The sequence below is a fragment of the Triticum urartu genome, chromosome 2A (genome assembly GCF_056163025.1).
Source record: "Triticum urartu cultivar PI428250 chromosome 2A, HENAU_Tu73, whole genome shotgun sequence".
Lineage (NCBI taxonomy): Eukaryota > Viridiplantae > Streptophyta > Magnoliopsida > Poales > Poaceae > Triticum > Triticum urartu.
Genome location: NC_141874.1, coordinates 42,094,350 through 42,164,194, shown reverse-complemented (window position 1 = coordinate 42,164,194; position 69,845 = coordinate 42,094,350). Strand labels below are relative to the sequence as shown.

The 69,845-nt window shown below is 45.5% G+C and overlaps 6 protein-coding genes and 3 pseudogenes across 7 annotated transcripts; 5 read left to right on the top strand and 4 right to left on the bottom strand.

Annotated features, from left to right (window-relative positions):
• Window positions 1-11,577: 11,577 nt before the first annotated feature.
• Window positions 11,578-12,962, bottom strand: LOC147983439 (uncharacterized). Its single transcript, XM_087539501.1, has 3 exons — window positions 12,918-12,962; window positions 12,296-12,572; window positions 11,578-12,221 (listed from the first exon to the last, which is right to left on the bottom strand). The coding sequence occupies exons 1-3, from the start codon at window positions 12,945-12,947 to the stop codon at window positions 11,578-11,580; spliced, it is 951 nt and encodes a 316-aa protein (XP_087395627.1). The 5' UTR covers window positions 12,948-12,962.
• A 330-nt stretch (window positions 12,963-13,292) lies between these two features.
• Window positions 13,293-14,927, bottom strand: LOC147983438 (uncharacterized). The gene is made up of 6 exons (XM_087540729.1): window positions 14,139-14,927; window positions 13,893-14,060; window positions 13,801-13,833; window positions 13,588-13,683; window positions 13,442-13,506; window positions 13,293-13,365 (listed from the first exon to the last, which is right to left on the bottom strand). Exons 1-6 carry the CDS (start codon window positions 14,925-14,927, stop codon window positions 13,293-13,295), a joined length of 1,224 nt encoding a protein of 407 aa, XP_087396855.1.
• Window positions 14,928-27,567: 12,640 nt separating this feature from the next.
• On the top strand, window positions 27,568-28,162 carry LOC147983437 (uncharacterized; annotated as a pseudogene).
• Window positions 28,163-29,199: 1,037 nt separating this feature from the next.
• On the top strand, window positions 29,200-38,413 carry LOC125535341 (RING/FYVE/PHD zinc finger superfamily protein). Of its 2 annotated transcripts, XM_048698393.2 has the most exons (10): window positions 29,201-30,081; window positions 30,193-30,518; window positions 33,772-33,841; window positions 33,944-34,032; window positions 34,105-34,836; window positions 34,928-35,080; window positions 35,164-35,419; window positions 35,499-35,569; window positions 35,862-35,984; window positions 37,552-38,413. In XM_048698393.2, exons 1-10 carry the CDS (start codon window positions 29,304-29,306, stop codon window positions 37,891-37,893), a joined length of 2,940 nt encoding a protein of 979 aa, XP_048554350.2. In that variant the 5' UTR covers window positions 29,201-29,303; the 3' UTR covers window positions 37,894-38,413. The 2 variants fall into 2 exon arrangements, with proteins under 2 accessions (XP_048554349.2, XP_048554350.2); XM_048698392.2 differs by having other exon boundaries at window positions 29,200-30,081; window positions 33,944-34,836.
• Window positions 38,414-43,837: 5,424 nt separating this feature from the next.
• Window positions 43,838-47,464, bottom strand: LOC125534845 (receptor homology region, transmembrane domain- and RING domain-containing protein 1-like). Its single transcript, XM_087540728.1, has 3 exons — window positions 47,113-47,464; window positions 46,306-46,693; window positions 43,838-43,934 (listed from the first exon to the last, which is right to left on the bottom strand). The coding sequence occupies exons 1-3, from the start codon at window positions 47,462-47,464 to the stop codon at window positions 43,838-43,840; spliced, it is 837 nt and encodes a 278-aa protein (XP_087396854.1).
• Window positions 47,465-47,495: 31 nt separating this feature from the next.
• LOC125540531 (uncharacterized) lies at window positions 47,496-49,774 on the top strand (annotated as a pseudogene).
• A 1,468-nt stretch (window positions 49,775-51,242) lies between these two features.
• Window positions 51,243-53,431, top strand: LOC147983436 (protein FAR1-RELATED SEQUENCE 5-like; annotated as a pseudogene).
• A 1,266-nt stretch (window positions 53,432-54,697) lies between these two features.
• LOC147983435 (uncharacterized) lies at window positions 54,698-55,781 on the bottom strand. Its single transcript, XM_087539500.1, has 5 exons — window positions 55,617-55,781; window positions 55,342-55,539; window positions 55,128-55,265; window positions 54,934-55,049; window positions 54,698-54,866 (listed from the first exon to the last, which is right to left on the bottom strand). Exons 1-5 carry the CDS (start codon window positions 55,779-55,781, stop codon window positions 54,698-54,700), a joined length of 786 nt encoding a protein of 261 aa, XP_087395626.1.
• A 9,251-nt stretch (window positions 55,782-65,032) lies between these two features.
• On the top strand, window positions 65,033-67,196 carry LOC125535343 (ent-kaurenoic acid oxidase). Its single transcript, XM_048698394.2, has 5 exons — window positions 65,033-65,693; window positions 65,811-65,960; window positions 66,039-66,563; window positions 66,665-66,783; window positions 66,900-67,196. Exons 1-5 carry the CDS (start codon window positions 65,103-65,105, stop codon window positions 67,000-67,002), a joined length of 1,488 nt encoding a protein of 495 aa, XP_048554351.2. The 5' UTR covers window positions 65,033-65,102; the 3' UTR covers window positions 67,003-67,196.
• The last annotated feature ends 2,649 nt before the right edge of the window (window positions 67,197-69,845 follow it).

Sequence of the window (69,845 nt, the reverse complement as noted above, 5' to 3'; positions counted from 1 at the left end):
CAAAAAGATAGGTCTAATCATTTCAGCAAAGCGCTCAAAATCCTCATCATCCTTTTTCTTGGATGATTTAGGAGGAAAAGGCATGGGTTTCTGAACCCATGGTTCTCTTTCTTTACCGTGCTTCCTAGCAACAAAGTCTCTCTTATCATAACGTTGATTCTTTGATTGTGGGTTATCAATATCAACAGCATGTTCAATTTCTACATCATTATTATTGCTAGGTTGAGCATCAACATGTACATCATCATTAACATTATCACTAGGTTCATGTTCATTACCAGATTGTGTTTCAGCATCAGAAATAGAAATATCATTAGGATTCTCAGGTGTGTCAACAACAGGTTCACTAGAAGCATGCAAAGTCCTATCATTTTTCTTTCTCTTCCTTTTAGAAGGACTAGGTGCATCTACATCAGTTCTCTGAGAATCTTGCTCAATTCTCTTAGGATGGCCCTCAGGATACAAAGGTTCCTGAGTCATTTTACCACCTCTAGTCATAACTCCAACGGCATTATCATTCTTCCTATTATTTAATTCATTGAGCAAATAATTCTGAGCTTTAAGTACTTGTTCTACTTGAGTGGTAACCATAGAAGCATGTTTACTAATAAGTTTAAGTTCACCTTTAACACTGGCCATATAATCACTCAAGTGTTCAATCATATAAGCATTATGTTTCAATTGTCTACCAACATAAGCATTGAAGTTTTCTTGTTTAACAATAAAATTATCAAACTCGTCTAAGCATTGGCTAGCAGACTTATTACGAGGAATATCACCTTCATCAAATCTATAGAAAGAGTTTACATTTACTACCTGTGTCGGGTTATCGAGACTGTGTGTTTCTTCAATAGGTGATGAATTAAGACCATGTATTTCTTCAACAGGAGGTAAATTCTTAACATCTTCAGCTTTTATACCTTTTTCTTTCATAGATTTCTTTGCCTCTTGCATATCTTCAAGACTGAGAAATAGAATACCCCTTTTCTTCGGAGTTGGCTTAGGAGTTGGTTCAGGAAGTGTCCAATTATTTTCATTAGTCAACATATTATTCAATAGAATTTCAGCTTGATCAACTATTCTTTCCCTGAAAACACAACCAACACAACTATCTAGGTAATCTCTGGAAGCATCGGTTAGTCCATTATAAAAGATATCAAGTATTTCATTTTTCTCGAGAGGATGATTAGGCAAAGCATTAAGTAATTGAAGAAGCCTCCCCCAAGATTGTGGGAGACTCTCTTCTTCAATTTGCACAAAATTATATATATCCCTTAAAGCAACTTGTTTCTTATGAGCGGGGAAATATTTAGCAGAGAAGTAGTAAATCATATCCTGGGGACTACGCACACAACCAGGATCAAGAGAATTAAACCATATCTTAGCATCCCCCTTTAATGAGAACGGAAATAATTTAAGGATATAATAATAGTGAGTTTTCTCATCATTAGTGAACAGGGTAGCTATATCATTTAATTTAGTAAGTTGTGCCACAACAGTTTCAAATTCATAGCCATAGAAAGGATTAGATTCAACCAAAGTAATTATACTAGGAACAACAGAGGAATCATAATCCTTATCAGTAATAAAGATAGGTGAAGTAGCATAAGCAGGATCATATTTCATTCTAGCATTCAGAGATTTTTCTTTAAGCTTAGCTAATAGTTTCTTAAGATCACTTCTATCATTGCAGGCAAGAAAGTCTCTAGCAGTTTTGTTGGGGATATAACTATTTATGTAAGCCGCCCAGGAGGGGCCGGGTTACGCAAAGAGAAGCCCATCTGAAGCCCAAGACCAAGACGTGAAGATGGCGGTTCAGTAAAGGGTCTAAAGGCCCACAGGAGATTTATGGCCCATGGTGATAAACCGCCATGAGGGCGTAACTTGTATTGTAAGGTAGAAGTAACTAGTCACCGAGCTGGACACTGTTTATGATCCGGCCGGGACTCTGTAAGCCGTAGGGCGTCGACCCATGTATATAAGGGGACGACCCGCTGGCGGCTTAGGGTAAGAGACAACAAATCGAGAACCGGGCATAGCGTGTCTCGCTCTCTGGTCATCGAAACCTCAAGCAATTCCAACCCAACTAGACGTAGGCCTTCCTTCACCGTAAGGGGCTGAACTAGTATAAACCTCGCATGTCCTTTGTCCCGATTAACCCCTTCAAGCTTCCTAGCTGCGATGGCTCCACAATTAAGTCCTTGCAAGAGGACATCTGCCGTGACAATTCCACGACAGTTGGCGCCCACCGTGGGGCCAGCGCACGGTGGATTTGAGTTCTTGAAGGGCAGCTTCGAAGGGCTCAAGGGATACGCAGTTGGCCGGATGACCAAAAGTCGTCGCAGCAAGATCTACATCGACGACGAAGGCTGGGGCCCCGACGCCGGCTCAATTGAGTACGGATACCGGGTCCCCTTTGGCGGAATTCATGTCTTCATCGGCCGGATTGGTGAGCCGGGCCCTGAGCCGGACAGCTGCACCGACCCCGTCGAGACGGCTCAGCGTGCGAAACCCGCCCGAGCTCAACCCGTCGTGAAGCGTGCCTTTGTGGGTTGCATCCACGGAGGTGAACTTCCTGAAGGATCTGAAGGTGATGGTGAGCCGGTCGTCCTCTCTAACGGTGATTCGTCCGCCGGCTCAACAGATTCGCTGTATCAAGTTCAAGATGGTGTGCTTGGGGGCTGTTCCGATGGCAGCACTATTCCGGACCCCTCAGAGTCACCAAACTAGGCAGGAGTCTTCATGGCTGGTACTCAACCCGGCCAAAATTCTACGGCCTCAGCGGCGATAACGTCCGGGTTAGGAGCGGCCGGGGCAGGACACTACTAGGAAAAGGGCTATAGATGGAATTGACACTAATGGCGCACCAGACATGTGGTGCGCCATTACTATATACTAATGGCGCACCATGTGTTGGTACGCCATTAGTGTGGTAGACACTAATGGCGCACCACGTCCACGGTGCGCCATTAGTAAAAAAAATTAATTTTTTCAAAACTACTAATGGCGCACCGTGGGAGTGGTGCGCCATTACTAGTTGAACTAGTAATGGCGCACCACATCCACGGTGCGCCATTAGTAAAAAAAATAATTTTTTTTAAATTTTTTTCAAAACTACTAATGGCGCGGCGCACCATGCCACGGTGCGCCATTAGTAACTTGGCCACCACTTCCACCGAATGCACCCCCCCCCCCCCCGTGGATCGCCTTTTCAGTTTTAAAAAAATAAAAGAAAATGATGAAAATGTCAAAAAAATAAAAGAAAATAAGTTTCCCATGTGATATGTGGTCTAGTTGTTGGGAAAATTTTCAAATATGAATTTCGACTTCATTTGCAAAATCTCTCGAGAATTTGTAAAAATGGGCATAACTTTTGCATACTAACTCGGATGAAAAAGTTTTTATATGAAAAATCATCTACTCAAAAAGTTACATCCGAATTTAACGGGGCGAACCCCGTTAAACATTTTCAAAATCCTCAAAAACCTAACAGAAAAAAAGATACGGGGCTTTTAAGATCTCGAGAGGCAAAAAAATTCAAAAAAATTCAAACTTACTAATGGCGCACCTGCCCATGGTGCGCCATTAGTATCTTCCCGCCTTCAAAATTCAAAATAGGTCAACAAAATAAAAAAAGTTACTAATGGCACACCTGCCCATGGTGCGCCATTAGTATCTTCCCGCCTTCAAAATTCAAAATAAGTCAAAAAAAATAAAAATAAAGATACTAATGGCGCACCTGCCCATGGTGCGCCATTAGTATCTTCCCGCCTCCTCTCCTCTCCTCCACTCCATCCCCTCCTCTCCTCTCCTCCACTCCATCTCCTCCTCTCCTCCACTCCATCTTCCCTTCTCTCTTCCACCATACTACCCTTCTCCTCTCCGGCGACCTCCTCCTCCTCCTCTCCGGCGACCTCCTCCTCCCTCCTCTCCTCCCCTCCCCTCCCCTCACGATTTCTCCTCCCTCCTCTCCGGTGAGCTCCTCCTCCCTCCTCTCCGGTGAGCTCCTCCTCCCTCCTCTCCGGTGAGCTCCTCCTCCCTCATCTCCGGTGAGCTCCTCCTCCCTCATCTCCGGTGAGCTCCTCCTCCCTCCTCTCCGGTGAGCTCCTCCTCCCTCCTCTCCGGTGAGCTCCTCCCATCTCCTCATGGTTTCTCCTTCCTCCTCTCTGATGCTCCGTGAACTCCTCTCCGGCGACCTCCTCCTCCTCTCCGGCGATGTAGGCGAGCGCCTCTCCGGTCACCTCCTCCTCCTCCTCTCCGGCAAAAGAACACAGCAAAAGAACGTACAAGATCCAAAAACGGGAACAAAATTTGAAATAATATCATGCAAAAAAATGAGCAAAAAAACAAGCAAAAAATGGGCAAAAAATCGCGATCCAGATCCAAATTCAAAATTCAAAAATAGCAATGGCGCACGATGGGGATTAGACGGTGCGCCACTACTATTTTCCCACCTTCAAAATTCAAAAATACTAATGGCGCACCATGGTCTATACTAATGGCGCACCAGTGGCCTGTACTAATGGCGCACCAGTGGTGCGCCATTAGTAAAAATTACTAACAGCGTGCTAGTAATGGCGCACCAGTGATGCACCATTAGTAGGCAAAACTGGTGCGCCATTAGTAGGCCTTTTCCTAGTAGTGGGAGGCCCTGTGCGCTCACCGGCTCAGGTGCTGATGGATCTCATGGATAAGCTTATGGCTTTGTTAACTGTTACAGTCATCCATGCGAACCAATCTGAGCATGAGGCAGAGGTGGCAGAGGTTCACGACGAGATCGCCCGGGCCAAGGAAACCTTAGCAGCTGAAGACGCTAGATTAGCAACAGAACGGACGGCTTTGGACGTGCGGGCGCAGCAACTTCAGGCAGAGGCCTTGCAGCTCACGTTGAGCTTAAACGCATCTAATGAGGTAATGAGGAGGAGACATCAGAAAACTCAGTCTCGTCTACCTCAGATTTATGATCCTCGGAATCTCTTCGCTACACCCGGGGTCGGCCCAAGTAACCCGCCAGGTGCAAATCAGTTTATGACATCTGGAGCGGGAGGCCTAGTCCAGCCTCCGCTGACGGCGCCTCTTCACGGCAATATGGCACCGCCCCGTTACGTGCCAATACCACAGGGTCACTTCTCCAACCCCATGGAGAACTTAATCGCAGCATCCGCATGTTTGGCGGCTCTCCCAGTAGATGGTGATGATCCGACAGCGGTGGAAACCTGGAAGATCAGGGAACTTGTCCAAACAGCCCTGGCTCAGCAAGAGACCTACTCCTACAGCCGGGACAGGATTCACTCAACTCCTCCGCCCTGGTTAGCTCCGCCTCGTCAAAACCAGAGCCCGAGTTACAGTAGACACATGGAGTCAGAGGCCTTGTCAAGTAGCGCTCAGCGTCGGAACCAGCCCGGCAGGTATAACCCGGTTCAGGATCGGATACGTCAGGAGGACGAGCGGGCATCTCAGCTAGCGGCTCAGCTAGCAGCCCAACAGGACTCACCGGCTTACCCGACGACTTCTGTTGAGGCAGGTGTTGCTACTAGAACCGGAGGAGTTCCTTGTCTGATACCGGCTCTACGTAATGTACGTCTGCCCAAGGATTTCAAGGGACCTCGAAAGGTGCCGAATTATACGGCCGATTTATAGCCTGGGGCGTGGATTGAAAGTTACGAGATGGCCATGGAGCTGCTGGAGGTTAGCGATGAAGCGATGGCTAAATACTTCACCATGATGTTGGACGGAACGGCCCGTTCTTGGTTAAAGGGTTTGCCACCCAATTCCATTGGTTCATGGGCGGAGCTAAAGGCCCATTTCATCCAGAACTTCAAGGACACTTGCAAGCAGTCTGTGTCGATTGTGGACCTGACAAATTGTAAGCAGGAGGAAGGTGAATCTACGACTCATTGGGTACGCCGGGTCAAAGATATAATACATTCATCTGACAAGATGGATGCCGGCTCAGCAGTTCTCATGCTGGAGAAGAATTGCCGTTTTGAGCCTCTGAGACAGAAACTGGGGCGCCTTAAGCGTGATTGCAACGATATGGGGACGCTAATGGCGGCTTTAGTCAAGTATGCCGATTCTGATAGTACCAAGGATCCCGCGTCTGATGAGGAAAAGACAGGGAAGGGAAAGAAGAACGGCAATGGAAAGGGTCAGCAGCATAACCCGGCGAGTCAAGGAGGTAATAAGCGTAAGGCGGACGGTAACCCGGAATTTGTGGCCAATGCACAGGGTAACAATCAGAAGCGCAAAGGAAATCCACCCCAGTTTGGCGGGTCAGGCCCGTCTCTTGAGCAATTACTCAATGAGCCCTGCCCGAAACACGGCACCCGGGAACAACCAGCGACTCACTTATGGAAGGATTGCGCAATCATGAAGGCTTTCAAGAATTCTAGTATGTTTAATGGCAATCAAGGCCCAGGCGGTGGCTCAGGAGCTGGCGGCTTTCATGGCCCGGGCGGCGGTTCAGGATCCGGCTTTCAGGGAAGCCAGGGTGGTTATAATCAACAACAGTCTGGTCAAGGAGGTCAGCAGCAGCAGTCGGGTTATCAGAGTCATCCAAAACAGCTAAACAGTGGGCAGTATCACGTGTTCACCACAAGTTTGTGTAAACGTGATCAGAAAGTTCATAAGAGGGCTGTGAATTCTGTTGAGCTGGCAGTCCCTCATTACTTGAGGTGGTCGGAACAGCCTATTGTCTGGAGCAGGGAGGATCACCCTCCCCGGGTTGATAATCCGGGTCAACTGGCCTTGGTAGTGGCACCGCAGGTTGGTGGTTATAAATTTACTAAGGTGCTCATGGATGGAGGTAGCAGCATCAACATCCTCTATTACGAGACCTTTCGGCGCATGGGCTTAACTGACAAGAATTTAAAGACTTCCAACACCGTCTTCCATGGAGTGGTGCCTGGTAAATCGACATATCCTGTGGGTAAGATTGAGCTAGAGGTGGCCTTTGGAGACGAGCATGATTCTAGGGCAGAAAAGTTAACTTTTGAGGTGGTAAAAATCAAGAGTCCATATCACGCTTTGTTCGGGCGACCGGCTTATGCCAAGTTCATGGCGCGGCCGTGTTATGTTTATTTACAGCTCAAGATGCCGGGTTACAAGGGTACCATCACCGTGCATGGAAGCCGAAAGGTGGCCCTGGAATGCGAAGAAGGCGATGCGGCTTATGCCGAGTCTGTCTGTGCAACAGAGGAGCTCAAATTTTATCAAGATAACGTTGACCCGACGGATATGACTTCTCTCAAGAAGCCGACTACGGAGCATGACCCAGCCATGAAGTTTGAATCAGCTGCAGAGACTAAGCTTGTTGATTTTACTCCGGGTGATTCATCTAAGCAATTCAGCATCAGTGCCAACTTGGATCCTAAATAGGAAAGCGCGCTCATCGAGTTCATCCGTGAGAACCGGGACATCTTTGTATGGAAACCTTCTGACATGCCGGGTGTACCGAGAGGACTCGCTGAGCACACTCTTAATATTGATCCGAAGTATAAGCCGGTCAGGCAGTTTCTGCGGCGATTCAATGAAGAGCGACGAAAAGCTATAGGAGAAGAGGTCGCCCGGCTCTTGGCGGCTGGGTTCATTGTCGAAGTTTTTCACCCGGAGTGGTTGGCTAACCCGGTGCTCGTACTCAAGAAAAACGGCACCTGGCGGATGTGTGTGGATTACACGGACTTAAATAAGGCTTGTCCGGCTGATCCTTTTGCTCTCCCCCGTATTGATCAAATCATTGATGCTACAGCAGGTTGTGCACGTTTGAGCTTTTTGGATGCTTATTCTAGTTATCATCAGATCAAGATGGCAGTTAAGGACTAGGAGAAGACGGCTTTCATCACCCCGTTTGGAGCCTTCTGCTATGTGTCTATGCCTTTTGGGCTCAAGAGTACCCAGGCGACTTATCAACGGTGTGTACAGAATTGTCTCCACAATCAGATTGGGCGCAATGTTCATGCGTATGTGGATGACATAGTGGTGAAATCCAGAGAGGCGCAAACCTTGATATCTGATCTCAGAGAAACCTTTGACAATCTCCGGGTTTACAAAATGATGCTTAACCCGGAGAAGTGTGTATTTGGTGTGCCTGCAGGCAAGCTTTTGGGATTCTTGGTCTCAAACAGGGGCATCGAGGCTAATCCGGAGAAGATTAAGGCAATCACTTCTTTGGCTAAACCGGCATGTATCAATGATGTTCAGCGATTGGCGGGTCGTGTTGCCGCTTTAAGCCGGTTCATAAGCCGGTTAGGTGAGAAGGCCCTACCGCTGTACCAATTGATGAAGAAGGCAGACACCTTTGTCTAGAGTGATGCTGCTAATGCTGCTTTTGAGGATTTGAAGAGGCAGTTATCTGAGCCGCCGGTTCTTGCGGCTCCCATTGACAAAGAGCCTTTGCTATTATATGTGGCTGCTAATTCACGAGCCGTCAGTGTGGCAATTATGGTAGAGCGCAAGGAGGCTGGTAAGGAACATCCGGTTCAACGGCCGGTTTATTATGTCAGTGAGGTACTCATCGAGTCAAAACAAAGATATCCTCATTGGCAGAAACTTGTTTACGGGGTGTTCATGGCAAGCCGGAAGCTGAAGCAATACTTCCAAGGTCACCCTATCACTGTGGTAAGTTCTGCCCCCTTGGGAGACATTATTCAGAACAGAGAGGCTACAGGACGAGTCGCCAAATGGGCCATCGAGCTCGGGCCTCATGGTCTGAAGTACGTACCGCGCACTACCATTAAGTCTCAAGCTTTGGTGGATTTCATCAACGACTGGACAGAGCTATAGGCACCTGAAGAGAAGCCCGATAACACTTATTGGATTATTCACTTTGATGGGTCTAGACAGTTGGAAGGCTCGGGGGCTGGAGTTGTATTAACTTCCCCTCGAGGTGACAAATTTTGTTATGTGCTCCGGCTTATGTTTCCTTGTACTAACAATGCAGCTGAGTACGAGGCCCTGCTCCATGGTCTCCGGATGGCCAAAGAGATGAACTTGAGCCGGGTAAGATGCTTAGGAGACTCAGACCTTGTGGCTCAACAGGTGTCAGGCAAGTGGGATTCTAAAGATCCCCTCATGGCGGCTTACCGTCGTGAAGTCGATGTTGTGGCTGGACATTTCAAGGGTTACGTAGTGGAACACATTGATCGAAGGAAGAATGAGGCGGCTGATGCCTTAAGCCGGCTGGGGTCTCAGCGTAAGCTAGTGCCGCCTAACACCTTTCTTGATGTTTTGCATAATCCTTCTATTAAGTTACCTACAGAGGAAGATCTGGCAATACCAGACCCGGAGGCACAGCTGGTGGCGGCTCTCCACATTATCCCGGATTGGACAGTGCCTTATTTGGCTTACATGACCCGGGGAGAGTTGCCTGAAGATGAGACCTTGGCAAGACAAATCGCCCGGCGGTCCAAGTCCATGACAATTGTCAATGGCGAGTTACATCATTACAGCGTCACTGGAGCGATTCAACGTTGCGTGTCACCTACAGAGGGTCAGGAGATCCTTCGTGAGATTCATGAAGGCGATTGTGGTCATCACGCCGGCTCAAAATCTCTTGTGGCCAAAGCTTTCCGTCATAGGTTTTATTGGCTGACGGCTCATGCTGATGCGGAAGACCTGGTCAGTAAATGTGACGGATGTCAGAAATTCTCACGACGAGCCCATGTGCCGGCTCAAGAATTGAGGATGATTCCAATTACCTGGCCATTTGCAGTCTGGGGGCTTGATATGGTCGGGCCTTTCAAAAGGTCTAAGGATAAAAAGACTCACCTCTTGGTGGCGGTTGAAAAGTTCACAAAGTGGGTGGAGGCGGAGCCAGTTAGTAAGTGTGATGCAGCCACGGCGGTCCAGTTTATGAAAAAGGTGATTTTTCGCTTTGGTTTTCCACACAGCATCATAACTGATAATGGCACTAACCTTTCCAAAGGAGCTATGGAAGAGTTCTGTCAACGAGAGCATATCCGGCTTGACGTTTCAGCTGTGGCTCACCCTCAATCTAATGGTCAAGCAGAACGAGCTAATCAAGAAATCTTGAGGGGTATCAAGCCCCGGCTCTTGGTCCCCTTGCAGCAGATGCCGAGTTGTTGGGTGGAGGAGTTACCTTCTGTACTCTGGAGCATCAATACTACACCTAACAGATCTACGGGTTACACGCCTTTCTTTATGGTGTATGGAGTAGAGGCGGTCCTGCCAAGTGACATCCGTCATGACTCACCCCGTGTGGCGGCTTATGTTGAGGAAGACAACGAAAAAGCTCGGCAAGACGCACTTGACCTGTTGGATGAAGAGCGAGACTTGGTAATAGCCCGCTCGGCGATTTACCAGCAAGACCTGTGCCGCTACCACAGCCGCCGGGTTAAGTCCAGAACCTTTCAAGAAGGCGACTTAGTGCTCCGACTCATCCAGGATCAATCTGACATGCACAAGCTATCCCCTCCTTGGGAAGGACCCTTTGTGGTCAGCAAGAATCTGAACAACAGATCATACTACCTTATCGACGTTCGGGAACACAAAGACTCACGTAAGTCGGAGGAGGAGACCCGTCGGCCATGGAATATCGCTCATCTTCGGCCTTATTATACTTGAGTCATCGGCTCTAATGTGTATATACTTATACTATGTATATTACATAAAGCAATAAAGCAGGACCTCTGTCCTTTTTTCCACTCCCAAAAAAGGTTTATGTGTTTTCTTTGTCAGGTGGTGGAGATAACCAAGGAGAAGCGGATCATATCTGAATCCAGCTTTCCTTTGGTCCGGTTTATGATCATATCTGAATCTAGCCGTGATCACTTGGGGGCTTCCTGTTCAAACATAGGTCGTATTCGAACCAAAGAGAACATAGTTGTCGATACCCACTTGATCGGCATACTGCCAAACCCACTTGGGGGCTTCTTGATCATATTTGAATCATAGCTTAACCCCTTTTGGGTCTGACGTGGATCGTATTTGAATCAGCGTCATTAAACAACTCTTATGTTCACTTGGGGGCTTCCTGTTCAAACATAGGTCGTATTCGAACCAAAGAGAACATAGCTGTCGATACCCACTTGATTGGCATCGCCACAGCCACTGGGGGCTAACAGATCGTATCCGAATCTTAGCTCAAACCCCTTTGGAACGGTTCACTGAACGTATTTGAATCAGAAACCCTTGAATTTTGTTCATCATATTTTACAAGTGTCAACATTGGATATCTTGTGACCCTCTTGAAAATACAATGGAATACATTACAATCCTCCAGGATTAATATTGGTTACATCAGGTTGTTAAGTACCAGGTGAACTTGTATGTGCCAATTTTCAGGAGTTAAACTTACCCTCGGGGGTTGGTTTATATAAGCCGGAAAAGCAGCCGTAAGCATCACAGGGCAATGCAAGGTATTTCTGCAAAGGACATAACAGATTCATATAAACTACAAAGTGCATAGTGACGGTGGCTTATGCAAGTATTAAGGGCCATAAGCATGCGCAAAGGCATAGCAAAACTCAAGGTATTTTTTACTCTGTTACAAGACTCCCCGAGTCTGAATGATGCGGCATTGTTTTTCTACAATGACATAAGCAGGTGGCGCCTGACAATCTACTCTTGGGGTTGATTTGAAGCCTCCGGGTTATCCTTCTCCGTCTCTCCACCGGCTGCTTTGTCCTGGAAGGATGATGAGGCCCAGTCAATGCCACTCAAGGCCTCAAACTCAGCTTCATCATCTATTAAACCGGTTGGGTCGACTTCAGGAGCAAAGGTGTGCTTACGGGTTGGAGGGATCAAGCTGACATCGTCATAATGCGGCGTGGGGATTCTCTGATTCTCCTTGTCATAACCCGGCTGACACTTGGTGAGGTCAGTGTCGTTCCCAATAAGAGTAGCCACTGGACGTATATCCTTCACACAGGCGGTGAAATCCTTATCATTAAACACGGTGCCATCTTCCTTTAAACTTGGATACCCAAGAGCAATATCAGCGGGGTCTAGTTCTGGAAGCCACGCCTTGGCCCAGCTCAATGCGGCTATAGCTCCGGCTCTTGCAAATGCTCGTCTTAACTCTTGGATTCGCTGAGGTAGCACAGCAAGCCGCTTCAGCACATCTTGCAGGAGATAGGGAACATCATTTGATAAAGCCACAACGGCCAGAGCACGTTGTGACCCGGTGTAGAGCTGTTCCACCAGAGTATAAACCGCCTTCAGCTTGATCACCATGTTCTGCTTGAGATTTGTGCTCCTGGGGCCTGCGTTATTAAGCATAAGGTGAGTCAGAGGAAACAACTGAAATGGTCATTTAAGGTTTGAGTAAGTCACTCACCAAAGATTGATGAGACCATTCGAGATATCTGGCGCTTTAAGTCGGACAGTTCGGCCGTTGCTTCCGCAAGCGATGCCTCTGCTGTCTCGGCCCGGGTCACCAGTGCGGCCTTTTCATCAGCCCAAATTTTCTTCTCCGATTCAAAATTTTTCTTCAGCTTCTCTTGTTCAGAGACGCTGAATTCAAATTTGGAGTTAGCCTTTTGAGTTTCAATCTCCTGGGTTGCCACGCGGTTCCTCAGGTCAACAATCTCCGATTCAAATTGACTTATGATGGCCTGCATTGCACCGGATAGTAGTCAAGATTACGGTAAATAATATTAGGTCCCAAGCACTTTGCAAGCAAAGGTACTTGACACTTGGGGGCTAATGTATACTGAAGAACTTTCAATTACTACTCCAGCTCATGGAAATTAAGTCCCAAGCACTTTGCAAGCAAAGATGTTTGGCACTTGGGGGCTAATGTGTATCGCAAGTGCTACAACCAGGGTTAAATGTCTTTTTCCTAAGCCGGATAAGCAGTGCTAGGCAATTTTCTAAAGTCTACAGCATATTTACTTATAAGCAATAGACTTGGGGGCTGTACAGTAAGTATGGTTAAAGAAAGCTAGCATAAGTCATACCTCAGATTTTTGCTGTATCTGCTTCACCATGTCAATTTCCAGGTCACGGCTGCTATGTACTTGATTGATATAGCCGGAGACGATCTCTCCAATACTCAAATGAGTATTGTCAGTGACGTCCAGCTTGGCCTTTCGGCGTTCTACCAATTCCTCTTTAGAACACTTGGCAAGTACAGTTGGCTGTGCCGGCTCAACAAACTGAGTCTTGAGAATCTCAACTTCCGGATCATTTGCCTTGGCGGGGCTAGGAGCCTCCAGGTTACCAGAATCATTGAGGGTTTGCTCAGTAGGCGGGTCAGAGGAAGATGTAGGAACATCATGAGATGGTTGAGGCGGCGGCTCGTGAGCAGAGGCGTTAGGAGCAGCTGTGCCCAGCTATGGTTCAATCACAACCGGCTCTTGGGGTGGCTTATTCTTTTTTGCCTTTTTGTTGGGCTTTACTTGCACACTGTGGAAAAGGTAGACAGGTTAAATGCAAAAAATATGAGTAAAATAAGGCATAAGGTACAACAAGTTCATATTACCCGGGAGCAGTTTTGAAGGCTGGCATGTTGGACTGCATAGACTCACAGGAGGAAGGTGAAATATCCTGATAGTTGGAGTCAGAAGAATTGAGAGGCTGACGAATGAAACCCACCAAAGGAAAAAGAAGGCGTAAATCGGAGATAACCTCAGCCTGGCGTTTCCTGGTCACATCAGGTAAGCCGGAGGAGAGTTTCGCGTCTTTGCTGGTCCGGGTCTGCCTCCAGCTCTCATAAATCTGTCGCTTCAAAAGAAATTGAGGGTCTTGGTAAGCTAAAGGATGTGAAAATCTTACTTTCCGGGTCACTCTTCGGATTTTCAACCTCGGTAAAGGCTCTGAGTCGGAGGAGATTATAGTTACCTCTTCAATAGCTTGGCTGTTGCCTGTATCCTCCTGAAAGGAATTAATGTCAATAACATGATGATAAAAGAGTCAGAGGAATTAGGAGTTACCTCTTCTTCATCATCCTCAGTATCATCCAGTTTCATCATATCTGAGGCGCTGGGTTTCCTCTTTCTTGAAGTTCCAGTCTTAGCGGTTCTTCTTTCAGCTCTTTTCGCTGCTCTGGCTTGTTTGGCAGCCTCATGATCATACTTGACCTTCCAGAAGTCGCTATTTACCTATGAATAAGGATAAAGGGTTATGAGTAAAGGTAAGGTATAACATAATAAAGATAATTGTGGAGGATAATAACTCACTGCAGGGGCCGGGTTCTTCTTGCAGAAAGGAAGTAAGCCAAAGGCATTACTAGTCACCGTGCCCTCTTTCAGCAAAGACTGGGTTGTAGCTTCCACCGCATCATCTGGTAAGTCGTCAGGACTATGACGCAGTGGGTCATCCTTTTCGCCTGAGTAAGTACACATTAAGCCGGGGCGGCGGCTTAATGGAATCACTCGCCAAGCAACCCAGACTCGGACCAGGTCGATGCCATCTAAACCATTCCCCAAAAGAGCTTTGATTTTCCTAATAGTGGGGGTGAGTGACAGACGATCAATAGCAACCAACTTGTCCGGCAGCGGGTGGTTGGATTCAAGGCGCAAGGCGCGAAAGCCGGGCAGCGGGTTTTCACCAGCCGGAGAAGTGTCCTGGAAGTAGAACCACGTTTGGTTCCAATCCTTGGGATGACTCGGCAGTTCAGCATAAGGGAAAAGGCAGTCTCTCCATCGCTGAATCGAGATGCCACCAAGTTCTAGACTGGGTCCGTTAGCGCGCTCATTCTGCCGGTTCAAATAGAACAACTCCCTGAACAAAAGTAGGCTGGGTTCTTCTCCAAGGTAGACCTCACAGAAAACTTGGAAGTTGCAGATATTTGACACGGAATTGGGCCCGATATCTTGAGGTCTTAAGTCAAAGAAATGCAGAACGTCTCTAAAGAATTTTGAACCGGGAGGAGCAAATCCCCGGCTCATGTGATCGGTAAAAATGATCACCTCCCCTTCCTTGGGTTGAGGTTTCTCTTCAGACGGTTCAGGAGCACGATAAGACATGACATCCTTCTTGGGCAGATGGCCAGACTTTACAAACTCGGACCTGTAACAATGGATGGGACCCAGTTGCAGGTAACCGGAGGTTTAACAGCTTTGGGTGCCATTGGGTAAATTGAAGCCTACAACAAGATAAAGGAAATTTTTCCGGTTTATTATAACCCGGAGAATAAACATTGTTGGGTTATTTAAGATGGCGGCTTAAGAAGGGGCCTAATGACATGCAGGTAACTATGTGATGATGTTTAACAGCTACATGTATTAAAGATGATTAAGGTTTTCTTAAGTCGCCAGAGGCAAGCGGTGCTGACAGCCGGTATTATCTTAAACCGGCTACGCGGACTACTATGGCTGAAACAGAGTCAACAGACGCGGTTTTTTGGCTAAGTGTGGAACAAACAGGTTTCACAAGTTGCAATCATTATTTTGGATCAAACGATGCTCTGGAAAGGAAAATATTTCTAGATCTAAAACAGTACAGAAAAGTTCATATACTCGCGGGAGGCTTCCAAAACAAGGGAAATGAGATCTGTTCTCATACAGGATAAGCACAAACATTTTCCGCAGCAGTTCTAAGTTGTTTTTTATAATCTAAACAAGGCATTGGAGGTGAGAGCTAATGGAGGTTTGCGTCGGGCGGCGATGAACGACGACGAACTCAAGACAGTTTCAATGCAGATCTGGGAAGGGGGAAAAGAGGAACTCACAGATGCGGAAGAACTGCGGAGGGTCGCCGTCGTTTTTTGGTCAAGATCAGGGTGATGCGGCGGCCTGAGTCGGTGAAGACAAGGGGGTCGACGGCGGCGGCGGTGGCGGAGCCTGAGCAGCAAAGAAGGAGGTGCGAGGAGGAAGATGACTGAAGGAAATGAAAAAGACCTAGGTTGCATCTATTTATAAGGAGGGGCCGACCAAGACGGCGCGAGAAACGAGGAGACGGAATATCATTTTACAACAACCCCGATGCCTCGATTTTCAGGATGGTCAGTAAAGGCAAAGATCCGTTAGAGGATATGGCGAAATAAAATATGAGTTTTATTGAAGATGACGTCGCGGAGATTTAACCCGGATCCAGATGATGACGTCACGGCGGGTTAAAGTTTCCGTACAAAACAGAAGACTGAAGGCCAGTTCATAAGGTTTTTAAAGATTGACATGAACCGGTTCAAATCAATCTGGGGCCTAATGTTGGGGATATAACTATTTATGTAAGCCACCCAGGAGGGGTCGGGTTACACAAAGAGAAGCCCATCTGAACCCCAAGACCAAGACGTGAAGATGGCGGTTCAGTAAAGGGTCTAAAGGCCCACAGGCGATTTATGGCCCATGGTGATAAACCGCCATGAGGGCGTGACTTGTATTGTAAGGTAGAAGTAACTAGTCACCGAGCCGGACACTGTTTATGAGCCGGCCGGGACTCTGTAAGCCGTAGGGCGTCGACCCGTGTATATAAGGGGGCGGCCGGCTGGCGGCTTAGGGTAAGAGACAACAAATCGAGAACCGGGCATAGCGTGTCTCGCTCCCTGGTCATCGAAACCTCAAGCAATTCCAACCCAACTAGATGTAGGCCTTCCTTCACCGAAAGGGGCTGAACTAGTATAAACCTCGCGTGTCCTTTGTCCCGATTAACCCCTTCAAGCTTCCTAGCTGCGATGGCTCCACGATTAAGTCCTTGCAAGAGGACATCTGCCGTGACAATTCCATGACAAGTTTCTTCATCCATAACATAACCCTCAGGCACAACAGGCAATTCATATCTAGGGGGAGAATCTTCATCATCACTTTCATCAATATTATCAGTTTCAATAATTTCATTCTTTCTAGCCTTAGCAAGTTGTTCATCAATAAATTCACCAAGTGGCACAGTAGTATCAAGCATAGAAGTAGTTTCATCATAAGTATAAAGCATAGCAGAAGTGGCATCATCAATAACATGCGACATATCGGAATTAATAGCAGAAGCAGGTTTAGGTGTCGCAAGCTTACTCAAAACAGAAGGTCAATCAAGTGCAGAGTTAGATGGCAGTTCCTTACCTCCCCTCGTAGTTGAGGAAAAAATCTTGGTTCTTTGATCTTTCAAGTTCTTCATAATGATAAGCAAATATAAATCCCAAGTGACTCAAAGAATAGAGCTATGCTCCCCGGCAACGGCGCCAGAAAATGTTCTTGATAACCCACAAGTATAGGGGATTGCAACAGTTTTCGAGGGTAGAGTATTAAACCCAAATTTATTGATTCGACACAAGGGGAGCCAAAGAATATTCTCAAGTATTAGCAGCTGAGTTGTTAATTCAACCACACCTGGAAACTTAATATCTACAGCAAGGTATTTAGTAGCAAAGTAATATGATACTAGTGGTAATGGTGGAAAAAAGTAACGGTAGCAAAAGTAATTTTTTTGGGTTTTGTAGTGATTGTAACAGTAGCAACGGAAAAGTAAATAAGCGAAGAACAATATATGAAAAGCTCGTGGGCATTGGATCGGTGATGGAGAATTATGCCGGATGCGATCGATCATGTAAAATTCATAACATAGGGTGACACAGAACTAGCTCCAGTTCATCAATGTAATGTAGGCATGTATTCTGAATATAGTCATACGTGCTTATGGAAAGGAACTTGCATGACATCTTTTGTCCTACCCTCCCGTGGCAATGGGGTCCTATTGGAAACTAAGGGATGTTAAGGTCTCCTTTTAATATAATACCGGACCAAAGCATTAACACATAGTGAATACATGAACTCCTCAAACTACGGTCATCACCGGTAAGTATCACGATTATTGTCACTTCGGGGTTAACGGATCATAACACATAATAGGTGACTATAGACTTGCAAGATAGGATCAAGAACTCTCATATATTGATGAAAACATAATAGGTTCATATATGGAATCATGGCACTCGGGCCCTAGTGACAAGCATAAGCACAGCAAAGTCATAGCAACATCAATCTCAGAACATAGTGGATACTAGGGATCAAACCCTAACAAAACTAACTTGATTACATGATAAATCTCATCCAACCCATCACCGTCCAGTAAGCCTATGATGGAATTACTCACGCACGGCGGTGAGCATCATGAAATTGGTGATGGAGGAAGGTTGATGATGACGATGGCGACGGATTCCCCTCTCCGAAGCCCTGAACGGACTCCAGATCAGCCCTCCCGAGAGAGTTTAGGGCTTGGCGGCGGCTCCGTATCGTAAAATGCGATGAATCCTTATCTCTGGTTTTTTTATCCCCGAAAGTGAATATATGGAGTCAAGGTGGACGTCGGTGGAGCATTAGGGGGCCCACGAGGCAAGGGGCGCGCCCAGGGGGGTAGGGCGCGCCCCCACCCTCATGGACAGGGTGTGGGCCCCCTGACGTGGATCTTTCTTCCAGTATTTTTTATATATTCCAAAAATAATCTCCGTTGATTTTCAGGTCATTCCGAGAACTTTTATTTGTGCACAAAAATAACACCATGGCAATTCTGCTGAAAACAACGTCAGTCCGGATTAGTTCCATTCAAATCATGCAAGTTAGAGTCCAGAACAAGGGCAAAAGTGTTTGGAAAAGTAGATACGACGGAGACATATGATAATCCCCAAGTGCAAGGAATCATTGTAGCAATTTCCAAAGGTGGAAGTGATAAGTATGGAGTGTCGAACCCACAAGGAGCTAAAAGTAAGATCAATATTCTCTCAAGCCCTATCTGCCACTGATACGACTCTACGTACACCGAACGTTTGCTTCCAACTAGCAACGAGAAATAAAACTAGGTTGTGGGTATGAAGAGGATAACTTTGTATGATATCGGAGAGCTAAAATATAAAAGTAGGTGCTGTTATCATGAAGTTAGAATATATTACTAAATATTATAAATAGCGAGTGTGGAATAATGGTGGATCAGTGTGCGGAATTGTCCTAGGCAATCGTTAACAAGACCGGTAATCACTATTGCAGTTTCATATGAGGGAGAGGCATAAGCTAACATACTTTCTCTACTTGGATCATATGCACTTATGATTGGAACTCTAGCAAGCATCTGCAACTACTAAAGATCATTAAGGTAAAACCCAACCATAGCATTGAAGCATCAAGTCCTCTTTATTCCCATACGCAACAACCCCCTTACTCGGGTTTGTGTTTCAGTCACTCACCAACCCACTATAAGCGAATCATGAACGTATTGCAACACCCTACAGCGGGGATCCCTCACGCTTGCGCGACACGGAGGGCACCATAGGACAGCACCAAAGTAAAACATACAACTCATACAAATCTAGATCATTAATCAACTCAGAGACAAAGGATAACTACTCAAAACATCATAAGATGGCAACACATCATTGGATCATAATATGTGGCATAAAGCACCATGTTCAAGTAGGGATTACAGTGGGGTGCGGGAGAGTGGACCGCGTAAAATAGATGATGATGGTGATGTTGATGAAGACGATCACCATGGCGATGATTCCCCTCCCGATGGCACTCCGGTGCCACCAAGAGAGAGGAGAGGTTCTCCCCCTTGTGCTTCCTCCTCCATGGCTTCCCCCCTAGATGGGGAGAGGTTCTCCCTCCGGTCCTTGGCCTTCATGGCGATGATGGCCCCTCCGGGATCCTCCTCCATGGCCTCCGGTGATGATGGCCCCCTCCGGCAGGGTGCCAAAAAGGGCCTAGATTGGTTTTCGGTGGCTACTGAGGCTTCTGGCGGCGGAACTCCCGATCTAGGTTAATTTTCCGAGGTTTCTGTATTTATAGGAATTTTTGGCGTCAGTCTCACGTCAAGGAGGTGCCCGAGGCGTCCACGAGGCAGGGGCCCACGCCCAGGGGGGTGGGCGCGCCCCCACCCTCGCGGACAGCCCGGGACTCTTCGGGCCCAACTCTTTTACTCCGGGGTCTTCTTTTGGTCCATAAAAAATCATTAAAAATTGGCACATCAATTGGACTCCGTTTGATATTCCTTTTCTGTAAAACTCAAAAACAAGGAAAAACATAAACTGGCACTGGGCTCTAGGTTAATAGGTTAGTCCTAAAAACCATATAAAATAGCATATAAACATCCAAGGTTGATAATATAATAGCATGAATACTTCATAAATTATAGATACGTTGGAGACGTATCAACGTATCATAGACATCAAGCTCTTTTCTGGCGCCATTGCCAGGGAGGTTAGTGCTTGAAGGTATATCTTTAGATCTTGCAATCAGATCTTTTTGTTTCTTGTTTTATCAGTAGTTAAGTCTATAAAAGAAAACAACAAAAAATGGAATTGAGGGTACCTCATATGCTTCATCTTTTTAATGTATTTCATGAAAATAAGGATTCTGATAATTGTGCCAAAGTGTTAGAAGAAGAATGCATTAGAATGTTTAGCACTAATTCTTTGTATGATGAGTATGATTGCAATGTTGTTAGTATGAACTCTTTGAATATCCATGATACTAATAATAATTGCACTAGTCATGATGAAAATGTCTCTTATAAGCATGTCAATTTTTGTGGAGTGCATAGAGTTTGCAAGTACACACCAAATAGGGAAGATAGATTTTGCAAGAGGCACAAGTATTTAGAAACTAAATGGTTGCAAGATAGGCTAGATGTTTGTGCTAAAAATTTAAATTTTCTTAGCCATCCTTGTGAACTTTGCAATGAACATGGTCATTTAAATATCCAATGCAAATTGTTTCATGATCGAATCATGTCCAAAAATTGTGATGACTTGATTTCCCTTGCGCATCATAATGAACTTAGTTTGCTTCTGGGTTATGAAGAAATGAAATGTATAATTAAGGATATTCCAGAATTTTCCCCCGATAATGTTCTTGAGTTTGATCTAGAGGAAATTTATATGTATTGTGCGGTGAATTGCATTGAAAATCCTTATATTGCCAATTACATAAAGACAAGAAAACAAATAGAAGATGAAGAGAATACTGATGAAAGGGAAGAGACTTCCCAATATCCTCCTATTATTTCTTATGATGAATCAGGTAACGAGGAGGAGCCTTCTATTCAACCAATCTCATTAATAAGGAGCTCCAAAAAGAGGATTAAACCCACACATGATGTGGAGAAGAAAAAGAAAAGACGGAGAAGCAAAGGTAAAAAGGCATCCCTCTCAAATGATGTTGCTCCTACTACTCATTGTGATGATATTAGTTGCTATAATACTGGTGCTATCCATACTATTAATGATGAGAGTGATTATGCTTATGATATGAAAAGGCCCAAGCTTGAGAATTTATTTGCTGCAATTAATGTTTGTCCCAAGCTTGGGGATGATTTGTTTTATGAAGATGATATTTTTAACCTCCCAAGTTTTGATATGCAAATTTATTATGATGATAACATGCCTCCTATTTATGATGATTATATTGATGAAAGTGGGTTTGGAAGAGTGTCAACTTTAGGAAGTAATGATCCCACTATTTTGGAGGGTGTTGAATCTTATTGTGACAATTATGAAAGTGGATTTGGAGAGGTCAAGAATTTATTTAGTAATGATTCCACTACCTTGGAAGAGGTTTCAATCGATTATGATGAGAACAAAGTTGCTACTTATGATAATTATTGTGATGACACTTATGCTATAAAAAGTAGTGATGATTATATTTATAAAACTTGTCATGATTATGATTACCCTTTTTATGAACATTACTCTTTTAATGTGGAAACAATTTATAGTATTCGAGTTTCTTATGATATTCCCACTATTCCGAATGAGAAGAATTTTGCTTATGTGGAGAATAGTAAATTTTCTATGCTTGTAGATCATGAAAAGAATGCTTTATGTGATAGTTATATTGTTGAATTCATTCATGATGCTACTGAAAATTATTATGAGGGAGGAATATATGCTTGTGGGAGTTGCAATAATATCAAGTTTCCTCTCTATGTGCTTAAAATCCGGAAGTTATGGTTGTTTTACCTTCCTATGCAAGTTGATTCTTGTTCCCATAAGTTGTTTAATCACAAAATCCCTATGCATAGGAAGTGGTTTAGACTTAAATGTTCTAGTCATATTCTTCATGATGCTCTCTTTATGTTTCAATTCTTATCTTTTATGTGAGCATCATTGAAATCATCATGCCTAGCTAGGGGCGTTAAATGATAGCGCTTGTTGGGAGGCAAGCCAATTTTATTTTTGTTCCTTGCTTTTTGCTCCTATTTAGTAATAAATAATTCATCTAGCTTCTATTTAGATGTGGTTTTATGCTTTTAATTAGTGTTTGTGCCAAGTAGAACCTTTGGGAAGACTTGGGGGAAGTTTATGTGATCTTGCTATAAAAAACAGAAACTTTAACGCTCACGAGATTTGCTGCCATTTTTTTACTAGAGAGTGCGATTAGATTGATTATTTTTGCAGATGATTAATAGACAATTTACTCACGTCCACCAATTTATTTCATAATTTGTGGAGTTACATAAGTATTGGAAACCTACAGATTACTACAGACTGTTATGTTTTTGACAAATTCTGTTTTTCGTGTGTTGTTTGCTTATTTTGATGAATCTATGAGTAGTATCGGAGGGTATGAACCATAGAGAAGTTGGAATACAGTAGATATTACACCAACATGAATTTAGAATGATTTCACAACAGTACCTAAGTGGTGATTTATTTTCTTATACTAACGGAGCTTACAAGTTTTCTGTTAAGTTTTGTGTTGTGAAATTTTCAAGTTTTGGGTAAAGATTTGATGGACTATCAAATAAGGAGTGGCAAGAGCCTAAGATTGGGCATGCCCAAGGCACCCCAAGGTAATATTCAAGGACAACCAAAAGCCTAAGCTTGGGGATGCCCCGGAAGGCATCCCCTCTTTTGTCTTCGCTCATCGGTAACTTTGCTTGGAGCTATATTTTTATTCACCACATGATATGTGTTTTGCTTGGAGCGTCATTTTATTTTCTTTTGTTTTGCTTGCTGTTTGAATAAAATACCAAGATATGAAATTCTTAAATGTTAGAGAGTCTTCACATAGTTGCATAATTATTCGACTACTCATTGATATTCACTTATATCTTTCAGAGTAGTTTGTCATTTGCTCTAGTGCTTCACTTATATCCTTTGAGCACGGCGGTGGTTTTATTTTGAAGAAATAGATGAACTCTCGTGCTTCACTTATATTATTTTGAGATTCTTTAGAACAACATGGTAGTTTGCTTTGGTTATGAAACTAGTCCTAATATGATAGGCATCCAAGAGGGGTATAATAAAAACTTTCATATAAGTGCATTGAATACTATGAGAAGTTTGATACTTGATAATTGTTTTGAGATATGAAGATGGTAATATTAGAGTCATGCTAGTTGAGTAATTGTGAATTTGAGAAATACTTGTGTTGAGGTTTGCAAGTCCTGTAGCATGCACGTATGGTAATCGTTGTGTGACAAATTTGAAGCATGAGATGTTTCTTTGATTGCCTTCCTTATGAGTGGTGGTCGGGGACGAGCGTTGGTCTTTTCCTACCAATCCATCCCCCTAGGAGCATGCTCGTAGTGCTTAGTTTTTGATGACTTGTAGATTTTTGCGATAAGTATGTGAGTTCTTTATGACTAATGTTGAGTCCATGGATTATACACACTATCACCCTTCCATCATTGCTAGCCTCTTCGGTACCGTGCATTGCCCTTTCTCACCTCGAGAGTTGGTGCAAACTTCGCCGGTGCATCCAAACCCCGTGATATGATACGCTCTGTCACACATAAACCTCCTTATATCTTCCTCAAAACAGCCACCAACCTACCTATTATGGCATTTCCATGGCCATTCTGAGATATATTGCCATGCAACTTTCCACTGTTCCGTTCATCATGACACGCATCATCATTGTCATATTTCCTTACATGATCATGTAGTTGACATCGTATTTGTGGCAAGGCTACCATGCATAATTTATCATACATGTCACTCTTGATTCATTGCTCATCCCGGTACACCGCTGGAGGCATGCATATAGAGCCATATTTTGTTCTAGTATCGACTTGTAATCTTTGAGTTGTAAATAAATAAAAGTGTGATGATCATCATTAATAGAGCATTGTCCCAAAAAAATAAAAAGAAAGAAAGGAAAAATAAAAAAGGGAAAGGCCAAATAAAAAAGAAAAAAAGAAAGGCCAAATAAAAAAAGAAAAAAATATAAAATAAGAAGGGACAATGCTACTATCCTTTTTCCACACTTGTGCTTCAAAGTAGCACCATGATCTTCATGATAGAGAGTCTCTTGTTTTTTTCACTTTCATATACTATTGGGATTTTTTTATCATAGAACTTGGCTTTCATATTTCAACAATGGGCTTCCTCAAATGCCCTAGGTATTCGTGAGCAAGCAAGTTGTATGCACACCCACTTAGTTTCTTTTGTTGAGTTTTCATACATTTATAGCTCTAGTGCATCCGTTGCATGGCAATCCATACTCCTCGCATTGACATCAATTGATGGGCATCTCCATAGCCCGTTGATTAGCCGCGTCAATGTGAGACTTTCTCCTTTTTTTGTCTTCTCCACACAACCAAGGTCATTATATTCTATTCCATCCATAGTGCTATGTCCATGGCTCACGCTCATGTATTGCGTGAAAGTTGAAAAAAGTTTCAGATTACTAAAGTATGAAACAATTGCTTGGCTTGTCATCAGGGTTGTGCATGAGGAGAGCATTTTTGTGTGACGAAAATGAAGCATAACCAAACTATATGATTTTGTAGGGATAAGCTTTCTTTGGCCATGTTATTTTGAGAATACATAATTGCTTAGTTAGTATGCTTGAAGTATTATTATTTTTATGTCAATATTAAACTTTTGTCTTGAATCTTATGGATCTGAATATTCTTGCAACAATAAAGAGAATTACATGGATAAATATGTTAGGTAACATTCCACATCAAAAATTCTGTTTTTATCATTTACCTACTCAAGGACGAGCAAGAATTAAGCTTGGGGATGCTTGATACGTCTCCAACGTATCTATAATTTTTGATTGTTCCATGCTATTATATTATCAACCTTGGATGTTTTATATGCATTTATTTGCTATTTTATATGATTTTTGGGACTAACCTATTAACCTAGAGCCCAGTGCCAGTTTCTGTTTTTCCTTGTTTTTGAGTATCGCAGAAAAGGAAAACCAAACGGAGTCCAATTGACTTGAAGTTTCACGAAGATCATTTTTGGACCAGAAGAAGCCCACGGAGTACCGGAGATGGGCCAGAAGAGTCCTGAGGCCACCACGAGGGTGGGGGGCATGCCCCTACCTCATGGCCGCCTCGGGGACCCCCCTGACTTGTTCCCGACTCCAACACTTCTTATATAACCCCAAACTTCCAGAAAGAAACCTAGATCGGGAGTTCCGCTGCCGCAAGCCTCTGTAGCCACCGAAAACCAATCTAGACCCGTTCCGGCACCCTGCCGGAGGGGGGAATCCCTCTTCGGTGGCCATCTTCATCATCCCGACGCTCTCCATGACGAGGAGGGAGTAGTTCACCCTCGGGGCTGAGGGTATGTACCATTAGCTATGTGTTTGATCTCTCTCTCGTGTTCTTGATTCGAAACGATCTTGATGTATCGCGAGCTTTGCTATTATAGTTGGATCTTATCATGTTTCTCCCCCTCTACTCTCTTGTAATGGATTGAGTTTTCCCTTTGAAGTTATCTTATCGGATTGAGTCTTTAAGGATTTGAGAACACTTGATGTATGTCTTGCATGTGCTTATCTGTGGTGACAATGGGATATCACGTGATCCACTTGATGTATGTTTTGGTGATCAACTTGCGGGTTCCGTGACCTCGTGAACTTATGCATAGGGGTTGGCACACGTTTTCGTCTTGACTCTCCGATAGAAACTTTGGGGCACTCTTTGAAGTTCTTTGTGTTGGTTGAATATATGAATATGAGATTGTGTGATGCATATCATATAATCATACCCGCGGATACTTGAGGTGACATTGGAGTATCTAGGTGACATTAGGGTTTTGTTTGATTTGTGTCTTAAGGTGTTATTCTAGTACGAACTCTATGATAGATTGAACGGAAAGAATAGCTTCGTGTTATTTTACTACAGACTCTTGAATTGATCGATCAGAAATGATAACTTTGAGGTGGTTTCATACCCTACAATAATCTCTTCGTTTGTTCTCCGCTATTAGTGACTTTGGAGTTACTCTTTGTTGCATGTTGAGGGATAGTTATATGATCCAATTATGTTATTATTGTTGAGAGAACTTGCACTAGTGAAAGTATGAATCCTAGGCCTTGTTTCCTAGCATTGCAATACCGTTTGTGCTCACTTTTACCACTTGCTACCTTACTATTTTTATATTTTTAGATTACAAAAACCTATATCTACCATCCATATTGCACTTGTATCACCATCTCTTCACCGAACTAGTGCACCTATACAATTTACCATTGTATTGGGTGCGTTGGGGACACAAGAGACTCTTTGTTATTTGGTTGTAGGGTTGTTTGAGAGAGACCATCTTCATCCTACGCCTCCCATGGATTGATAAACCTTAGGTCATCTACTTGAGGGAAATTTGCTACTGTCCTACAAATCTCTACACTTGGAGGCCCGACAATGTCTATAAGAAGGTTGTGTAGTAGACATCAGATGGCTGCTGGTGAAGCGGGGGCCATTGAACACCTTGAGGTGGCGAAGGAGGAGTGTCGATGTGGTGGCCCGATCAAGGTACATCCGCGTCCTATCTCCTCTCTCTCTGTCTCCCTCTCTCTCTCAGGTATCCCCTATCCCATCGTAGATCTGGAGCATCACCGACCGGATCTCATGTGACGGAGTGTCGCGACGATGTGTGGCTACAAGGGCCGGGGGCGTCGCGTGCAGGGCGTGTGGCTGAGGGGGGGGGGGTGCGACCGGAGTTGCCAGGTAGTGGCGAGATCCAATTGTGTTGTGATGTGCTTCAGCCATGTTGTATGTTTGTGTGTATCACATGTCCGTGAGTGAGGACATCTGTTAATGGGGTTGAATTGTGAATTGGGTACAATACGACTTGAGAGTTGTTTGTGTGCACTGTCTAATCTATGGCTGGTTGTGTATGAACTTGTGAATTTTAAAATCCATCTATGAGTTAATGAATTTTTTAAAATTATTGTTGGTGTACAAGAACCTGTGCAACTTTAAACTATTGTTGTGACGTAGAGAGAAATCCTGGCTTGAACTTCTGAAATTGATATATTATTCAAATGGCATGTATAGTGGGAATCTCACCACTTCTACTAAAAAGAGTATCTCAACGAGAGCGGCCTTCCTGCACGTAGCGGCAACTGATCGCAGATATCCAACCGGTCGTCCAGGCGAGGTGATCTGTGCACTGAAATTAATTGAAACAAGGAAAGTGGACATACATCAGCTGATACATGGGAATACCCTTGGGCCTTGGCCACGTCGGTCTCTGTGGGGTGCAGTTCTGACGCGAACGGGACCTGTCCACAGAGCATGCAGTGATGTACCTTCATTTTTTTACTCCACAGGGCAGGGTATTGTCTCTGTAAAGTTGCATGGGCATCGCCGTATGGGCGCTCGTGTACCCCACCGCTGGTCCATGTCCTACGTCTCACCCCAATTCCCTTTCCCTCTTCGGGCAAACACCGCGCTGGGCCGGCGAGAAATTGGGCGCTCGAGGTCCGTCTGGATCTGACGATGGCGATCACTGGAGTGACGATACCGGTGTTTGGCCTATGGGTGAGTTGGCTCAAGGGCTCACGAGCTTCTACTGCGCGCTGGTATTGCAGATCAACGGGGGTGACTACCGATTCAACGGTGCACGAGGTGGCGTACGACTTGGACGCCGCCGGTCAGGGGGGCGGCTCCTGTCGTAGATGTGGGCTCGTCGAAGATGCATCCGTTGGGCCAGGGCCCGGTGTCGTAGGGCCAGCTTGGCGATTTGCCTGGTGTCTCGCCCTTCGGTGCATCCTGCACTATGTTTAGTTTCGGGGGCGGAGGTGTGGTGTCGGCAGGCTCCGACGACGGTGCACACACCGTTGACTCGTGCAGTGCGGTCCAGTCCTATCGCCTGGGCGACGCCGATCCAGGGGTCGCTTTGGTGGTAGGTGTGGGCTCGCCGGAGATGCAGCCGTTGGGTCGGGGCCCGACGCTGCGGGGCCAGGGTTGCGCCTTGCCTGATGTCGAGTTCTCCGGCGCTTCCTGTATGACGTTCAGTTCAGGGGGCGGAGGCATGGCGTTGACAGGCTCCGGCGACGGGGCGCGCACCGTCGACTCATGCAACGCGGTTTAGTCCGCTCTGCTTCGTTGATGCCCGCTGGCTGCCTTGGCAAGCACCACCAAGAGCATGAACAGGCAGATCATCATCGTGTTCCTATAGTTGCGATGCGTATGTCGTCCATGGCATGGCCCATCCCAAACATGATGTTGCTCCCACCTCCGGCTACCTCGATGAGAAGGTTGATGCCACCACCGGTGATGAAGAACGCGTACTAGTCCTCCTAGAACCAGGAATCTCACAAGCCTCCGTCCTGCAATTTTTTCTAGACCGAATGATTATAGAAACAGAAAAACAAGCTCATCTTGATGGATCGAAAAAGTTCAATCCAACTTACTGCTTGATTAGGACATTTGTAGAAGCGGATGTCTGGGTTTCGGTCTGTTCCGGATACAAACCACCCTGTCTTGACCTTGGGCACATGATCAATGGCAGATGACGAGCAGACGAGGAGCTCTGGCACAACGACAATGGATCAATATAGGGAGGCACTTCTGCGTGGTGGGAAAAGACATTGCTAGGGATCGGTCCGACTGCATGCTCCTTAAATACATCCATGGTGAAAAAGTGTTTACGTTATACAGTGTTCCATTGCAATGGTCGTTTTTTGTACTCTCACCTGAACGAGTACTGCTCGTGTTAGATTAGTGTGTTAGGTGGTGCCCATTGAATACGCATATATGCTACATCTCGCTCTTCAGAAATCTGCCTATACTCTAACTAGCATGCTCGGCGCTTCGAATCACGACTCCACACGCGCCATGGATGCGATGCGTGCAGATGCCACTGCGTGCATCGATGCACTTCTCGTATCTCAACAATCTAACCATCTCTTGTTCTTCCAATCGAACATAGAACTGGTTATCCATGCCTACACTTCTCGTCCTCTCAACCAAACACAAAAAATTGGCTATCCACAAGTTGATTTGGGATACCCATAAGCCATAACCAACTGCTCCATAAACCCAACACATGTCACCGCTGACCATCGAAGCAATGATCATGATCCCTTCCCGAGGGGTAAATCGGACATTTCCCCCCTATTCCGTTCCGCCCGAGCATTCCCTCGTCCACGCCTCCTTCTTCCCCTTCCCCTTCCAAACCAGCAGAAAAAATCCGGCGAATCGAACCTAGGGTTTCACCTCCCTCGCCGCCGATGAAGGGCGGCCGCCTGCACCGCCCGGAGCCCCCGGCCCCTCACGCGGCCGCGGCCCTGCCCGCGCCCGCCCCCGCCCCCGCCCCCGCGCCCGCCGACGACTGGGTGGACGGCTCCTGGACGGTGGACTGCTCCTGCGGCGTCACCTTCGACGACGGCGAGGAGATGGTGAGCTGCGACGACTGCAGCGTCTGGGTGCACACGCGGTGCGCGCGCTACGTCCGCGGCGTGCACACCTCCTTCTCCTGCCACAACTGCCGGCACAAGCGCGCCCCCTCCTCCGCCGACGAGACCGAGGTCGCCGAGCTCCTCGCCGAGCTGCCCACCCACCGCCCGCCCCCGCTCTACCGCAGGTGGGCCGAGGTCCCGCTCCCCGCCCGCGTCCACGTCCACGGCCTCCCCGGCGGCGGGGCCGACGCCTCCCTCTTCCGCGGATCCCCCTCCTCCACCGCCTTCTCCGCCGCCCTCTGGCGCTGCGCCGGCTACGTCCCCAAGAAATTCGGCTTCCGCTACTGCGAGTTCCCCTCCTGGGCCGAGGACAAGGACAAGAGTGCCGAGGACAAGAGGACCGAGGACAAGGACGGCGCCGACGCTCTTTTCGCGATGGCCAGGGAGAAGCGGGAGGAGACGGCGCCAGCGCCACCGCCGGCGGCCAGATTATCCCTCCCGATTGGGAATAAGGGAAACAAGAAAGCTCAAACCCTAAGCAAGAAGGCTGAAGGCAGTCAACATGCTGGCGCAAAAGAAGTTCCTCCTCGGACAGATGCTAAGACAAAAGGTGAATAGTTTGGCCACGATTCTTATTATTTAGTTACTGCACACATACCAGTTAGTTTTTCAATGATGTTGCCTACGTTTCGATTATGGATTGTTAGTTTGTTCATTTTAGGAGCACCCAAGATCGCCGCAGAGGCTGATACACAGGATAATGGGTTTGAGTCGAAAGGGGATCTTAACATGCCTGATATCAGGCACAAGGATCAGTTTGCCGACATAACCATGGCCAATTCTGATTTTAAAGTGGTTGGTGAAGCTAATAAGAAGATGAAGGAATCCTTGGAACTGAGTGGGGAGAAGAGGAGTTCTGAGGGAGCTCCAAGGATGCTGAAAAAGGAAGAACCTAAGGAGTCTATTAAACTGGAGATCTCCTCTGGAGGTAGAGCTACATCAGCTGTGGCAGAACAGGAAGCACACTCACGGTTTGTCAAGGCAGAGGTTAGTATATCGTATGCAATTAAATTGCACAATACTAAATCTATTGCCTTCATTTAGTGTTTTTGGTTTGGAGAAGCGTGGGATTGCTGTTTTCTACTTTATATTCTGCTGGAATATGCATTTTGACTAATCAGTAGGCCATTTGCTACTGCTACTAAAAGAGCACACATCCAGAGAATTTAATCTGTTATGTGGTCATACAAGTCGAGTCGTGCTGCTACCTCAAAATTAGCCTGTTTTAAATGTAATTACTTACCTTGTCCTGATCACCTTAACCAAATTTAGTTTTAGATTGCCGTACCTTAAAATGGTATCACCTTAACCACAGTGGATTTCCCTGCCTCTAGCACCTGATTTCCTCCACCTGCAATGTATCTTCATCCCAAACAGCATCGACATTTGCAGTGAATTGTTCTCCATGTCCTGGCTTCCCATAGTACTTCGATTGGTCCACAGTAGGTTCATAATAAATCATTATGAACTAATTACATTTTAGGTTTTTACATGACCTTAATTTCAATAGTTGAATCTCCATGTCTTCTGAATTCTACCAATCGCACTATTTCAGAGTGATTATTAGAGTTGTGAATGCATCTTGGCTGTGGCATATGACATTTGACATGACACTATGCGTGGATATGAACACGAAAAACTTGCTGTGATGCTATCCCATTAATACTTTCTGGCATGCCATGCCATGTTAGAGCTGGCAGCTAATGTCAGGCTTCCAAAAATTGAAGTGGAGTAGAGTAATTATATTTTACCTTTTTGTGTAATGATGATGACGTATGTACTGGAATCCTAGACTCTATATTCACCTGTTCTAAGCCACATGAAAAACAATAGCAGGTCAAACCTTGTAAGAATGTGTAGTTCTATTGTGAATAATATTCGCATTTGGAATAGCTGTTATTCAGAATAATGCTGGGCGACATGACCTGAAGGGAGCAACTCCAACCAGTCCCCTAAACCTTTTTTGAGGTGCTCTCTACTTTAGGGACCTCCTTTTATCCGCATGCACTGCACTCCACCCAGCCCCCCAATTTCTTTTACTTCTCTTTTTGCATTAAAAAAAGAGGAAAAAGGAAAATTAGCAGTTGTCGTCCGGCAAACTCTGATGGACTCCGGTGAACTCCGATGGGCTTCGGTGAATTCTGGCGGGCTGGTGAGCTCTGCCAAATGCCGCTGAGCTCAGGCGAACTTCGGTGGTCAGCAAAGGCAATGGTGGCGGTTGGTGGCAGGAGGGAGTTTTCATGGCGGGTGGTGTTTTTCGGGGGAGGGGATGGTCCCTACTTTTTTACATGTAGTGAGAAAATGGGTTGAGAAGGAGGGGTCCCTGGTTTAGGGAGATGAGTAGGGGGAGGGTTGGAGTGAATTGTCTGCCCCAAAGCCCAAAAGTAGGGGATAAGGGATGGCTGAAGTTGCTTTGAAGGTAATGGAAGTCAAGAGATTTTTTTTTTGACTGGTATGGAAGTCGGAGATTGACTGGGCTGTTATAACTTTATGCAAGGGCGTAAGGGCATTGTTATCAAGTTGGCAGCTAATTGCCAAGCAGGTGGGAGGCCGCTGAATTGTGGTGGCATAAGGCTGGTCATAGTGGGGAGTAACTTATACTAGTGTCATGCATATGACACTAGTCTAAGTTACTACCTTTATAGTGCAAAGTAACATAATAGTAGTGTTATAGAGGACTTCATTTATTAGTTTGTAGACTCATCTTGTATTGGGAAGCGCTATGTTACAGTAACATATTATGTTACCACTTACCACTTCTCATTAACTACATACCACATAAGCAAAATTTTCTTGGAGTGCGCTATGTTACTAGCTAAGTTACTCCCACTATGACTAGCCTAAAAAACACGTAATGAGATTTAATACAATTTAACCCAAAATTAGCCCACTACCACTATTGCGGCGACCTAAAAAACACTTGATGAGATCAACACTGATTTTACCCAAAACCAAGAACTATTAAATCTTCTAGTGCGTGTCTTCTCTAGCAGCATTGAGGTGGTGGTGATGCTCTGCCAAAAAGGGCGTCTTGTTGTGAGGTGGCACTAGCATGAGAGGTTGCTCTGCCATCAGGGCTGTGCCTCAATAAGTGGTCAAACGAACCCAATACGAGTCAGGGATGATGCGTGAGGAAGAGGATATCATATAAGAGGGAAATAAAATATTGATGGTTAAAGCATTGTATTTTTTGTGCTTGACCAGTCAAATGGCGCAGTGTGTCAAGCTACTTCTGTTGGGTGTCCTAAAGAAAATTATGCAATTTGGTTGGCAGATCCAAAATATCCAGAAGAGCCAACTTCATTATTTTCCTGGCACAGAATAGAGATGGAGAGTTGTGTTGCCTTTTCTGTTTCTGTTACAATTTTTATGTTGATGCATTTTTGTCAGTATTGTTTTTCTTAAATGAGTTAGTCTGTGATAGTGCGCCAACTGTTTATTTCTGTGGTACAATATTTTTTTGGAATGAAAATGTGCGGTGCTTGATTGTGTCAGTAATTTTAGCTTGTTTGTTGCCTGTGCTATAAAAAAAATGGTCTGCGGTCAGAAGGGGTCAAAGACGGCGCCTGGGCAGTGCTTCAGAGCTGGATAGGGTGGAAGAAAATGGCAAGTGACGCGACGCTGTGAAGTCTTCTGACTTGCCGTCGATTATGTGTTGCTGCTGGGAATGATTTAGGCACCTATGTCGCCGTCGCCTCTTGATCTTGTTCGTCAGCTTGTTGCTACCATGGTGGTGGTCATTTTGTTGCTGATTATTAGAGTGGCAGGAATGACACCGCTAATCATCAGGAGTGAAGTAGCATCCTAGGACAAAAGGGTAGCTTGGAGGTCATTTATTCATGTTGTCTTGTTGAAATTGTCTACCAACCATGTCTCTTTATAATGGCACAGTGGCCATCTAGGCACTATGTAGCATGCTTCTGCTCGCCTAGCTTCTTTGGCAACACTGTTTATTGTACAGTCTTTACTGTTGGTGAGTGCCTAATAAGATTTTTATAGTTGATATACCACCATATGCAGATATTTAGCTTGTAGGGTTGTCGTTTATATAGCCTATGTTCTTTATTACGTCACAAGTGGCTACAGATTTATAGTTTATTTTTAGTCTAATGGAATAAATATATAAACCCTTTTAATTCAGTGACTTCTTTGAGTTTCTGAAGGTCGTTTCCATGATCTGCAGTCTATTTTATCAAGCATGTTTAGTTCTTGACATCTACAAAACACTGTGACTATGCAGGTTAGCATATGTAAGAAACAAATTGAAGGAAGCCATAATGTGGACTTACAATCTGGCATAAAGAATGCAGGTACTAAAGCTCCCAGCTGCTGTGAATTATGATTTGATGACTACGAAAATGCCTTTGAAACACTGTAGTGTTACTTATGCTTGTAACATTACACTGTTGCAGAAATGGATGGAGCTACGCGTAGCCATGGTTCCATGAAAGTGCACGTGGGTCTTCAGAAACAACCAAATCAAGCTTCTTCAAATCTGCAGGTTCCTGCTAGTGTACTAGCTTTGCCGATTCAGTCAAAATCAAAGAGTATTAAGAGAGGGGTTAATTTTCAGGATCGTGAGAGAACAAAGGCTACCCAGTTCATTAATGATGAGCATAGGAGCGACAATCAAGGTCAAGGGATTGGTGCAGGTTCTTTGACTGCTCAAAGAAGTTCAGCCAAGTCTATCTCTGATTCAGGCTCTGACCTTCTAAATTCCGTGACAAAAAGTCAGATGCACACAATACCTGAGCAAAACTCAGCTTTAGGTGCTCAGAAAGTTTGCACTGCCTCTTCTGGTCCTACACATTCCCATGTTGAGATATCACACTCTTTAGTTTCAGCAGAACCATCATCAGGAGGGAAGACTAGCCGTTTAATGAAAAAGGAACAGACGAAGTTGGTTACTCCTGCTGATAGCAAACATGATTCTGTAAAGCATCCTGCAGAGAGTTCCAAGGAATTTAGTAGGTCCTCTGAGAAAGTTCAACTGAAAGGCTCCCTTTCTTCTGCACCAAAATCATCTCAAACAAGCAAATCATATGTGCCTTCAGCCAAACTTAGAGTACCGGTCTCAAAGGAGCAGTCACAAAAGACACCTATGACTGCTGGCACCACAGCTAGATCATTCCATGGAGAAGTGCCACCATTGCATTCTCGTAACAAGGCAATACCTTCTAATTTACCCCAGAAAAAAGACAAGACCCATCACCGCTTTGTTCATGTCACACAAGAGGGCTCTACTAATTCAGCATCAACTGAGTTGCGAGCCTCTGATGCGACAGCTTCATTGAGTGATGAACAGGTGTGAATTATAATGAAGTTTCCATTATCAAATATTTCTGTTGATAAACAAGTTAAAGGATTTCTCACTTCCTGTTACTTATTTTTCGTAGCTTGCGTTGTTATTACATCAACAATTAAATAGCTCCCCAAGAGTACCAAGGGTGCCACGTGGCCAACAAACAGGTAGCCAGATGCTACATCAAACTGGAGCGTCTGTTTTTTCCAAGCGGTCTTCAGCACATGGAGGAAGGGATCAAACACCGGTAAGATCACTTGTACTGAATTTCATAAATGTGTATGTTTATTTCATTTATGTAAAAAAATATGAGTTTGTCTATTTGCACAGGTGTTAAAGAAGAGAAACAAAGATGATGTCGCATTGAGAGATAATGGCGACAACAAGAGGTCAGGAAAGGTGTCTCTTGTTGAACGAAGGCATAAAGATTATAGCACCGAACGTACTCCTTCTGTGAAGGACTCATGCAGATTAGCTGACAATGCAGAACTGGAAGAGCAAAATCATGGTATGTGTTCAAACGAAGCTACCACTGGGTTAGAAAAGGACGACCGGATGGATAGCGGTCTTCCGCGCAGTTTACCTGGTATGTTGTTTAGTTCATCACTTCATTTTGCTTTTCCCCCTGTAGACATCCATGAGCTTGACATACAATCTATCTACAGGATTCATTGATGAAATCATCAGTAGCAACAGAAATATAACATATGACGAACTGTGTGATGCTATCGGTGAGGTATGTTACTTACACGAGCAGTTCATGTATGGTATTCATTTATGGAAAAGAGTCCACTTTATTACAACCTTCAACTCTCGCCAATGTTCCCATTCAACTCCTAATTCCTAAACTGTTTGTTTTTAACCCCAAACTATGAAATCCATCCGCTTTACAACCTTGGCCCCATCCAAAAAGGAACTGATTTCAGAGGTGAAGGTTGTAAGTGGACTTGGGCAAGAGTTGAAGGTTGTAAAATCGACTTTTTTCTTCATTTTCTTAAGTTCACACTGATGTTTATATCACTTCTCAGCATTGGAGGGATTTAGTTAAACCCAAAGGAGAAGATTATTCATATTCCAGCTTTTTACATGCTGTCGATGATTGTCTCAGGACAAAGAGCGAGTGGGCTCACCTTGTTTACCAGGCTCCAAAGGTGAGATATTGTCTTCAAAGTTATCCATATTTGTATTTGTATTTCCCTGTATGACTAATACACTGCCTGATTTTATCACCCTTAACAAGTACTCCCTCCGTCCCAAATTACTTGTCTTAGATTTGTCTAGATACGGATGTATCTAGACACATGTATCTGTTCCCGCCTATGGTTTTGGGGCTGTTGAGTCACTCGGCATATTTCTTTCTAGTTCAAATATTGAAATGTCACACACAAGATGAACCAAATTTGTGTTGCTGTCATTTTGCAAGGTTATCACTATGTTGTATAGCACATTAGTACTCCATGGCGGCATGATCGGGATGATCCAAACGGGTCAAAAAGAAGTCAAAACTTGTAAAACCCTGGTTTTGGCCTTGTTACTAAGGAGAAATTTACATACTTAGCAAAAAGAGATATAATTATTTCAAAAAAGTTTCATATTCTAAAAATCCTTCATTTCAATGTTACTATCAAAATGTTACAAACTGAGGTTAAGGACTGCCACAATTAGTGGGCGGAAACCGGCTGGAGAACAGCCAGCCATTGCACCGCGGTGGTAAGATTCTGATAGCCAGAGTAAGCGATGAAGCAGAGTAGGGATGAGAGAGAGAGAGAGATAGATGAGATAGGAAATAACTTCTTTCTTTTTTCTTTCTCATGAAGTGCTAGGTCTTTTATAACCAGCTTATTTAGGGAGATAGCACCTCAACTTAAGAGGCTAACAAATTAACAAGATAATTAGGAGGAAGAGATGTCTACTCAGTTTAAAGGGCCAGCAAACTAACAAGATAATCTAAGAGCGCGAGATCCCTATCTCTGACACTACAGTCTGCACACCTGGTCCTGTGCCCCTGGTGTGACTGCTGTTGTTTGATGACGGGTGTGATGCGATGGGCCTGTCCCCACATGACACAGAGAATTCCAGGAGTGTAGGATTAGGAGAAAACACAAGAATTTGACATGAATGCAGTGCTGTACGTCGCAATTTTGGGGTCCTCTACTAACTTTAAATCACTCCCTGGTCTTTAAAGTTGATGAGGGAGATTTTTTTTCCCATTTAGACGATGCCTGTATCAACATTTGTTACAATAAGGATTACAACTGCTAAAACTAGGTTTTAAACAAGTGTTTAGCTTCTACGGACAGAATCATCATGTAAACTCATGTGACCAAGTGTTTAGCTTCTAGGGATAAAATCATCATATAAACTCATTTAACTAAGTTGTCTGATTTTTGGAAGTTCAATTTTATGTTGCCCTATAAATTAGTTCCGTAGGAAAAAAGGGGAATACTATGTACATGCTTGCTGCAAACAGGAAAAATTAAAACAGAACACAATCTTTGTTTTTCTTACTCGCTACTACTTTAGCTGTCTGCTGCAAGAAATGTAAAATATAATATTTGTTTCCATACCAGACCATGCATGAGAAGTATTTTACTGCAGTAGCCATGCATACCAAAAGGATTATATATTGTCTGACGGTTGAAGATGCATTCTACTGAATCCATTTCAGATGTTGTGCTTGGTCTGATGGATGAGGGTTCGACTTGTTTTTGTTTTCAGACGAATCCGAATAAACGACGTAAGGTGGAAAGCGACCCTTCATCGGCCGATGTAATGGAAACAGAGAAGACAAGAAACCAGGCTGAAAGATATCCGGGAGAAGAGGGTAGTTCCGAGTCGCAACAAGGTGTGCCAAGGGGCAAAAGGAAGGGTCGGAAACGCTCCCGTCATGAAATGAAATCCTCGAGTTCCAAGAAGAGGAGGAAGATATCGAACATGGATTCATCCTCGGAGGATGCTGCTCCCCCTTTGTCTAATTCCAGCAGCAACCCCATGGTTGATGAGAGCCAAGAAGATGATTCTTCTGGCGGTGATAGGCAACCTAACTTTGCAGGTTCATAGGATGTCCTGCTGATGCAGTGCTGTTCGCAATGACATTAGACTGGAAGGGGACCAGCTGTTTTCCTTTCTGGCCCTCGAATGCAGTAAAAGTTTGTTGCGAGCATTTCCTTTAACCGGAGTTCAGGTTTGTAGCAGGCAACGAACTGTCAGGTTTGATGCCCAACAAGCCGCGCTCATGTAACAGTAGTGTAATCTAGAGTAACCATTTCTTTCCCAGCAGAGTAGAGTATGTTTTTTGGTTGGCATGCTTGAGCTAGTATGTTGAGTGTGCATTTTGTAGCTCTGTATGAGCATATGCCCTAGTGCAGTAAAGCAGGCAGTCTGTATATCAAGTCCTCGAGAAAGCATTTTGATGCCTATTGGTTGCCACCGCCAAGAAGGGCAAAACCATTGCGAGCTCAAAAACATTTTTCGTGTTTAGTCTCAAGCCTGTGTAGCAACCAATCCCCACCGATAAACAAAACAACTGAATGTTGTGATCATATTTGCTCTGTGCACATACAAATTAATGTTGTGTTCATATTTGCTCTGTACAATTGAATGGAGTATTAAGCAAGTCTGTAGCGCTGCACAACTCCTGAGCTTCTTTCTTGAATGCCATATTTGCTGCATTTTCGAACGCAAAATATTGCTAGCTGCATATGACGTTATTAGTCTATAAAGAATTCAAGCACAGTTGTGTCATCGACTGAATTTGCTTGAAACTGATGTTAGAGATAATTGGATTGTTTTACTCTCAGGCTAGCGTGTGTGCCCCCACTCGTGGCCCCGCCTCGTCAGCTAGCGTTGGCCGTTCTTGGCCCGGTAGGCGCCGCGTCTACCTCGCGCGTGACGTAAGCTCTTGCGTAAGTGAGGCTCTACTCAACAGCGGCTCAGCTTTCCAGTTTTTTGTAGCACGGATCGTGTCGACGAGACTGCCGGCCTTCCAATTCCGTGGCTGGGAGGAAATTCAGCCGGAACCTATATATTCGCATCTGCGTTGTACTATTTGGAAGTTATTATTATACTTCCTCCGTCTCAAAATAAATGACTCAATTTTATACTATAGCTTTAATATAAAGTTAGTATAAAATTGAGTTATTTATTTTGAGACGAGGGGAGTATTTATAATAAAGTTTTTAATGCCCTGCCAATGACATCCATGGGGGAGACGTGCTAGGGCCACCCACGTCATATATATATGCCCTCCTGTCCTGGCATTTGGTGCAGAAACATATTCTCCACCCCTTTGCCCTCTTCCTCTCCTCATCAGAGTCTTCTTTCTTCTCCATCTGGATCGGGAACATGTGCTCTTCTCCCCCTTGTACCTCGTTTCCTCTTCGTCCGTCCATGTAACCATGGGTCTCTCTGCGGCTCTCGCCTGACATAGATTTGCCATCCGTCGCAACATGGAAACCAGCCGCCACGACAGACGGCATGACTGATCTCTGTATTGCGACGGAGGGAAAATCCGTAGAGGGTATTGTCGACATCGGCCGGCATGTGGTCCTTGTGCTGACAAGATATCTCAATAGAGGGCAAATCAACAGATGGCACGACTGATCTCTGTATTGCGACGGAGGGAAAATCCGTAGAGGGTATTGTCGACATCGGCCGGCATGTGGTCCTTGTGCTGACAAGATATCTCAACAGAGGGCAAATCAACAGGCGGCACGGTTCTTCCGTGTCTTTAGAGGTAGGAGTAAATGGCATGGAAGAAAGAAAAAAACAGGAGTCACTCGGTAGCAGGCAGGCCTATGTAGCCCACAGCCCGACGCGATGCCACGAGCCCAGACTGTCCGACCTTTGCAGCCCGACGCCCTGCCGCGAGCCCCAAACAAGCGACTGGACGGCCCGGTCCGCTGCCACGAGCACCCACCCGACCACCCTCGGATCGGATCAGACGGCCGAGAAGAAACCCTTCCCGACTAGTACAAATAAGACATCTCTCGGCTAATCCCCTCCTCCTCCCCGCTGCGCCGCCGCCAGCCTCGCACCCCTTTCCCACCGCGCCGCCGCCACCTCTCGTCACCATGGAATCCATGAAGTAGGTGTCGGATTCCCCTTCCTCGCCGGATCCCAAGGACAGTGGTGTTTTTTTTGCTCCGCTACCCCCCCCCCCCCCCCCCCCCCGCTCCCTCCCATCTCCCCTCCTCTGGTCTCAGATCAAGAGAGGTTTCCTTCGACGCGGCAAAGCACGAGAGCGTCCGCAAGGGAGGCGTCGTCGAGAGCAAGGACGGGATGACTGCCGCCATCACCTACATGCAGCCGAAAGGTACGAGCTGATTTCGTCGTTGTTCCCGTGATCGATCGTCTTCCCTGCCTGCCTTGGGTTCGGGCGCTCACGATCCGCTCGGTTTCTGCTTGTGCGAGCGTCCTTTTCGACCCTGCTGAGGTCTCCAAGATGACCAAGGCCGATTACTCCGACATGGTGCAGAAAGCGCTGGGGCATGACAGCTTCGAAAAGAAGGCTTAGTAGGCGTTTGCGTGTCCATCCAGTTACTGCATGTACATAGTCTGCCGTCGCTAGTTATGGATAAAATATCTCGCTACTAGTACTATGCCTGCCCTCCGTCCAGTTGATACTCTGCCGTTTTGTCAGCTTGTTGGTGGTACAATGCTGCGTTTTGGTTGCCTATTCCTACTACGTACTAGTTTTATATTTCTACTTGCCTATACTACCCTAGCTTTTGTTGGAGACTGGCATTTTGCTTGATTAATTATGGATGAGTCTGTCCTTTTCATATCTTGTTGCTTGCTAGTACTATCGTGGAAATGCTTGCTTGCAAATTCTTCCCATTAGGAAATTATTGCAATCATTATCTTCACTCCTGCATGATTCGCTCTGTTGGTTTGCTCAAGTTACATGCTTATCTCAGTTGCAACTTGATTGTGTAAAGTTGGCTGCCACAAAACACTTATTGGTGGGGATCTAAATTCTACCACTAGTTTACAAGTAAACCATTTCATTTCAGTTGAACAACCTGATACTAATTACTTCTGTCTGAACATCATTGCTAGAACTTGGATGCTGATACTAATTACTCTTGCCTGATCCTTGTTTGGAGAGGTTAATTTTTGGGGGAAATCGGTGGACAAGGGGCAGCGATCAGAAAAATCGGTGGTGGGATTTTCCATCGACCGATTGCGCCGGTGAGGGACGAACGACGTACGAACTGTCCCTTTAGGAGTAGAGATTATATTTGTACTAAACTTTCATATTTGCCCCCGTAAGAAAACTTTCATATTTGCTTATCTTTTTTACTTAAGTACTCCCTCTGTCTCAAAATAAGTGTCTCAACTTTGACTTTGTACTAACTTTAGTACAAAGTTATACTAGAGTTGAGACATTTATTTTGGGAGGGAGGGAGTATAAACTAGACTATTATGCATTTCTATTAAACCACATATATAATATTGTTTCTAATATGGAATTATATTGTTCCTTGTTATACATTCATAAGTTTTGGCATTGACAAATACACACACCATGCTATGTTTAAATAATACTTCCTCCGTAAAGAAATATAAGAGCGTTTAGAACACTAAAGTAGTGATCTAAACGATCTTATATTTCTTTACAGAGGGAGTATGTTGTAGAAGAAATCATTTCCTTCTTTTGAGACAATGCCCCTTCAACGTGTGGACAAAGACACAATTTCATATCTTCACTGATTTTGTAAGGCACATGCGTCAATTATAGTGTGTATATGTGTGTTCATGTACATTTTATTTTATCTTAAATATATTGACCCATTTATGCAAAGCATACGATTCTATAAATATCTTGATAGCGATTTCTAGTGTATGATGATGTGGATGATTTTATTAAAGGGTATGTCGTTCGTCCCACACCGATGCAATCGATCGAAAGAACAACCCCTACCGATTTTTCCTCTCAAAAGCCCATGCTCCACCCCATACGACAAAAAACGGGTGAAGAGAAGCACCCAACGCACACCCCTCCCGGCCCGTCCAACGATCCCTAGCCTCACAACTCCTCCCACACGCCTCCTCTCCTCTCTTTGCCCCGATCGATGGCGCCTCGAGGTCCAACTGATACTGAGTTCACTGACACTTTTCATTTTAGTCTCATGTTTAGTTTGATTTGAATAATAAGGGCATGTCCAACACGGACGCTAGCGCAGGGGCGCATAGATATCCTGTTCAACTAGCAGTTCCACTTTTAATTCCTGGCATCCCTTAAGCATCGATGCAAGAAGTAGCAGCGAGCGCTTCAGCCATTTTTGCTGTGCAGGATAACACACGCCGATTTTATTAGTGCCTATATACTAGCGCCTTGCATTGAAACAAACCAACGCTTAGATAGTTTTCTAATTTTATGATATATTTTTATTTCCCTAAGCGCCTGTATAAGCGGCTTGCATTGAAGATGCCCTAAATGGGTCATTTTGGGACAGTGGAGTCATATATAGATGGGCACATGCAGCAGCCTACGACGACAACTAATAACTACTGTAGAAAACAAGAGAAGAAAGTGTCCAACGCATGAACTTCCCCAAGTAAGCTATGCAGCAGTGCAGGGCTGCGGAATTAACCTGGTTACCTTGAATTCAGGGAACAGCGCACGGGGCCGATCATCAGATACGTAAAAGAGCATAGATGGAGTACAGGAGCCACTCTGACTAATGCTAACTTGGGTCCTATTTCAACACGCACACAAAGAAAACAAGCAGCAAGCCTAGTAAGCTTTACCTATGAAACAACAAAACAAAAAATCTCTCGGAAAAAGGTTTGTCTAAGGGGCATTTTGTATTCCTTAAACCATCGGCACGCTAAATCACCAACTCGAACACCGCCAACAAAGTCTGAGTTAACCAACCCCATCCATCACAGACCCAATGCAAACTTGGAGAGTTCATGAGCTACTTGGTTACAAGAGACACCACATATCTACAATTACCCATGGGCAAATGGGCCTTAAGCACCGAAAGACCAAATCAGTACTCCCCAATATTTTGAATAGCGTGCTACAAAATATAGCGAGGCCCTTCTCTAAATACTACACAAGTTATAGCGTGCTAATAGCGTGCTATATTTCAAAATAGCGTTTGAAAAAAAAATCAAATATATCTAGAAATAAAGTATTTAAGCAACTAAATTTTTCATAGGAGCAAGCAATATATGCATAAGGGCCAAATCCAGTACATAAAAATAGTAAGTCTCAAACATCAACACTCAACAGCCATAGTTTAAGAGTCTCTAACATGAACAGCCACCGGGACAGCAACAATACAACACAAAATAACACACGAGTTTTAAGATAGTCTACATCAATAGCCACCGAAGGGGACAACATTACAACATAGCACAATCAAATTATTCAGAATCACTCACTGGTAAATGCATTTCATCATCTTCCGATTCAGAAGAAGACTCAGCTGATTGCAACTCATCATCACGATAAATAGGAAGCAACTTCTTCTTCTTCCTAGGACGAGATTGAGACGTTGTAACGTTGTAACGTTACAAAGTTATAGCATGTGTAGCGCGCTAATTACGCGATTAGCGCCGTAGCGTCCGATTTTGCCAAAACGTAACATCTCCCTTCCAAATATGCTATAACCGTGTTATAACGGCGAAATAGCGCGCTATTCAAAATATTGGTACTCCCCCACACCCTATTCAGGAGAATCAAGAAATGCATGGGAAAGAAGCAATTGAACTTCTGACTGACATATAATTACAAGAGGGCTTCAATTAAACAATTCATCTCAATGTTAACGACATAAGGCAATCTTCTACTGGGTATTAAGACGGGCCCAGTCTCACAAACCGCTGCCCGTACCTCGTCCTGGTGATAAAATGCTCACATGATCTTGGAACCCCAGCTAACAGAACAACCAGTTCAGCATATTTGGATGCAACTGCCATGCCGCCCAGCACTTGTATGCAGCAACAGAGGCTTGCTTATTCACCTGAGATTTAGTCCAACCTTGCCTGCTTATTCACCTGTGAGTACCTCAAGTTTGCATACTGGGCAAAATGTGCCCCACTTTGTCAGCCAGGGATCAATACACTCCACATGAAATTCTGTAGAAAAAAATTGTTCACCACAAGAGAGTTAGGGGATTATCAGAAGTAAGAAGCTTCAGGCATAAATTGCTGACGGTGGAAATCATTGCCTGGCTCCAACATGCAACAAAGCTATTCCTATGTAAGAATGAGCGACACATTTTGCAACGCAGATATGTTGCCTATGTAAAACTTGTTGCGGCAGAAATGCAATTTTTGCTTGATGTCCAGTTTCAAGATGAGCAACATTGGATATCGCATGAGCACTTCAAATCAAGCAACACAAATATAGGATACTAAGCTAGATTTTTTTCATGTGACATGGCAAACCAAATATGTTAAACATGGTCTCAAAATTTTCCTTCCGTCAGTTGTGGCCTTTATGCACTACTCCCTCTGTCTTCGATGCAACTACCTCTCTTCTAAAATATAAGACGTTTTTGTAGTTCAATTTAAACTGCAAAAACGTCTTATATTTTGGTACGGAGGGAGTATATTATATAGGGCGGATTTTGATTGTTTAAGACAAGGCTTTAACCAACAATTAGCCCATTAGTTTAGTCTGTGTGACGTGTATTCAGAACTAATTACGTACGATTGTGATTCTGTATCAAATAAACCACATATTAATGAAGTAATTGTTGGTCAAAGCCTTGTCTTAACCAATCAGAACATGCATCAAGACAGAGGGAGGTACATATTGATTGATTTCTTGAAAACTACACTCCTTTTTTGGCTAAATGTGAGGAAAGTGCGCCATTAAGATCAAGCTGTAACACTTGATTCAGAAAATTACTCCTTTTGAATCTGGGATGGAACTTAGATCCGGCTCCTCCTAGCAGTGACACCAAATGAATGCCACACAAGTAGCCTAGGCCCGCACGATGTAACAACCCATTCTCTTTTTCCATTGCTACAATGTAGAGCCTAGAGGTGTGTTCCCTCGAATATCAGAAAAGGTAGTGTTTTGAAACAAGGGTCCGAGAAAAGTGTAGTTTGTAAAACTTGATCCTAAATCTGTACTATCTTGACATTTAGCAAAAAACAATGTGTAGTAAATTTATTCTTAAATCATTAAAGCTACATAGATACTCATATTGGGGGAGTTACATAGGTATTGGTATTTATATTCCCAACAAAAGAAGCAGCGGCCATAAAAACAAATAGTCAAGTACTGAGATATCACATGCTCTTACCATATTTGCACTTTTTTTTAAAAAAGAAGGAGGACCCCCGGCCTCTGCATCTGGGCGATGCATACGGCAATTTTATTAATTATTCTCACAAGACCTTACAAAGTCATACAACAGTAAGATTAAAGCCACCGTCTAAGCAACAACTGTTGCTACTCCTATCCAAATGATGAAGGGGCGCTGATAGTCTGGGCCTAATACCAAACAGACATCCGCAGCCAAACCTAAACATCTAAGACCCGAGGTCCCAATCAGGACGCCTGTCGGGTATGGGGCACCTACTAGTCCGGCACACTCCTCAACCAGGACGCTTGCCGGGTATGAGGCCGCCGTAGCTACCTGCCATCAATCCATCTTTAGTGATGTACTGCTGCACCACCTTGCCCGGCCTCTCTACCATCGACGCCACCACGACGCCTAATAACGTCACCCTCCTGCACGAGTCCCTCGCCACACATCGGGCGCCGAGTCTCCACTGCGCCATGCCGCCAAAAAACGCCATCATTAATGTGCAGGATGAAACACTGCTCCACCAATTATTTCGTCCACTGGTCCCTCGAGCCCGTGTACACCTCCAAGAATGGCGCCACAAGAGGGAAACGACACAATAATGCCGCAGTCATCCGATCTACTGATTTAGGGTTTCCCCGGAGGTAGCAGATAGTGGCCTGAAGCTTCTCAACAACGATGCCTTCAACAAAGGAACGACATCGAATAGTGCCGCCATCGCCGGCCTCAGCTGCAGCCGCGAGCAGGTCTTCACCCAAATCTGTTCCAATTGCCTCCATCAAGCGTCTTGTGCACGGATCGTCCACCACCGCGGCCGCGGCGTCGCCCGTCGCGAGTCCATAGCCGCCGACACATCCTCCGCCGTCCGGGGCTGCCGCCCCGGGATTCAGCCCTCGCTGGCCGCCGGAACGAAGCCATCGAGCCCCATCGAGGGCGGAGAAGCTAGATCCGGCCAAGCCCGGCCAGGATCCGGCCTCTCCCCGCGCTGAAGCCACTCCCATGGCCCTGCATCTCGCCCGCGTCCGAGGCAACGCAGGCAGCGCATGCGTGCGCAACGCCGCGGAGAGGGGAAACGCCCTGCCGCCACCTTCCCTGAGGCGCGCGCGGACTTCGCCGGCGGCCCCTCCAGCGGCGGCGAAGCGAGGGAGGGGCGAGGGGGATCTGGCGGCGGCGGCGCTAGGGTTCCCCCGTGTCGCATGGGAGAAGTCTAAGCATGTCACCATTATCATAGTCTTCTAAACAAATGGCACAAGCTTCTTCACAATTGTTGCCACTTGAGCACGGAGCTTTATATACCAAGGACGAAAGCTTTTCCACCACATGCTTCTTGATATAAGGTGGACGATTATCAACTCCATGGCGTAAAAGTCGGCAGTTCCGAGCAAAAAGAAATGAAGCTACAACTGATATGATGACAACAAGTGATACGAACGACATCACCAACACTGTCCCTGCAGTCTCATCCATCGACGAGTTTATACAGCATTCCGCATCTTCGCCTCTGGCAAACTTCTTCAAGGTTTCCCCAGCCATTTTGGATACGAATACCGGAGGTATGTGTATGCCCTCAGGATCACCAACCACTAAATTAAGACAACGGAGGAACTAAATATCCTACAAAGTATCTCCAACAAGAACTAAATAAATGAAATCACAAAAATGTGTTTCTGAACACCATTAGGACAAAGTCATTTAGTTGTGTCCTAACATTGATAGCCGGACTTAACCTAACGTTGAATTAATCAGATTCTCATTAATATCAGCAACATGTCTGTTTACCTTCAAAGCACCACTTGATGGCTTGTAAATTATATGGAATGCTAGGGTTAGTTCAACTATGTCTTTCTAGTGATAACAAATAGAACAAAATTCCTTTTCTTAAGACTACTAGTTAAAGTTCATAAGAAGTAATTGCATCCAGACCTTTTGTTTTGCCGGATCAATGTTTCTCGGAAGTACGATTGGGCAGTTCACTTCAATTTGAGTGCATGCGGAGGCAGACCGTTGGGAGTCAATCCTTTCAAGAACTCGGGAGCATAGTAGCCATATGGGTCGTCCTCTACACTGTCAAAGCTATGGTAGATTACTTCTTCTCCTTGGAAACGCTCTGTCATGCATATGTTTATCTTGTCTACGTTGTCGTTTGTGGTAGAGAGGATTGTGCGAGAAGTCATGTAATTCGGATCAGACATGTTGTCATCTAGACCAGGAAATACATGGTCAATTAGCTTCTCCAGGTCGTCCACCTCGCTTATAGACGGCACACAAATATCTTCAGAGAGTCGTATGTTGCCTTGATCATCACCTTCCCTGGTGCCATTGGCTACCCTTAGCAAGTAATCCGCAAACCACATGTCATTATCCTATACAAATGCACGCCTATCAATGATTGACAGTTCATACATCTTATCCTATAGCAGTGTGTGATGGTCAGTTTGTAATACGTATATGAGATGAGTCGCGAGGAACAAGGAGATCCCACTCCGCAAACTGGGCGTGAGATTCTACTTGATGCGTTATAACTGTTTGTCCGTCGGCAGATCCGTCACCGGCGCCATGCTGTGTTTTGATTTTCGGCCGCAAAAATTGGATTTCGGCTGAATTTCGGCCATTTCGGCCTGAGGCGAAAAGTATATTTCAGCCAAAATTGCTCAAATTTGGCAAATTTTGATCAAATTTAAGTTAAATTGCAGTCAAAATTTGGTCAAATTTCAGCCGATTTTTTTGAAAATGGCCGAAATTCGGCCATCTCGGCCTAGGGCGAAAAAAAGCTCAAACCGAAAATCAAAACACAGGCGCCATGGCGACCCAGAAGGTCAAGGCCGCCGAGTTTGATATCCTGGCGGAGAAGGCTCGTGTCAATTGCACTCCCGACGATCTCCTCAAATTTGCCAAGCAGTTCAATACCTTCCTTGCTGATTGTCCAGACGCATTTGCTGGCCTCACACGGCTGCGGTTGCACACTATGATACAGCATGTTTGGTTGGGGGTAGTTAGAGTTAGGGAATGGGAATTGAAGGGGTATGAGACTTTAAATCTGTTGTTTGGTTAGGGGGATTGGGAATTGATAAGGGAATAGTCATGGGATTTGAGACTCCAACTCCTACTGTTCTATTAACAGGGGAGGGGGTGGGAGTTGGAAGGAAATTGTTTTAGTGAGTCAATCTTAGCCCTTCATCATAACTTATGTTAATTTCCCTTGTCTATTTCCTTGTCAATTCCCATGAATCAAACACGGGAATACAATTTCTCATCAAACTCTCACACATAATTTTCATCATGCGCCAAACAGAGAATTGGGAATAAAACGACTCATCCCATGTCTAATCTCAATATAACTCCCTACATTAAACTCTTATTCCCCTTCCCATTTTTTGCCAAACACGCTGAGGTTTGCTAAACCGGACATACCAAACATCCTAAGCATTTGCAAGCGGCTGCGCTCTCTGCGTTTCTCCCACTGCGACGCGGGGATCGGCTCTGTGCTACAAGTGGAGCATGCCCGACTCGTTGAGTTGGTGATTGACTATGGGAATTTTGAGACAGCTCAGCTGCGCGCCAAAACTCGAAAGGATGAGCTATAATAATTGGAACTCTGACGGAGATTCCCTGTTTTTCGGCTTTGTCCCGCGGCTCTCGGACCTAGATCTCACCAAGGTTGGAACTCGTTCCAACAAAACTCTCGAGTTAGGCCAGTTCCTTGCTAATGCCCCCAACATAAGCAATCTGCATCTGGATTTTGAAAGCGAAAAGGTACGTATGTAATAACTGTATTAACTTAAGCAAGTCTTAGCTGCTAAAGTTTCTTTAACAAGTACTCCCTCCCTTTTTTTTAGTCCGTATATAAGATTTGGTTAAAGTCAAGTTTTGTAGAGTTTGACTAATTTTATATTAAAAAATGTAAACATTCACAATATGAAATTAATATTATTAGATACACCATGAAACATATTTTCATACTATATAGTTTTAGTATTGTAGATGTTCATATTTTTTATAAAAATTTGGTCAAACTTGTGTAGTTTGACTTTGATCAAATCTTATATGTGGAGTAAAAAAAATGGAGGGAGTATGTCTTGGCTACCATCGGAGAATGGAATTTATCTGCAGCTGGCACTCACATCCTGATTTGCTTTTTCCAGATTTGGATTCTACCAGAATGTCCGAAACTGCTCACACCTCTGCTCGGCAAACTACGGGTTGTGAATCTGGACAATCTTCCTGAAGGATGTGATATTGCTTGGACAATGTTTATTCTTGAAGTCGCACCCTTCCTGGAGGACCTATGCATCACAGTATGGGATCATTGGTGCATCATGGAAACTGACAGGAAGCTTCGGAAGGCACATGGCTATTGCGAGAAAGAAAATGTGGAGTGGAAACCATCTGTTTCTGAATTCAAGCATAAGCATCTGGCTAAGCTCACCATCTACGGCTTCCAACCCGACTTCAACTTCGTCGGATACATCAATCGTGTCGTCGAAGCTGCAGTGAACTTGAAGGAAATATCTCTGCACGACAGGAAGTCATGCAATAGCTGCGGGAACTTGGATCCCAAGATCAAGGTTAGCCCGCCAAAGTGTTCGCGGACTCGGGAGGAGAGGGAGCTTATTACAGAGGTGTTGGGGCTGGCTTCATCTGAGATGGTTTTCTTCCGGTCCTAATTGCAATCCCTCCAATTAAGTACTATTCAGTAAACTATCTGAATAAACCGAGGCTCTCTTCAGGATAAAAGGAGTGATTAGCCAAAAACTACCACTTTAGAGGTTTGCATCCCACTGAATTATCACTTTTTAAAAAGTGACCGAAAACTACCAAAAAAGTTTAATTTTGGTTTCCAGATAAGTCAACCTGTGGCTTGACAGGCTTTAGAGCTGATGCTTGGTACGTATATTGTACTGTAGTCAGGTAGTCAGTAGTTGATATGCACGCTTACATCTTCTGCTTCGGTACACACCCCCCCCCCCCCCCCCCCCCCGCTTAACGTATAAGGTCATTTTGGGCATACGGTGCTTAACGTATCCCGCGCCGTATGCGGCGTGGCCATACAGGTAGAGCCGAGCGCATGGCTCGAGCCGATACGGCTGCTCGCAACTACCCTCTCCCCTTCGCGCAAAAAAAAAACACGACCTGCGCTGATCACGCGGCCCATTGCAACGTCGCCCCGCCCCGCCGATCGCCGCCCTTACCCGCCGATCACCGCCCTTACCCGCCGATAGCCGCCTTTCCCCGCCGATCTAGACGTGATCACGCTGCCAATTCCAACGTCTTCCCGTTCGGCCGATCGCCGCCTTCTCCCCGTCTTCACCCAGGATCTGGCCGGCGCGGACAGATCTTGGAGTCGCCCGCCGTACGTGATGTCGCCTCCGTGCAGGTCGTCACGGTGACGTGGACGCCGTCGCCGCCCGCAACTCCGTGATCAACCTCTCCAGGAACGTCCTCGCCATCCGCAGCCACGCCAGGCCGGCCGAAGTGCACGTGCATGCCATGTAAGCCGTCTAGTTCGTCAAAAAATTGAATCTGTAAATAATTATGTGCAATCACTTGTTAGATAAGAATTTCTCATCTGTATGATCGTAGTACATTTAATTTGATTTAAAATTGATAGATCAATTTTTTATTATAATATTGCAGTGTTGGTTGAGAGATCATTTAATGGATAAATAAACTGGATTTACGGATCTGTTTTTGGACACGAGTTGGGATGGTAGCGCTAGTGTTGATCGTACGAATGGTAATGATAGTAAAGATGATGATGATGGCAGCGACAATGAATCCTGGTCGTCGTACGATAATTTACCTGAAGAGGATTTTAAAAAGAAGGAGGAGGGTGCTTGTAGTGAAAACGTAAGTGTCATGTACATTCTTTTCGTCGGATGAAGAACCATATGGTACTTACACGTGCATATGATTTTTTTTATGTGCAGGAGGATATTGACGTTCAAAACGAGGAAAATCATGGTGTTGAATCTTTCGGGGATAACATAAGCCAGGTTCGGTCCAAAATTTAAGATGTCATTGAATAATAAAAAAATGGTTATGACAACTTACACTTGCTTATGTGGAATATTTTAGGCTAACTTTGATGATTGGAGTGGTGAAGATGGATATGAGCATGAGGATGGAGCTAATATGGACATTGAGGAAGCTGAAATCCAGCAACGTGCGCTGGAGACACAGTTGAAGGTTATGGGTATGACATTTGCATCACAATGGGAGGCTCACATGTTCTATAATAACTACGCCAAAGACCGTGGATTCAGTATCAGAAAAGATAAGGTGAAATGAGAAAAAGGACTTTCAACCACTGTTCGGTATAGGAGATACGTTTGCTCGAGGGCAGGAAAACGTCTCAGTAAATTTTTAAACCCGGAGGGCCGTACACGCAGGCTAAGACCAGAGACTCGTTGCGAGTGTGGCGCACATTTAGTCGTGAAGTTGGACAAAGGACGTGGAGTTTGGTTCGTGGCAGCTTTTATGGATGATCACAACCATTTGTTGGCTAGACCAGATGAGGTGGTATTTCTGCGGTCACATCGAGTGATGGGAGATCACCAAATAGCTGAGATCTTGGCGATGGAAGGAGCTGGGATCAGAAAGCATATCATCGTTGACAACTTCATTAGCAGGTATGGCTCGTATGATAAGTGTGGGTTTCTGAGACGAGACGTGTACAATCTATGTTGCTGAGAAAAAATGAAGTTGATTGCGAAGGGTGATGCTAACACGGCAATCGGGATTATGAGGAGCAGAAAGGAGAAGGATCCAGAGTTTTTCTTTGAGTACGTGCTCGATAAGGAGGGCCGTTTGAAGAGCATGTTCTGGTGCGATGCACAGTCACGGCGGGACTATCAATTGTATGGAGATGTGACGGTGTTCGACAGCACGTATAAGATGAACAGATATGGTATGCCGTTCATCCCCTTTGTTGGTGTAAACAATCACCGTTGCACCACAGTTTTTGGTTGTGCCATTGTGTCCGACGAGACCGAAGCGACGTACGTGTGGCTGCTTCAGACATTCCTGAAGGCCAATTGTCAGAAAAAGCCAAGGTCAATCATCACAGATGGAGACGCTGCAATGATACGAGCTATTCGGTTGGTTTTGGTTGATGTGTTGCACCGTCTCTGCTCATGGCACGTGGAAAAAAACATGCAGAAGCACCTTAATTACAAATCGCTAAGTGAGTTCAGGGCACTCTTGTACTACTCCACCTCTCCAGCCAACTTTGAGGCGAGATGGCACGCTTTCGTCCGTAAATGGAAGACTGATAAAACAGAAGAGTGGCTAAGTAGGATGTACAGGAAGAGGAGTCTGTGGGCAACATCATATCTGTCAGATGGTTTTTTTCTGGGTATGCGCAGTAATCAAAGGAGTGAAAGTCTTAACTCTTGTCTTCACCTGCACTTGGACGGCGGTATGACTATTGTTGACCTAGTTGTGCATTATGAGAATTGCATAGTCCGACTACGTGAGAACGAGGCGCATGATGACTGTGTTTCAAATCAGTCATTGCCACCATCAGTCACAGAATATAAGGATATTGAGAAGCATGCCGCCGAAGTATTCACTCATTCCAATTTTTATATTCTTCAACAAGATCTGAAGAAGATGGGAGAACTTGAGATTTTTGAGACGCTAGTGGGAGTTGACTGCCACACCTTCATCGTGACATGGAGAAATAACCGGAAATTTCAGTTCAGCGTGAATTATCGAGCTGAAAACTCTGAGAATACGATAGACTGCAGTTGTGGATGAATGCTTCGGAAAGGATTGCCTTGCAAACACATTCTGTATGTGTTGATTCATCTTAAAAATCTAAAATACCTAAGTGTTGCATCCTTAAGAGGATGTCGAAAGTTGCGAGAGGTGGGCTGCCTGCACAGCGAAAGAGTGACTTGTTTGGCTGGGGTTGGACAGGGGCAGAGCAGCGTGCTCGCTATAGTCAACTTAGTATAACAGGAGCTGAAGCTTTTCATGTTGCTTCAAATGATCCATTCGTCTATGATGAGTTGATGCAGTGTCTGCAGAATATAATAGTGAAGAAAAAGGTCCCTGATGATGATGTTGTTGGTAGTACAAGAAATGTGCATGAGGATCCACGTCAGCCGGAACAACATGTTGATGTCATAGGTGATCCCGTGAAAGTTTCCACGAAGGGCGCCCCTAAACAGAGCAGGACAGGGCGGGCAAAGAAAGATCCAAATGTTACAAAGAATGGAAGACCAAAATCATTTTCTGAGAAAAAACCCGGTCCTCTTTGTGGCATTTGTAAGAAAGAGGGCCATAGACGGCAAACGTGCCCTGAGAATGAAAAGTAAGTTTTTCATTTTTTCAACTATTTTTTGGTTTTGTCTTCACAATTGTCTGATTATTTGTTTACAATTTGTTATGTAGGAACCGGGCATAAAGATGAAGTACTCATAATCAGTTGAAGGCACTGGCAATTTCAATTTATTTGTTTAAGAATAAGAGACATGGCACTTTGAGTTTATTCTTTAAACCACCTTGTTTGATGAAAGTCGTTAGCACTTTCAGTTTATTTGTTTAAGAATAATAGACATGGCACTTTGAGTTAATGTTTATGCCACCTTGTTCAATGTTATGAGACATGCGATTTATATTATTATGTGTGAAACATATTATATTTGTATGAATGTGTTACTGCTGTAATGACATAGTAAACTTATGAAGATCTTTAAAATGTAATGTATGTGACAATTGTTTTGTAAAAAAAAGCCCTAGCCGTGGCCGGGCGCGCGCGCGGACGGTAAACTACTACGCCTTCTCGCGAGGCCTTTCGGCCGCCGAGCGGGGAGGCCACGGCGCACAGCAGGGCATCATGTTCTGTAGCGAGCTTGTGAGAAGGCGAAGACGCGGGTATGTAAACCGGTCGGCGCGTCTCTCCGCGGGCGAGGTGGGACTAAACCTACTCGGCACAAAGCGCCAGCGTCCGTATCCGCACACGAAGAGGATCGGCCCACGCGCCCGACGCGCATCGTTTATGGGCCGACAGATCGCCATATTCCCCCTCGGAATCGTTGCATGTGTGCCACTGGCTGGGGCGGGACGAGACGTGTGCCACCCGCCGCGCGGCTGGTTGGTCGGCCGGCTGCTGGGCCAGCAGACCCGCCCCATGGCGCAGGACGAATGGCGCCAGCCCGCACTACCTGCACTGCGCGGGCCCGCCACTGGCTCGGCTGTCGGCCACCGCACGAGCTGGAATATTCGTCGGACCGATCGCCGCTGCTGCCACCAGAATCGACGTGAGAAATTGTGCAGCTTTTATCCACATCGCACCAACTCAGGACGGCGGGCCTATTTTTTAATAAAAAAATGACCGCCGCGAGTAGGAACAACAACAACAGTACATGTAATATCGCAGAGGCAAACTGATACATTTTAGGACAGAAAAAATATTACTTGCCCACACGCATTTAAATTTTTAGTGTCTCACGAAAGCAATAAATAAAACGTGAAAAATTGTCGAAAACTATCCCAGTGCCATATCGCATTACAATCGATCACAGTATCCAACAACGGTAGGGAAACCTTCTACGGGACTAAAACCCTACCAATGCTAATACCTACTCCTTCTCCATGATTTTAACAATTTTCATCTTCACTTTCTCAAAAATGATTTCCGCGACAATACGCGGCCTTGACTCATTAATCTCTTGCTGGTCAAATTCATGTGTCCAGCGATCTCCGTCCCAGTATTTTATGCACCACATCACAAAAAGTCCACAAGACACTCTGCAATAAACATGTGTGTGATCAGCTTAGGATATAGCATGCACTTTCTTGTATTCATTTAACTTACCCATCATGTTGTCTCGGCATTTTATACTCATTAATTGGCCACGATGAGACATCTGGAATTTTTTTTGATTCAAGAGTAGAGTTGGTCTCCATAATATCTTTAGAAATTTCAGCTCTCTGAAACAAATTAACAAACCAAAATTTAATGTATGACTCAATAATGTTCTGAATGGGAGTGTGACAATTATAGCGTACCAGGGTGGCAATCATATTGCGAATTCTTTTGCTTATTGCGCCTTTAGAATTTGAGTCAAGAACTTGAAACTCCTCCTTGACGGTGTGCATCACTATGGTTATCCAATGATTATCATTAACATGCATAGGAAAATACGCCTATATAGTAAGCAAATGATGTTAGTGCAATTAAATAATAATGACTAACAAAAACAAATAAATATGAAAGGAATACCTTGTCCCGTCTGAAATACTCATCCATTACTCTTGCGAGGACTTTTGCTTTCTTTGTAACATGTTCAGAATCCAAATCATTAATTGACTTGGCCTTTCCCCTAGCCCTACCCAACATAAATTTGGGGAACCACGTTGTTGATATGAAACGATCAGAGAAATCACGGTGTTGTAAGTGTTTACAATATGCATTGGTTATCTGCATACATAAACAAAAAATGAGGTCAACTTGTGAAGTATAAATGAGAGTTTTGTTAAAACCAAACTCATACTTACAGCGCCATTCAACCATTTAAAAGTCAGGACATTGTGAAGCATAGCTGGCGTGCATATGTCCCCATCTGGTGGCGGCATATCGACCACGGTTCGGTGTGCATGCTTCTTTGTCGATGCGAGAGTCTCAACAAAAACTCTGGCTGCCTCTATGTGATCCGGAGTCATATTAAGGGAACTTGCTAGAATTGAATGTGATGACGATGCAAACAAATCTAAAACAATGCAGCTACATTCGTTAAAAATAATAAAAAATTTACATAATGCGTGAACGAATTATAAAGTAGTACTTGACTTACTTTTTTAACACGTTTGTTCCGGGTAATGAGAAGGTCGTACGGGGATAGACAATATTTTGACGGATTTCGTTTGCGTTTACCTTCATTGTCCTCGCTGCCTTCACCATTACCTATGTTGCTCTTTGCCGGGAAACTCTCAGACATGTCTTTAGACTTTGTTGGTGACAAACCACCCATAGACTCACCGGAAATATCAGCATTCTGCGGGGCTCGGGACATATACGAAAAGTCTTTTGTACGTACAGTTGATGACGAACATGGAGACTTTCCATTATCCTCTATAATGAAAGGATCAGTAGCGTCACCTTTACTCGGTGTCATCGCCGGAGCACCCGTGTCATCAACGGGCACGTAGGAATAATTGAAACCCGTGAAAGATGTTACTAGCTCCACGTCGGTAGGTGAATCAATATCCGGCCAATATTTTGATGACTTGTACTTGTCATTCTCCATCCCAACTTCTTCACCTACATTATCAAATTCGTCATTGGTGTCCCTCTTATTGGGTTTGTACAGCACACCTTCCGTGTTCAACTTTTCCATTACCATCTACAAACACAAATGAAACACGATAAGTACTTGAACAACTAAAACATGTTTAATATAAATTTTATATTACCTGTGCACATCTTTCGGGTATATTGAGAACCTCCTTGTGAAGCAGCTTTATGTATGTCATCACACGGTCCATACTGTTAGTCGTGTTCGATGAAACCCCTGACGTGCTTGGCTTTCTACTCCTGCCACCACCTTTCCGTTTAGGTTTCTTCGTTTCTTCATCTGGGACAGTCCCTTCACGTGCTATCTTAGCACGTCTGTACTCTTCGCTAACGCAGTTTTCAAGCTGTACAACAAAAAAATAAAAAAAATAACAACTATAGTTAATTACTATGTGCAACCAATAAGGACTATACTCATTGACTTACATTGCCGGTGCCACGCCCGTGCATGTTGTCATAGTCGTCTCTCTTTTTCCCTTCCGTTTCTGGCCAGTTAACCATTAGTGGGTATTCACGAGACAAAGGATCAAATGTATCCACACCAATTGGCTCAACTTTTTCCCAGTATATATACTGCATGATAGTAAACACAACTAGTCAGACACATATATCACATAAAATTATATATACATACAACTATTATGAAATGACTTGTACCTGAAGAAGAGCCAAGTTCCCGATAGACCACTTGAATTTTTCAAGATCTTCGACCGATTTTTTAATAGCATCCATGCACACCTCCAACGTGAAACTGTTCCAATTGTATGACTTGATAGCGTTCACGTCCTCCACCATTTTGTAATAACGATAAGGAACAAACTTGGTGGATTGTGGTGCTAAGACTGTACCCATAAGAACCAGTACGGCCCTTCTCACAAAATCATCATCATATGACTGAGTATCAACAATATTTTTTATCAACTCATCGATGAGGATTAGGCCTGTTCATTCGGAACAATTTTTTTGGCATCTAGTTGTACTGTTTCTATCATGCTACTGACATCATCACCCTCGTTACGTAGCCCAAATATGTCGTAAACATCTTCATTAAGCACACTGAGGCCGTCAGTATTTGGCCGAATAATAAATCGCTTTCTAGTACTGTCATACGTTGTAATCATAAATTCCAATAAATTTTTCCTCATTTTCACGGAAGGAATTCTCAACATACAGTCCAATTTTGTGCCACGTAGCATCATGCGCTGTCTGGCTGTGAATTTTCCCACCAATTCGCACCACTTCTCAATCGAGCAGTACACATCTCCTAATTCTTGCATTCTAAATAAGATGCCAGTTAGCTAACTAGTTACGAGATTCAAAAAAGATTACGCACGGTTCAATACCATACCTTCCGGCATCTCGTCGAGCACCGGCAGCCACCGTTACCAAACCCCACCCGGTGTGGGTTAGTCCTGGCAGCCGCGCGCCCTCTGCCCACACGAGCGCGCTGGCCGACGGCCCGTCCTAGGGTTTAGAGTGCCGGCGAATTTGCCGAGACGGCACGGCCGGGCCTGAGATCCAAGTCGCGCGCGCAGATGACGGAAGGGAGTTTAGACGGCCACGGCGGTGCGATCGTCGGATCGGGGACGGGTGAGGAGGTGCGTGGAGGGGGCGGGGCTAGGCGGTCCTGGGGCGAGGTAATGGCGGCTTCGTTTCCATGCCATGCACGCACGTACGGCGTCATAGACGTGGTCACGACATAGTGGGCCACTTGGCCCGTCCCGTAAAACTACCGCCGCCTGGCCCACGATGCTTTTTCTTAATGCAACATAGAGAGCCATTATCTTCGATGTTTTTTTAACGTCAGAATTTATTAATGCATTTTCTTAATGCAACAATTTTAACGTAAGCCGGTGGATCCCAAACTTTTTGAACATGCACCCATTGCCAGGTCCATCGTGCGTGCAAGTTTTCATAATTTTCCGGCACCGTATGAATTTCCTATGGTTTTCTCCGTGAAACGCACCGAAAACACTGACCGGGCGTGACACAACGTGCGTATGGTGTCCGAATTCGTTCAACTCTTGCGTGGGGCCCTAAGATGGGCATGCCCACTGCCTCCCAAAATTGGGACACGTTTCGTTCATGCCACCTCGTACCACCAACACAACCGGCACTGATCTGATATGGCCGATGTCAGCCCCGTACTGCGTTCTCTTTTCTGACTCAGCCGGTGGATCCCAAACTTTTTGGACACGCACTCATCGCCAGGTCCATCGTGCGTGCAAGTTTTCATAATTTTCCGGCACCGTATGAATTTCCTATGGTTTTCTCCGTGAAACGCACCGAAAACACTGACCGGGCATGACGCAACGTGCGTATGGTGTCCGAATTCGTTCAACTCTTGCGTGGGGCCCTAAGATGGGCATGCCCACTGCCTCCCAAAATTGGGACACGTTTCGTTCATGCCACCTCGTACCACCAACACAACCGGCACTGATCTGATATGGCCGATGTCAGCCCCGTACTGTGTTCTCTTTTCTGACTCAGCCGGTGGACCCCAAACTTTTTGGACACGCACCCATCGCCAGGTCCATCGTGCGTGCAAGTTTTCATAATTTTCCGGCACCGTATGAATTTCCTATGGGTTTCTCCGTGAAACGCACCGAAAAGACCGACCGGGCATGACGCAACGTGCGTTTGGTGTCCGACGTTGTTCAAATCTTGCGTGGGGCCCTAAGATGGGCATGCCCACTGCCTCCCAAAATTTGGTGACGTTTCGTGCATGCCACCTCGTACCACCAATCCAACCGGCACTGATCGGATATGAATTTTTTATGATTTTTTCTGTGAATTCAATTCTATATTAAGTAGTGTTTTTAATATAATTACATAATAAATTATATTTTAAGTATTGTTTTTAACATAACTACTAAATAAATTCTATATCAGGTACCGTTTTTAAAAAAGGGTATTTCCCAAATTAGTATTACTTCTAAATTATAACAAAAACCTCTTTACTATTATGAAAACTACTTTAGCCATTAATGCAAAACACATAAAAAATAATGAACATTACATAAATTATTGAACATTTATACAATACGTAGGACTTTTCATTATTATTTATACAATACAACATTTATTTAAAAATTTACTATTATTTTTTAAAACAATAAACACATAACAAAAGAAAACAATGACGCCGCGCGTTGGACGGCCCAGTGACTGTGCGCGGCGGGGCGCGTGGGCCGACCCATTGAGTGTGCGCTCGGTGCGGGGGCAGGGTCGGCGGGGGTGATGACTAAAGTTTAGTCCCACCTCGCTCGCCGAACGACGCCGCGACCGACTTATATACCAACCTCCCACGACGGTTTCGAACTCCTCTCGTTCCCGCCCCGTCCCGCCACTGCCCCGTTGGCCTGTGCTGTAGGCCGTAGCTGGGCCGAAAGGCCGGCCCTTTCGCCACCCGGCTTGATCGGGCCGGACCAATTAAGCGCAGTTGCGGCATGCAATCACAGGTGGGCTTTTGTTTGCTTCACAATTTTTTTGCCTTCTATGAGTCACGGCGCGGGGGGAGGTGGAAGGGGCGCTTTTTTAGTCCCACCTCGCGCGCCGAGGGACGCCACGACCGGCTTATATACCCGCGTTCATGCACATTGCCATATGAGATAGTTAGTAATAATTTGGTTTGACTTTGCACTGTTAGCGGCGGCACTGCCGCACTACCCAGTCAGTGTAAGCTCATTACACTGTCCGGGCAGTGCGGCCGTGTACTGCTAGCAGTGTAAACTCAAATCATATCATTACTATCTGTCTTATTTTTTATTATTTGCCACACTATGCAAATTTCATGAGTACTATCTACAATATTTTTTTGACATCCTTCAAATGAACCTAAATTACATTAGTAATATCTACCATCATATGTATAATATCAATACGAAATAAATTCTGTATTAACTACTGTTTTTTATTAACGGTCGTTTCCAAATTATTAGTTATAGCAATAAACTTATTAATTTATTTTCGACATCCTTGAAATAAATTCAAATTTTTTTATAGTGTTCCACAATCATCACTAGGATGCATGCCAAGTTTTCTATATTTTTTTATCGCTTTATGAATTTTCTATAATTTTTTCTGTGAAAACAGCACATAGCACACCCCGGACGTGACACAACATGTTTTGGGTGTTCAAATACGTTCAATTCTTGGATTGAATGTCAGGGTGACCATACCAACTCACTTGCAAAAGTTGAGGTCATTCAGAATATGTCGAAAAATTGACGTCCTTCTTCGGAGACCGTTCGGACAGGACTGAAGGACCCGTTCGAAAGGAGTTTTTTTCGACATCCTTCAGATGAACTCAATTTTTTTATAGTGTTCCTCCATCATCACTAGGATGCATGCCAAGTTTTGTATCTTTTTTATCGCTTTATGAATTTTCTATATTTTTTTCGGTGAAAACAGCACACAGCACACCCCGGACGTGACACAACATGTTTTTGGTGTTTAAATACGTTCAATTCTTGGATTGAATGTCAGGGTGACCGTACCAAATCACTTGCAAAAGTTGAGGTCATTCCGAATATGTCGAAAAATTGACCTCCTTCTCCGGAGACCGTTCGGGTAGGACTGAAGGACCCATCCGAAAGAAGTTTTTTTTCCGACATCCTTGAAATGAACTCAAATTTTTTTATAGTGTTCCTCCATCATCACTAGGTTGCATGCCAAGTTTTGTATCTTTTTTATCGCTTTACGAATTTTCTATAATTTTTTCTGTGAAAACAGCACATAGCACACCCCGGACGTGACACGACATGTTTTTGGTGTTCAAATACATTCAATTCTTGGATTGAATGTCAGGGTGACCATACCAACTCACTTGCAAAAGTTGAGGTGATTCCGAATATGTCGAAAAATTGACCTCCTTCTTCGAAGACCGTTCGGGCAGGACTGAAGGACCCGTCCGAAAGGAGTTTTTTTTTTCAACATCCTTGCCTCCCAAAATTGGGTCACGTTTCGTGCATGCCACCTCGTACCACCAATACAACCGGCACTGATCTGATATGACCGATGTCAGCCCCTTACTGCGTTCTCTTTTCTGACTCAGCCGGTGGACCCCAAACTTTTTGGACATGCACCTATCGCTAGGACCATCATGCGTGCAAGTTTTCATAATTTTCCGGCACCGTATGAATTTCCTATGGTTTTCTTCGTGAAACGCACCGAAAACACTGACCGGGCGTGACGCAACGTGCGTATGGTGTCCGAAATCGGTCAACTCTTGTGTGGGGCCCTAAGATGGGCATTCCCACTGCCTCCTAAAATTGGGACACGTTTCGTTCATGCCACCTCGTACCACCAACACAACCGGCACTGATCTGATATGGCCGATGCCAGCCCCGTACTGCGTTCTCTTTTCTGACTCAGCCGGTGGACCCCAAACTTTTTGGACACGCACCCATCGCCAGGTCCATCGTGCGTGCAAGTTTTCATAATTTTCCGGCACCGTATGAATTTCCTATGGTTTTCTTCGTGAAACGCACCCAAAACACTGGCCGAGCGTGACGCAACATGCGTATGGTGTCGGAATTCGTTCAACTTTTGCGTGGGGCCCTAAGTCGGTCGTGGCGTCCCTCGGCGAGCGAGGTGGGACTAAAAAAAGCGCCCCTCCCACCTCCCCCCGCGCCGTGACTCATAAAAGAATAAAAAAATAGTGATGCAAAAAAAAAACAGCCCAACCGTGGTTGCAGGCCGCAACTGCGCGTAATCAGTGACAGTGCGCGACGGCGCGGGTGGGCCGGCCCATTGACTCTGCGCGCGGTGCGGGGGCAGGGTCGGGCGGGGTGAGTACTAAAGTTTAGTCCCACCTCGCCCGCCGAACGACGCCGCGACCGCCTTATATACCTGCCTCCCACCTCCCATTTGAACTCCTCTGACTACCGCCCCGACCCGCCACTGCCCTGATTGACTGTGCTGCAGGCCGTAGCCGCGGCTTGATCGGGCCGGACCGATTACGCGCAGTTGTGGCCTGCAAGCACAGGAGGCAATTTTTTTATCATTGTTTTTTTTCTTTTTATACAATTTTCTTATAATTTTTTGGTGATAACACCACATACCACACCCCAGACGTGACGCAATATGTTTTTGGTGTGCATGCATGATAAGTTCTCCAGAGACCGTTCGAGTATGAGTGAAAGCCTCATGCATGCGTAACCGAGCATTGATTTTCCTCGTAACGTTGAAATGCATGTTTCCGTTTATTTTTTGAAGTTGCATGACTAACAACAAATTAAACATACGTTTTCTTTCAGATAAGCCATTTCGAGTTCATTCATAATTCAAACTACCTTACATAGCACTAAACATAAACGAGCACTGCTCTTACATAACTTAGACCGAAATTTGAATAAAAACCGCCGACGGCGCCGCCGGCCGCCGCGTCCCTGAACGCGCCGAGGACGACGTCGAAGTTCTTCCCCCGCCAGAACCTGCGCCGGGCCCTGCGGTTGTAGCGGCCGCCAGGGAACGCGCGGAGCTGCTGCCTCGTCGGCGACGGGCCCATGGTGGGGATGCCGTCCGCCCCGATCCGCCACGGCCGCGGCACTTTGGCTGCCGGCGGCACCATCAGGCCGTACCGGGCCAGATCCTCCGTGTCGCCGACGGTGAGGCTCAGCGGCCAAACGCCGGTCGGCCACGCGCCCTCGTCGGAGTCACTAGAAGACATCGTCGGCGAGGAGAGGGAGATGGGCGGGCGAGGAGAGGAAGAGAGATGGGCGGGGCGAGGGAGATGGCACGGCCTGCTCAGGGCTGGCGCTGCCTTTTATAGACGGCGGGGGGAGGGGTGGTGGGCGGCCGAGCCGTCGGTGGCGCGCGCCCTGAGGGAGAGGCGGGCGGTTGGCGGCACGCGCGGCAGCGGTGGCGTGTGAAAGCGAGGCAGCGGCGGCGTGTGAAGGCGCGACGCGGCAGCCGAGGCATCACTGGCGTGGGAAGGCGGCGCGACGCGGCAGGCGAGGCATCGGTGGCGTGGGAAGGCGCGGGGACGGCACGCGCGGCAGTCGAAGCGCTGGTGGCGTCTGAAGGCGGGCGGGCGGGCGCCGCAGCGGCGGCAGCCGACCAGTCGCATCAGCTGCCGACGGCGGAAGGGGCCCGGTCGCCGCACGCGCGGTAATGGAGGGCACGGACTACCACGCCAGAAGGCTGGCGGGAGGAGATCGGCCGCGAGTAGTCAGCGCCACAATTAGTGCGCCGCTAACTGCACGACCGCGCCACGACCACACGTACGCCCCCACCGACTGCATTTGACTTTGTGGGCCCATGGATGCTAACGGCTCGGCTCGGCTCGCGTCCTCACGGCTGCCATGCGGCTCGGCTCGTGCGGCAGCCCCGTATACACAGGCGTGCGGGGGGTATCGGCGTGGACGCGCGGTGGGGCGGGGGGGGGGGGGGGGGGGGGGATTTTTTACATAAGACGGTCATGCCCAAGGGGTATCGACAGATCTCAACCTTTGATGTGTTTAAGGAGGGTGTACCGAAGCAAAACGTCTTTATTATCCTATTATCTTGAAATAGTGTGACAAGTGAGATGCATTGTAATGATTTTGGTCCCACCCTGATATGATAACAATTTGTGTCCGTGGCAATACTGATTAGAAACAACTGGTGCATCAGATTTAGTCCTGGGTATTGTTTGGAAGTTTCTACTGTTGAGCCACCACTGAGATGTTCATTGGGAACACGCACGAATGGTGTGACCGTGAGCACCAAATTTACACATGAGCTTCAAGTATAATTGTACAACCTTATCGTCAATTACAAGGGAGTGCTCCCTGTTTTGATCCTTTATTTGTATATAAATTTAGTTAGAAAGTGCACTTAGGATGTCCAACTGAACTTTGTGAAAGGCTTTCAGGATTGGGTGCTCTTACCTCTTAATGTAGGTTTAGGGACGCAGGTGGACGTGTCCGCAAAGCCTAGATCTGTCTGCATTGATCTTTTTTTATCACCTTTTTTATAGCAGCAGAGATTAGCTTATTTTTGGCAGCACGGACGTGTCCACCTGCATCCTTACTCAGGGTGCTAGCTTCCCCCACGATGCCAAACAATGGACAAAATCATTGTTTTGACCCTTTTGAGTAACTTTAGCACAAAACCTCAAGGAAAACTTTAGACGATTTGACCCTTTTTTAAAACGCCTAGCATCCTGGTATTTTTGCTATACTATGCAACGTGTGGCACTAATCATTTAGGACAATTAGTTAAGCTTTCATTGGCCAGTGCTCGGCGTTGGAACCTAGCTGCGAGGGTACACACGGCACGGCATCCACCGGCGTGAACAATCACGCTAACTAGCTACTTCTTTCCTCCCGTAATATAAAAATGTTTTTGATATTAGTGTAGTGTTAAAAAACATTCTTATATTTTGGAACAGAGAGTAGCTAGCAAAAAACATGTGTATGTGCCCGATGCTATGCTGCCAAAAACTACATACACATCGTATAGAAAAATACTATCCAGCCGACGCACACAAACCCAAAGAGATTAGGATCGAGCATGCAATTGCGATGTAATTTCTCTTCTCTGCCTAGTTTTGTTCCCACGTGCCCCCACACCGCAACGGATCAGCCGCTCGGAATCCTCGCTTCACCGTCTATATAAACCTCCATTATCGTCTCATCCAACATAATCATCACCAAGCAGACCGATCCAGCTTCAGCTATCTATCTGGTGGCACTAGCAGATCGATGGCGATGGTGGTGGGAGGCATGGGCGCGGGCGACTTGGCATGGTGGCTGGGCCTCGTCTTCGGCGCGGCCCCGCTGCTCTGCCTCGCCGTCTGGCACTCCGCCGACGCCTGGTACCGCGCCGCCTTCTTCCTCAGGCACAGCGGCCGGCGGCGCCTCCCGCCGGGCCACATGGGCCTGCCCTTCCTCGGCGAGACGCTCTCCCTGCTCTGGCACTTCAAGCTGGCGCGCCGCCCGGACGCCTTCATCGCCGGCAAGAGGCGTGCGCACGGGGCCGGGGCCGGCATCTACCGGACGCACCTCTTCGGCTCCCCCGCCGTCATCGTGTGCACGCCGGCCGCCAACAAGTTCGTGCTCCAGTCCGCCGACAGCTTCGGCGTGCGGTGGCCCATGCCGGAGCTCGTCGGCCACACCTCCGTCGTCAACGTCGAGGGCGCCAGCCACGCCAGGCTCCGGGAGTTTATCCTTGCCGCCATCAACCGTCCCAGCTCGCTACAGACTATCTCCACTGTTGTGCAGCCGCGTGTCGTGGCGGCGCTAGCGGCGTGGGCCGACATGGGGACCATCGTCGCCGCCACCGAGATCAAGAAAGTAAGAAATCATAAGTCAGTTCAGTTCACCGTGAGCATGCATGCATGCGTTTTTCTCCATGTCAGTCAGTCTGTGTCGACCTTAGTTTACTCCTTACACTGGAATTACATTGGACAGGTGACGTTCGCCAACATCTGCAAGATGTTTATAAGCATGGAGCCGTCGCCATTGACGTGCCAGATCGACCGGTGGTTCGCCGGCTTGGTTGCTGGCCTCAGGGCATTTCCCTTGGATTTTCCAGGGACGGCATTTCATGGTGCTCGCAAGGTATATATGTTCTCATCTTGCTCTTGTTTACAAGTTTATTTAGACTAGCATACTGTACTAAATTAATGGCTTGTGTAGTGCCGTCGGAAGCTCAACGCGGTCTTCAGGCAAGAGCTCGAGGCAAGGAGGAAGGTGGACAAGGAGTGCGACGATCTGATGAGCGGGCTGATGCACATGGAGGACGAGCAGGGGAAGAAGCTGAGCGACGAGGAGGTGGTGGACAACATCGTCTCCCTCGTCGTCGCCGGCTACGAGTCCACCGCCAGCGCCATCATGTGGGCTACCTACCACCTAGCCAAATCCCCCGTTGCCCTTGCCAAGCTCCGAGAGGAGAACATGGCATTGAGCGAGAGCAAAGCCGGCTCACCGTTGATGATCACCCACGACGACCTCCCGAAGATGAAGTACACAGCGAAGGTGGTGGAGGAGACGATCCGGATGGCCAATATCGCGCCCATGGTGCACCGTGTGGCCAACAAGGACGTGGAGTACGGCGGGTACATGATTCCGGCAGGGTGGTCGGTGCTGGTGTGGGTGAGGTCGCTGCACACTGACCCCAACTTCTACCTTGATCCCCTCACCTTCAACCCCGATAGATGGGATGTAAGCACATTAACTATACCTGGTTATGTCATCGATCATTCATCAGCTAGCTAATGGCAGCGAAGAAACTAATGGATGAATCAATGGACGCATGCATGCAGGAGCCGGCGAAGCCAGGGACGTACCAGGTGTTCGGTGGCGGCTACAGGATCTGTGCCGGCAACATGCTCGCAAGGCTGCAGCTCACCATCATGTTGCATCACCTCTCCATTGGATACGAGTGAGTGCTAATATATTAACTAAACTCTTATTTATGCATATAATCACCACCATAATATATATGTGAGCAATATAACTCATTTGATAGTTAACAGCATATGTGATCATTTTATTCAGATGGGAGCTGTTGAATCCGAATGCGGAGATCGGTTACCTTCCACACCCAAGGCCGATGGACGGCGCAGCCATGGCCTTTCTGAAGTTCAGGCCCAACGCATGATCAAATGGCAATTCTGGTCAAATGAACCAGTCTAGCTATTGTAGTGCATGCATGCATGTATGTTAGCAAATTTGTGAGAACTGCATCAAAGTCTGTTTTCTAAAAGAGACATTGTTGAGAATGCGGCGTTGTCTCTATAATCTTTTTTTTTGTTGAAACGAGGCAAAAGACTTGCCATTTTCATTAATTAAGAAGAGAGTGAGAATTTTCCGGTTAATTGATGGAAAAGCGGGCTAAAACCGATACAGCCCAACCCACATGACATGGTAATCACTGGCCAACCTGGCCACTGACATGAAACATGACATGACGACACATGCCAACAAATGGCCATACACGCAAGCAAACGACAGCTCCGACTTTCACAACGAGCCTCACAAGAAAATATGTGGGTCTTGCGCCGATCGTGCGCTCTGCAAACGACAGATGCATGGAACAAGCGGCGGATGACTCAAAGTATAAGCAAACACGGCGTTGTACCGTAGCGTGTGCTTCACATCAGAAAGTATCTTCCAGGCTACTTTCACCAAGGCGACAGGCCAAAACTAAAATTGGTGCCTTGTGCTAGTGAGAAATCTTGGAAAAAGCCACCGGCCCGTTTCAACCCTTCAAAGCCCCAAAGGAAGGAAATTCTCCAGCGGATTGTGAACAAGTTGTTCTTCCCTGAAAAAGCATGTTAGGGCATGTCCAATGCTTAGCCTCAGTGTGATGCCCCGTTAGCCATGTTCGGATGAAGAAACGGGATCTTCTGTAGAAAGCGGGTGCTTGAAAAGAAAAAATGTGGCGCAATGCATAAAGCTGAAAAAGTTGAAGTGAAGAGTAGAGATGCATGTGTAGTGGGAGTCTATATTTTCTATTCCTTTATGAGGCCCACTAGTGGTAGCTTGCATTGAAGAAAAACAATCAATGTAGATGTCTCAACCTACGTTTTCTCACGGGGCATCTGTATGCATACGCCACCTTTGTACATGCCCTTAGGGAAATAATTGACTGGTTTAATTAGGTTAGGGTGTTAGATGTACCAAAAATTATATTAGGGGTAAAATGGCGGAAACCTGGTACTATAGGGTGTAAAAAAAACCTAATTATCTCTATTTTTTAGCCCATGCCGGAAGGATTGGCTGATGATTTTGTTTTCCTATGTCAATTTGGCTGTGTACAGAAACTATATAGAGAGCATTTGATCGCCATGAAAAAATATACTAGCTATTTGTCAGTGCGTTGCAACGGCGGCATAAATATTCTAGTAGTTCAATATTAATTATGTTCAGGAAAACATGATCATCAAAAATACATGTGCTAGTCTTATAAGCTAGACTAGGGATCTTTATGGTGTTTATGTTTTCACATGTGTGACTGAGTTTTCCACCAAATCTCACATTCAAGGACGATTGAATTTAGGGCATATACAATGGTTGGTAAGATAGTTTTATCTTAAGTCTTGCATGTAATTTAGAGATGACAAAAAAATGTCCATAATAGGTCATCTCTTAGCCTTATCTTCAATAACTAGCTATTCTTAAAAACGTGGTGAGACATATTGTGCTAAGACATCATCTCTTGTCTTCTTAAATAAGAAAAGACAAGCCATTTCTTATAAGTTTTCTCTCCTCCACCTTATCATTTATCCTATATGGCACTCCTAAGATAGCACAATTGTACATGCCCTTATATCACAGAAACATAAAATTAATTATGAACATGGAAATAGAATAATAATCACTTTATTATTGCCTCTAGGGCATATTTTCAACAATATTCTAGGGTCCAACTTCCTTCCTTGCGTATATATTCTGTCATCAAAAGCTTTGATCTTGTTGGAGGGGCCGTGAGGGCAAGGTCTAAAAAGTTTCCATTCTAAGCCCTCCATTAAAAAATGCTTTACAAAATGGTCCAAGGAGCAGGGAGGGGGGGGGGGGGCGCTGCCCCCCCCCCCCCTCCCCTCGAGATAGTCGTTGCTCCGTCAGTGTACATAAAAGATGATCCATAACTTTGCATTCCGATCGATTGATTTTATCCCAAAATTAGAGACGATGTCGGTTTTCCTTACCTAGGGTAGAGTTTAAATGAACCAACTTGTCATAATTTCCCCAAATAGAGACGACAGATATCTGGCAGGCCCCCCTATGATCTACTAAGTGCTTACTTATCCTCTTAACAAACTTCCAAAATGAAGATGTAATTTTCATTAATGCAGCAGGGCTTTGCAAATTGGACATCGTGCATTGACCTGTCTCTTTACCTATGTCCCGACGCAACTGGTGGAAGAGGTGGGTAGAAGGCAGCACCACCACCTCCTCTCAGCCGCGAAATCCTCTATGCAGACCACACAAGTCGAGTAGGCACTGTCCACCTCAGTTGCCAGCCCTCTTGGCGGGTACAGCGCCATGGGAAGCTCTAGGCGGAGTGCCGCGATCCATGTGCGCAAAATACAAAGAGCCTTCGAGGAGGATGCACACTTCCACTATCAAGATTGAACCTCCACAGATAGTCGCGATGATGGTAATCTTCTTCAATAGATCATTGCCTTGTTCCCAAAGTTTATCAAAATGGTCCAAGGTTGCCCCCCCCCCCCCCCCCCAAGGTAGTTAATTCGAACACAAGAAGCAAGTCACGGATGAGCAAAGTAGTCAGCACCAACATACCTTACGGGGCATGGAAACACATGAAAAAAATATAGTATTTGAAGCCCGTGTTGTCTTTTCCCTTTTTTCGTTTAGGTTTTTCTGGACAGGTTTTGTTTGGGCTTTTATTTTCTCTATTTCTTTTTCATTTTTTAAAAACCACATGAAAATTTTCAAATTCATGATTTTTTGTTTTGAAAATACACAAGAATTTTTAAT

Coding starts and splice junctions, on each gene's coding strand:
- LOC147983439 (XM_087539501.1), bottom strand. CDS start 12,947: ATGGTGAAGCAGATACAGCAAAAATCTGAG. Junction 12,573..12,917: donor AGATACAGCAAAAATCTGAG/GTATGACTTATG, acceptor GGTGCAATGCAG/GCCATCATAAGTCAATTTGA. Junction 12,222..12,295: donor AATGGTCTCATCAATCTTTG/GTGAGTGACTTA, acceptor TTAATAACGCAG/GCCCCAGGAGCACAAATCTC.
- LOC147983438 (XM_087540729.1), bottom strand. CDS start 14,927: ATGTCTTATCGTGCTCCTGAACCGTCTGAAGAGAAACCTCAACCCAAG. Junction 13,834..13,892: donor CTGAGGATGATGAAGAAGAG/GTAACTCCTAAT, acceptor AATTCCTTTCAG/GAGGATACAGGCAACAGCCA. Junction 13,507..13,587: donor CCAGGAAACGCCAGGCTGAG/GTTATCTCCGAT, acceptor TCCAACTATCAG/GATATTTCACCTTCCTCCTG.
- LOC125535341 (XM_048698392.2), top strand. CDS start 29,304: ATGAAGGGCGGCCGCCTGCACCGCCCGGAGCCCCCGGCCCCTCACGCG. Junction 35,420..35,498: donor TCTTCCGCGCAGTTTACCTG/GTATGTTGTTTA, acceptor ATCTATCTACAG/GATTCATTGATGAAATCATC. Junction 35,570..35,861: donor TGTGTGATGCTATCGGTGAG/GTATGTTACTTA, acceptor ATCACTTCTCAG/CATTGGAGGGATTTAGTTAA.
- LOC125534845 (XM_087540728.1), bottom strand. CDS start 47,464: ATGTGGTTTGCGGATTACTTGCTAAGGGTAGCCAATGGCACCAGGGAA. Junction 46,694..47,112: donor GAAAGGATTGACTCCCAACG/GTCTGCCTCCGC, acceptor GTCTTAATTTAG/TGGTTGGTGATCCTGAGGGC. Junction 43,935..46,305: donor ATGCTTAGACTTCTCCCATG/CGACACGGGGGA, acceptor TGAACAATTTTT/TTCTACAGAATTTCATGTGG.
- LOC147983435 (XM_087539500.1), bottom strand. CDS start 55,781: ATGACTCCGGATCACATAGAGGCAGCCAGAGTTTTTGTTGAGACTCTC. Junction 55,540..55,616: donor TTAAATGGTTGAATGGCGCT/GTAAGTATGAGT, acceptor TTATGTATGCAG/ATAACCAATGCATATTGTAA. Junction 55,266..55,341: donor AGTATTTCAGACGGGACAAG/GTATTCCTTTCA, acceptor CTTACTATATAG/GCGTATTTTCCTATGCATGT.
- LOC125535343 (XM_048698394.2), top strand. CDS start 65,103: ATGGCGATGGTGGTGGGAGGCATGGGCGCGGGCGACTTGGCATGGTGG. Junction 65,694..65,810: donor CCGCCACCGAGATCAAGAAA/GTAAGAAATCAT, acceptor TACATTGGACAG/GTGACGTTCGCCAACATCTG. Junction 66,784..66,899: donor CACCTCTCCATTGGATACGA/GTGAGTGCTAAT, acceptor CATTTTATTCAG/ATGGGAGCTGTTGAATCCGA.